Source organism: Ursus americanus, chromosome X, assembly GCF_024610735.1.
Source record: "Ursus americanus isolate L20-20 chromosome X, mUrsAme1.1.p, whole genome shotgun sequence".
Taxonomy (NCBI): domain Eukaryota; kingdom Metazoa; phylum Chordata; class Mammalia; order Carnivora; family Ursidae; genus Ursus; species Ursus americanus.
The window spans coordinates 69,410,451-69,482,539 of NC_142164.1; the positions used below are offsets into that span (position 1 = coordinate 69,410,451).

Consider the following 72,089-nt stretch of genomic DNA (forward strand, 5'->3'; position numbering starts at 1 on the left):
ATCTACTGGAATTGTTCCAGAGCACACTCAGAGGCCCAGCCTGCCTAGTTAGCCTTGACCCTTGCCTTGAGTGGTCAATTAGTAAATTACTGAAGGGTAACACAGCCAAGGCCTGCAATCCCCTCCTGAAGAGAGGTCTTGAGAGTTGACTTGAGGGAAATCTTAGGTCTAAACTCTTAGGTCTTTCTTCCCTTGGAGGTATCACTCTGAATCCAGACAGGCTAGAGGCAGACACTGAAGAGAATGACCATGTCTGTCCGCACTCCATGCTGGAAACATTACATTAGTGAAGATAAACGGAAGAGTCTGTTTACCTGGAGCCCTGGAGACTGACTTGACTCTTCACTGTGATTATTAGAAAATCATTCCTTATAGTGACCATAAATCTGTTGGCCTGTACATTGTAGCCATAGGTCCTCACTTTGCCCTCTTAAGCTATACAAATCTCATCTCTTCCTTCTATCCTATGACAGCCCTTCAGATATTGGCTGAAAGTGACCATATCCTCCTGAATCTTCTCAAACCAAACAACACAGTGGTAGTGGAGTGACAGTGCAGTGGGTGTCTGGATGACTCACTAATACTAAGGAGAATAAGAATGGTAGAACCTGCCCTCTTGACACAAGATAAATCTCATATGATTAAAAATCTTTTATATGATTATGTATCCCTATTGGTTGTCACTCATGACAATAACTTTTTCTTTCTTTCCTTCCTTCCTTCCTTCCTTCCTTCCTTCCTTCCTTCCTTCCTTCCTTCCTTCCTTCTTCCTTCCTTTCTCCTTCACAGGCATATCATGCTACAGATTTTTTTTGAAATTAAAACAAGCTAAACAATCTTGACATTTCGCACAAATGCTGCTGTAAAGCCCTCCTATAAGTAGGATTTTAGAATGAACTATCTAAACCGTTTTTGCATTCTCAGTGATAATTTTTTTTATCCCCACAAGGCTCTCTGTAGGTGAGAAATAGCATGATGCAGTGAAAAGAGCTTTGGGATTAGCCTTAGAAAACTCAGATTCAAATCTCAACACCTCTGCTTAGCAATGTTATACTCATTTGGATGTCACTCAACGTTTTCTATACCAGTTTTTTCCTTCTTTTCTTTTAAAGGTTCTTTTTTTTTTTATTATGTTATGTTAGTCACCATACAGTACTTCATTAGTTTTTGATGTAGTGTTCCATGCTTCATTGTTTGTGTATAACACACAGTGTTCATTGCAATATGTGCCCTTCTTAATACCCAACATCATACTAACCCATCCCCCCACCTCCCTTCCCTCTGAAACCCTCAGTTTGTTTCCCAGGAGTCCATAGTCTCTCATGGTTTATTCCCCCTCTGATTTTTCCCCTTTCACTCTTCCCTTCCTTCTCTTGATGTCCTCCATGCTATTCCTTATGTTCCACATGTAAGTGAAACCATATGATAATTGTCTTTCTCTCCTTGACTTAATTCACTTAGCATAATCTCCTCCAGTTACATCCATGTTGATGCAAATGGTGCGTGTTCATCATTTCTGATGGCTGAGTAATATTCCAATTGCAGTTAGTTATCATACAGTGTAATGTTAGTCCATTTTTTTCATTTTTAAAAAAATGAAGCTAATAATCCCCAGATGATGGAAGTGCTCTAGTGTTTGTGAGATAATATATAAATTGTCAATCACAGTACCTGCATAAAGTACACATTCAAGAGATTGGATTTCTGATTTTTGCAGTTAGTAAATTGCCATAATAGTAATGCTGCTTTCCTGTGGTTATAAAGATTATGTGAGATTTATACATGTGTACAGAACTCTAAAGGACTATACTACCCATTATTTTAAAGCAATAGTATTAACAAATACATGTGTAGAAGAGTCAGAGTTGCACAGCCTTCTGGTCAGTGTGTATGCTGAGCTTCAAAGCCTCAGCCTGTGGGGGTAGTATGAAAAAGACACAGGGGTTTGTCTAGTTGTCTCAGTCAAAATTACAAATTTCTCTCAAAGGAGGCTTGAGTGAGGCAAAACAAACAAAGACAGAAACTAGTGACAAAAATCTGGGCTAATAAATTTAGACAAAAGGGTGGGGAAATTAGTTGGGGGACAAAAGATTAATAACTATAGTCATCATTATAACTATCAGCCTAACAGATATCAATTATTAAGTTCCTGTATCTGGAACTGGATTAGGAAGCCCACAATGTTCCTCTTTAATCTTCCCAGCCACCTTGTTTCTTTTCATACTTTCTAAATGAGGGAACTAAGTCTGTGAGAGTTTAAAGTACTTGGTTAAGATCACACAGAACACAGATTAGTAAGGGATAGATCTAAGATTCCAATTCATAATACAAGACCACTTTACTGCTGTGCCATGTCCTTATTCACTGGAGAAAGACAGCATGATGTGGCATGTTTAGAGTTAGGTTCAGGCTATAGTTCTGGGTTAAGCCTGTATTTGGCTGTGTGCCCTTGAGAAATTCACTTAACTTCTCTGGTCCTAAATTGCCACATATGTAAAAATAGGGAAAATCATACCTATTTCAAAAGGTTGTTCTATGGGTAATTAAGATCATATGTATAAAGTGTTGTAAGGGTCCCGACCTCACAATGTCATGGAGTGGGGTGAGAGAGAATATCCAGTGACACAATCTGAGAATGAGGGGTTAGAGAGTTAGAGGGAAACCAGAAGACCATGATGTTTTCCTGCAAAATAAATAATGTTTCCTAAAGAAAACAGTGACCAACACTGGGGAAAAAATGCAAATAAAATTTAAAAATGAGTGAAAACGTTCCTTAAAATTTGACAGTAAATGAAGGGGGGTAAACAGAAGGGGAAATAAACCACGAGAGACTATGGACTCTGGGAAACAAACTGAGTGTTTTAGAGGGGGTGGGGGGTGGGGGATGGGCTAGCCCAGTGATGGGTATTAAGGAGGGCACAGATTGCATGGAACACTGGGTGTTAAATGCAAACAATGAATCCTGGAACAGTACATCAAAAACCAGGGATATAATGTATGGTGACTAATATATCATAATAAAAAATATTGTCAGTAAAAGAAGTCACTTGTGACCTTGAGGAGAGAAAACAGAGCTAGAAGCCAGGCTGTAGTAGATTGGGAATCAAAAGGAAAGTGAAGCATGGAAACAGTGAACGGAGATTACTGTGGCCAGAAATTTGGCTAAGAAAGAAAGAAAGAAATCAATTTCTTCCTGTTTCAGTCTTGGTAGTTTATAGGTTTCAGGAAGTCCTCCATCTCTTCCAGATTGCTTAATTCATTGGCATAAAGCTATTGATAAAAGTTTCTAATAATCCTTCCAATTTCATTGGTGTTGGTTGTGACCACTCCCTTTTCATTCATTTTTTTATTAATTTGGGTCCTTTCTCTATTCTTTTGAATAAGTCTTGCCAGTGGTTTGTCAATTTTATTTACACTTTCAAAGAACCAGCTTCTAGTTCTGTTGACCTGCTCTACTGTGCTCCTGGTTTCTAATTCATTGATCTCTGCTCTAATCTTGATCAACTGCTTTCTTGTGCATGGATTAGGCCTGTTCCTCTATTGCTGTTCCAGCTTCATGAGGTGAGAATATAAAAACTGCATTTTAGATTTTTCTATTCTTTTGAGTGAGGCTTGGGTGGCTATGTATTTTCCCCTTAGGAATGCCTTTTCAGTGTCCCATAGGTTTTGGACCATTGTGTTTTCATTCCCGTTGGTCTTCATAAATTGTTTAAATTGATTTTTGATTTCCTGGTTTATCGAATCATTCTTGAGCAGGATGGTTCTTAGTCTCCAAGTGTTATTATGAAGAGATTGAAACAGTAATTAAAAACCTTCTGAAAAACAAAACGCCAGGGCCTGATGGTTTTCCCTGGGAATTCTCCCAAACATTCAAAGAAGAAATAATACCTATTCTCCTAAAGCTATTTCAAAAAATAGAAACAGAAGGAAAGCTACCAAACTCATTCTATGAGGCCAAAATTACCTTGATTCCCAAACCACGCAAAGACCCCATGAAAAAGGAGAATTACAGACCGATTTCCCTAATGAATATGGATGCCAAAATTCTCAACATGATCCTTGCTAATAGAGTCCAACAGTACATTAAAAGGATTATCCATCATGACCAAGTGGGATTCATCCCTGGGATGCAAGGGTGGTTCAACATTCTCAAATCTATCAGTGTCATAGACTTTATCAACAAGAAAAAAGCCAAGAATCATATGACCCTCTCAATAGATGCAGAAAAAGCATTTAACAAAATACAGCATCCTTTCCTGATTAAATAAAGGGTACATTCCTCAATCTCATAAAAACCATCTATGAAAAGCCTACAGCAAATATCATTCTCAAAGGGGAAAAGCTCGAAGCCTTTCCCTTAAGATCAGGAACACGACAAGGATGCCCACTCTCGCTATTATTATTCAACAGAGTACTAGAAGTCCTTGCAACAGCAATCAGAAAACAAAAAGGAATAAAAGGTATCCAAATCGGCAAAGAAGAAGTCAAAATGTCTCTCGTCACAGATGACATGATACTCTATATGGAAAACCCAAAAGAATCCACTCCCAAACTATTAGAAGTTATAGAGCAATTCGGTAATATGGCGGGATACAAAATCAATGCTCAGAAATCAGTTGCATTTCTATACACGAATAATGAGACTGAAGAAAGAGAAATTAGGGAATCCAACCCATTTACAATAGCACCAAAAATCATACATTACCTTGGAATTAACTTAACCAGAGATGTAACGGATCTATATTCTAGAAACTACAAATCACTCTTGAAAGACATTGAAGAAGACACAAAAAATTGGAAAAATATTTCAGGCTCATGGATCAGAAGAATTAACATAGTTAAGGGGCGCCTGGGTGGCACAGTGGTTGGGCGTCTGCCTTCGGCTCAGGGCGTGATCCCGGCGTTACGGGATCGAGCCCCACATCAGGCTCCTCCGCTGTGAGCCTGCTTCTTCCTCTCCCACTCCCCCTGCTTCTGTTCCCTCTCTCACTGGCTGTCTCTATCTCTGTCGAATAAATAAATAAATCTTAAAAAAAAAAAAGAATTAACATGGTTAAAACGTCCATGCTACCCAGAGTAATCTACACTTTCAATGTCATCCCAATCAAAATACCGATGACATTTTTCAAAGAAATGGAACAAACAGCCCTTAAATTTGTGTGGAACCAGAAAAGGCCACGAATTGCCAAGGGATTGTTGAAAAGGAAAAACAAAGCTGGGGGCATCACAATGCCGGATTTCAAGCTGTACTACAAAGCTGTGATCACAAAGACAGCATGGTACTGGCACAAAAACAGACACATAGACCAGTGGAACAGAATAGAGAACCCCGAAATGGACCCTCGGCTCTTCGGGCAACTAATCTTCGATGAAGCAGGAAAAAACATTCAGTGGAAAAAAGACAGTCTCTTCAATAAATGGTGCTGGGGAAATTGGACAGCTACATGCAAAAGAATGAAACTTGACCATTCTCTTACACCATACACAAAGATAAACTCCAAATGGATGAAACACGTCGATGTGAAACAGGAATCCATCAAAATCCGAGAGGAGAGCATAGGCAGCAACCTCTATGACATTGGCCACAGGAACCTTTTTCATGACACATCTCCAAAGGCAAGAGAAACAAAAGCAAAAATGAACTTGTGGGACTTCATCAAGATCAAAAGCTTCTGCACAGCCAAGGAAAAGGTCAAAAAAAAAAAAATAAGAGGCAGCCCACGGAATGGGAGAATATATTTGCAAATGATACTACAGATAAAAGACTGGTATCTAAGATCTACAAACAACTTCTCAAACTCAATACACGAGAAACAAATAAATCATAAAATGGGCAGAAGATATGAACAGACACTTTTCCAATGATGACATACAAATGGCTAACAGACACATGAAAAAATGTTCAACATCATTAGCCATCAGGGAAATTCAAATCAAAACCACACTAAGATACTACCTTATGCCAGTTAGAATGGCAAAAATAGACAAGGCAAGAAACAACAATTGTTGGAGAGGATGTGGAGAAAGGGGATCCCTCCTACATTGTTGGTGGGAATGCAAGTTGGTATAGACACTTGGAAAACAGTGTGGAGTTTCCTTAAAAAGTTGAAAATTGAGCTACCCTATGATCCAGCCATTGCACTACTGACGTAGTGAAGAGAAGGGCCATATGCACCCCAATGTTCATAGCAGCATTGTCCACAATAGCTAAATTGTGGAAGGAGCCGAGATGCCCGTCAACAGATGACTGGATTAAGAAGATTCGTCCGTATATACAATGGAATATTACTCAGCTATCAAAAAGAACGATTTCTCAACATTTGCTGCAACATGGATGGCACTGGAGAAGATAATGCTAAGTGAATTAAGTCAAGCAGAGAAAGGCAATTATCATATGGTTTCTCTCATTTATGGAACATAAGAACTAGGAAGATCAGTAGGATAAGAAAGAGATAAAGAAATGGGGGAATGAAACATGAGAGACTATGGACTCTGTGAGGGCTTCAGAGGGTGGGGGTGGGGGAATGGGATAGGCTGGTGATGGGTAATTAGGAGGGCACGTATTGCATGGTGCACTGGGATTTATACGCAACTAATGAATCATCGAAGTTTACATTAAATAAATAAATAAATAAATAAATAAATAAATAAATAAATAAATAAAAGAGGAGGGTGTTATTTGAGGAGCAGGCAGTGTGGAAGAAGGTTTGATTTTATTTTGCAGTGGGAGGAATTTGAATATGTTTGTGGATAGAAGGACTGGACACAAGAAGGAAGGTGAATACTAAAGATATCAATGAGCGAGGGGTTAAAAAATGAAGCATGGTCCATAACGGGCAGGGGAGGGGGATGATGCTCATGCTCTTTTCCTGTCCTCCCAGAGGAAATGCCAGAGTGGCAGAAGAGAGAGAACATTATAAGCATAAGGGGGGGATAGAGGGACTTCATGTCTATCAGAATCTGTTTTCTGTTTTGTTTTGTTTTGTTTTGGTTTGGTTTGGTTTGGTTTGGTTTGGTATGGTTTTTTGATGAATAGGACAGGAGTCCATTTTCTAGACTGGGAATTAGATGTCAGAGTAAGGACTTAAAAAAGAAAAGGTAGTGGTTTAGAATAGCTGTCCAGGGAAAATGGGAAGAGCCTCAGATTGGGAAAGAAAGATTCTACTTTTGAGTGTGATAGTGAATAATTCAGGTGTCAGATATTCTTGAGAGTCTTAGGTCAGTTGTCACTAGTTGTTGCACTATGGCCAAGGTACCCCATTTCTGTGACTCAATTTCTTCATCTATAAAATAGGAAGGATATGATATTTACCTTATAGGGTAATTGTAAAGATTAAATGAGGTATTGCATGTAGAACTCTTAGCACAGGGCCTGACATACAGAGCTAATCCAAGTGCTGATCAAGTGTTGCCTGTTGTTAGTATTTTGAGTGCAGACATAAATGTTCTTTTTTGGCTATCTTCTTTGTATGATCACTTACCTGGGGTCAGGGAGCTCATTAAAGAAGGGTGAATTCAAAGGTCAACATTCTCCATGTAGTTATTTTTTCACTCATTTATTCAACAAAGATATATTGAACCTTTAGTATGCTTTAGGTTCTGTTTTGTGTGAGAGAATTAACCAGTGAGATGACAGGTAAGATCTCTGCTACATAGGCTCCAGTGAGAGAAACTAGAATCAAGAAAGAAGCGTAATGTTGGGGAGGAGGGTACTCTGGAAAACCTCAGCATTTGAGGGATAAATGGAGAAGGAGAATCTGGGAAAGTTATAAAGAAAAGAATGAAACAAGGAGATATGGGTTCCATGAAAGTCAAGAGAGTCACTAAGGAAAACAACAACAACAACAACAACAACAACAACAACAACAACGACATAATTTTGGATGTTTCAGAGAATTCAAATAAGACAGGAAGAAGCCATGGGTTTGATAGTAAAGGAATTCATGGAGGATCCTGAGGGGAACAGAATGTAGTGAGTTTAGAAATTAAGAGATGGAGGTAAGGATATGGAAACAATGACTATGGAAGACCCTTTCCAGAATCTTGGCTCAGAATGGAAAGACAGAGTTTAGGGGAATGATCCAGAGGAAGAGGGACTGTGAGGATACCAGATAAAGCAAAGCAGGGTAGATGGGGGAAGTAAGCACAGATAGAGAAATTAGTGTGGAATATAAGGAACTCTCATAAAAAAGACAAGCATAAGCTTGAAGGCGGAGGGATCAGAAGTTGTTTAGAGGGTTCTAGCCTGGTACTATGCTATGATCTCAGTGAAACTGGAGGTGAAGTCTTATCTACTAGGAGTTTTGAGTAGGATATATTAGTGTTGGGTGCTTGAGTAAGAGGAGTAAGTTTGAAATAGCCATCTTGGGCAGGTGAAAAGACAGATGATTAAGGATGAAAGAAAAGACTATTGAACTAAACTACGACCCAACTGAACTTTGAAAAATCCCAGGGCTAGGAGGAGCTCTTTCCTATGTCCTACCTTTTGAATTCAGAAGATCCAAGACTGTATATGCCATTGCCTCAGACATCTATGGCCATGGTTATCTATACATATCACATAGGCTGATGAAAGGGCACCAGGAGCTGATCTTGGTATCCAGGTACATACATCCCTATAGATGCTGGATTCCATGGGGACTGCCCCATACACTTCAGTATCTCCTGGTGCCTTCAGTCTCTGCTTCTGCTCTCCATTCCTAGTCTCTAGAGGGGCTTTAGGGTCCCCAGTGTGTCTATCTCTCACATGAGAGGTCACTTTGCCTGAATCAAACTCTAGAATTAGAGGCTGACCTGGTTTTTCTAAGACACACTCAAGGTCAGTATTCCCTTAAGTGACCCTAGGTAACCTCTGAGAGAGAGCTGAGGGTGGCATCAGGGAGCCCTGAATCTCTCACGGGGCCCCAGAAGAATATCTCTTCCCCAGAGATAGGCTGGGGGAGGCTGGCTGTATCTATTCTGTGTCTGTTCAGGCTGATTCCAGCAGTGAAGTGTAATCAGAGAGACCCTTTACCTGAGAGTACTTGGTTTGAGTTCATGAAGTGACTCCTGCCCATCTTAAGAGTAGGGAATGAGAAATCCCCCAAGAGATGACCTGACTGAACCTCTCACTTCTACTGCTCAGGTATGGGGGCCAGAGTGACTCCCCCATAGAGAGCAGAGCTGAGAGCCTTAACTCTACTGATCCCCACATCCCACCTTAGGTCCTTGGGGGCTGGTGCTGAGGAAAAGTCCAAAGACCATGGCAATTCCATTACTCTAAATTAGATAGGGTTTTAGGAAAGTTCTCTCTTATAAGGTAAAATATGAGCAGATACTAGGAGGAAGTGAGGGAAGGATCCATGCAGATATCTGAGGGAAGAGTTGCCCAGGCTGAAGGAACAAGTACAAACACTGAGTCAAGAGAATGCTTTGAGTGTTGGAAGAAATAGCCAAGAGGCCAGTGTGGTTGGATATAGTGGCCCAAGAGACAGTGGCAGATGAGATTAAAGATATAATGGTAGGGTGGTGGAGGAGGGATGGAGTTGGGTGGAGTGTAGACTATTGTTAAGGACTTTGGCTTCTACTCTGAATTAGAAGCCAGTCATTGGAATGGTCTGGACAAATTTGAGCTGATTTGCATTTTCAAAGGATCACTCTGACTGCTGTGCTGAGAACTGACTGAAGTAGAGTAAGGTCAAGAGCAAGACCAATTGTAGGCTATGGCAGTAATCTAGCTGAAAAGTGACCGTGGCTTGCAACAGAGTAGTTGCTGTGAATGTGCTGAAAAGGTGTGGTATTCATAGTATATTTTGAAGTCAAAGCTGATCAGTTGTGCTGAGGGATTGAATGTGAGATATGAGAAAAGAAGAGGCAAGGATGATTCCAATGTTTTTGGCTTCATAGGATTTTGTGAAGATGAGATAAATTAATCCATGTAAAACATTTAGAACACTACCTAGCAAGTGCTTGGTGAAAGTTGGTCACTATTACCGTATTATTAGACAGTATTATCAGTTACCGTGGAGGACAGTACTTTCATACATGCTGCCTAAGGTCACTTTCTAAATAATGAAACAACAGCTTGTGGACTCTGAAGTTTCCTGGTACCTTTACTTCCTCCTATGCTCCAGGAAAGGAAGCATTATGGAGTACAAGTCTCTTAATCTGTAAAACGGAGATAGTCATCCCTATCTTGTCGGGCTATTGTAAGCTACAAAGGAGCACATTTGCGTGATTGATAAATGCTCAGTAAATGTTCCTTCCCATCTTTTCTTCAAATAAGAATTTTGATTATGCTGTCCCCTAGCTAACGTACCAGCAAATGTCCTTTCAATTCAGTTCACTCAGGTGAGCGTTGCCAATGGCCTAACATGGCTCCCTGTCCTTATACTCAGTTTGCTAAGTAGGATCAAAAGAGGTAGAGCAGTGTAGCTGAGAGCACAAAAGTTGGGTAAACCTTGAGACTGGAGTTGTAGAAAGGCCCCTAATCCTGGCCTTGAAGGATGTTCCTATCTTAGCTGCAAGTGACTTACGTTTAAAAAATAAAAGACAGCATGGTTTTGCCAGGTGGGGGCGTGTCCCCAGGCTAAGGGTCCTTCTTTGCTCCCAACTAACATTTCTTCTTCTGTGAAATGTTTCAACATATGGGGCTCCTTGGCAACTGAAGTTCAATATATTCAGTCTTCCTGGCCTCTTCCATTTTGTCTTTTGCATCATGGTCCTTTCATTAATTTGTTTTGTTCCTTCTGCTGTGTATTAGGCTCCTTCACAGCCCTGCCATTTCTTAGATGTTTGACATTGGGCAAGTCAGTCTATGCCTCAGTTTTCTTATCTCTACTTTGTGAATAGTACTAGAGTAGTTACAAGTACTAAACATGTTAATATATGCAAAATATTGAGAAGAGTGCCTGGCAAATAACAAATGCTCTCTAAGAATTATTGCTAGCTCATGATGCTTACCAATTAGTGGGAGGGAAATGACATAAATAAAACAAGTAAGCAAATTAATTAAATGATTACAGGTTTACTTTAGTGTCCGTAAGGAAATAAATAGGTGTGGGGGACAGGACAAGACTGGCCAAGTGAGGCTTATATCAAGAAGTGACCCTCTGCTGTGAAGACTCAGATCCTCCCTTGAAACCACAGATTTTTTTTTTAAGATTTTATTTATTTGACAGAGAGAGACAGCCAGAGAGAGAGGGAGCACAAGCAGAGCAGGGGGAGTAGGAGAGGAAGAAGCAGGCTCCCAGTAGAGGAGCCTGATGTGGGGCTCGATCCCATAATGCCGGGATCACGCCCTGAGCCGAAGGCAGACGCTTAACGACTGAGCCACCCAGGCGCCCCATGAAACCACAGATTTTAACTTTAGCTTTGCAACTTCTCCTGCTTCCATTCCCTTTTCTCATCACCATAGATCAGCCCCTCAGTAATCTCCTAATCAGTATCTACCACCAGGCTTTTCTCCACCAGTTTCCTACCCTGCAGCCACACCCATTCTCTTTAAACTCTAGGACCTAGAATATCCTTTGAACACCTACTCTATTCTCCTTACTTTATGAACATTAGCTCACTTCAAATTCACAACTTCATAAAGAAAGTATTATGAGCCTCTATCTGCAGATGGGATGACTGAGGCTCAGAGGGGGTAAGTCCTCTGCTGAAGAGCCAAGAAAGAGTTCGTGGATATTAGAATCAGAGTTGGAATAGAGGTCTGTGGATTCTAGAGTCTGTATTCCTTCCAGATGGCTTCCTAAACTTGTATTTTATCTATTGTGTAATGACTGTAGACCCAAGGAAATAATGATAGCATATACTTATATAACATTTGCCATGTTCCAGGTGCTATTACATGTATTCATTCAGTCTTCAAAACAACCCTATGAAGAAGGGATTACTATTGTTGTCATTTTACAGATGAGGATACTGAACCATGGAGAAGTTAAGTAATTTCCCCAAAGTCACACAGCTAGGAGGGACAGACCTAGGATTCTAACTCAGTTTATCTTCCTTCTAGGCCCGAGCCCAGAGTAGCAGTCTAAGAGGCCACATTCTGGTCCCAGCTCTAATCAGGGGCTATGTTTGGAGTTCACTCAGGACCTATTCAAAGTCACCTCAGAGCCTATTCAGCCCTTTTTTTCACCAAAGGCATTGCAGCCTATGTATTGAGACCTTACCTTAAACTCCTAGTGTAGAGCTTCTGCCCACACCAGGTGAGGCCCCTCAGGGTCTGATCATGGCACATTGCTTGGACCCTCCCCCATGCCTTGGCTTAAGCTTCTTTCCCTTTACCTGTAATGCAGCTTGGTACTCCACATTTGTTTAGGCCCCCTCCTCTATTAAAGAGCATTTCCCTTCCCTGGCCATATTTTCTCTTATTTTTCCTTTTTTTCTGCTTCCTTTTTACCCTTCTGGCCTGTAGCTCATAGTTTGGCCATTCATTCAGTATTGTGTGCTGTTCTCTATGTCCAGTCTATCTTATTTCCCCTGTTCCTCTGCAAGTTCTTCAGGGTCAGGGACTAGTAACATTCCAGTACTTCTCCACTGCTGTCTCTGTGATTATCAACTTCTAAACTCCCCGAGTGTCACTGCTGAAAAAACCCCTAGTATATCTAGTACAACCCCTTCTTTGTATAGAGACTCTGGGGCCCAGAGAAGGTGATTCCACAATTGAATTCTCCTTGATTTTGAGTGGTCTTTCCCCTGTTTTATGTCCCCTCTCCTCCTGTCCAAATCCTATCTAACTTACTGAACAAAGGAGAAAGAAGAAAGAAAGAAAGAAAGAAAGAAAGAAAGAAAGAAAGAAAGAAAGAAAGAAAGAAAAGCAAGCCAAGCTGGGAAATGGCTTTTCCGTGTATCTGAAAACTGTTGCTTTTCCAACACTGATTTTCTGAAAAATCCCAGGCCTGCTAACATTCACGTACAGAACTTTGAGGAGTTCAGCTGCATCCTACCATGCAATAGTTACAAGAAAAGGAGTCTACATAGTGCCTCTGACCACTTGACCTTCCCTCTGTTCCCACAGACCAGGCAAAACCTAACTCCCTGTCTGTCCACAGCCCCCAGAGCTTTTTGAATCCTTCCACAGGAGTGGCTCTGTCTCCATTTACCTCCCCTTCCCCGCCTCTCTGCGGCACTGTGTCCATCTCAGGGGTGGGACTTCTTTGCATAACACGGTTTCTGCTTACCTCCCCTTCCCCGCCTCTCAGCAGCACTGTGTCCGTCTCAGGGGTGGGGCTTCTTTGCATAGTCACGCCTAGACACTCGAGTAGCTGCTTTGGGAGCCTCAAGGGGGCGGAGAAGTAGGCGTAGCGTAAAAAAAAAAGGAGAATGGGTTTAGCCTGTTGTTGCTGCGCAGGGATGTGAAATTAGCCCGAGTGATTGCAACGGATTTCATCTACTGTGAACGTGGTATGTAGGCTGGGGACTGAGGGGTGGGGGTTTGGTGGTATGTCTGGCCTGCGGTGAAGTGTGTTTGTCTAAGAGTTCTGTTGCTGAAGCAAGATCCATCCATCCATCCATATATTTACAGGGTAAGTGCGGGAACACTCCCTGGCATAGCAAATCTGCTCAGACTTGTGAGACATAGGGGTGGAAGTTCAGGATCAGGTTAGGGTGGCCCTACTAAGGAGCTACAAAATCAGAATGTCTACGAGGGTATTCCGGTGGTCTGTCTGTCCATCCATCTGTATCCGGAAAATGCTAAGGTGCCAGGGACCTGGGTTAATACCCCAATGGCTTTGGAGGGCCAGTGTGCCCCTGTGTAGGCTTTCACTGGACCTGTATGGCCTCTGGGAACATGCCTGGACATGTCCAAACACCCTGAGCACCTGGGGTTTAGAGCTAAGGAAAAGGAAGCTGGATGATTAGGGGAGGGAGGGAGGGGTTGGATCAGACATGTGGAGCATCCCTAGGGAAGTTGAGCTGCCAGGCCACCCACGTGGCCCCTGGGCAAGTCAGGGCTTGTATAAAGAACACTCAGGCTCTATTTGGGGGCTTTCAGTCTGCCCCTTCACCCACCAACTGGGCTTTACTTGATCCGTCACTCCTGGAAGCTGAGCCCAGGGCATTTTGATATTTTGATCCTGCTTTACCCCAAACACTGGCCAAGGCTAAGGCAGCTGTGAGAACTGGGGGACAAGAAGAGACCCGCCAGAAACCTGGGAGAGCAGAGACTGCAAAGTCTTGTTTGGACTGGTGTTAGCAGTGTTGGCCAGTGCCCTGTCATGTAGGGTAGCTAAGGCAAGAGAGTGTGGAGCGTCTTCCCCTATATAACTCTCCCATGCCCTCCTTTTACCCCAGTATGGGTTCAATTCAGTGTAACAGGATCACTGAGCAACTACTTTCTGTCACCACTATGTGAGATAGAGAGATGCTTAAGATGCACTGGGACTTCACAGTTTCATCATGGGTATAAGAACACACAAATAAGACACAGGATAGGCTTTACAGGTTTCATCAAAATCCTTTAAGGTTGTCAAATAAGGATCACTTCAGGTTGAGTCAGGGATAATCAGAAAGACATTTTTCACATTGTCACACCTTTTAGTGCTCCAGAGACAGGTTACTTGAGTTCCAGTTCCAACCCAACCATTTATTAACTTGTGTGACATTGGACAAGTAGATTTACTTCCGTCTTTCAGAACTCTGGTTTACTCCAGGGTAAAATGGAGACAATAGTGCTTACTTCAAGTTTTTGTGAGAATTATATTAGATAATCCATGTAAAATATTTGTACACCCTTAGCACAGTGACTGCACCAAAATAAGCACTCAATAAATGTTAACTATTATTATTATTTAAGATGGACCATGAAACACAGATAGGATTTCAACAGGTGGAGATAGGAGAAAAGGCAATCGAAGCAAGAAAAACAACAGGAACAACTGTTTAGAGGCAGGGAAGATCAGGACATGTGAAAAGAACACAGGCTGAACAGGATTTTAGAGTACAATTAGGGAAAAGTGGAAGTTGAGTTTGCTGTGGTAGATTGGTGGCAAACTGGAAAATTTTGGGGTGCTAGACTTTCTGTTTGATTGGACAAACACTGGAAAGCCATTGGAAATTTCTGAGCTAAAGAAAAAAGTCAAATTTATATTTCAGGAAGTATAATCTGATAAATATGAGTCAGCTGGACTGCAATAGGAAAGCACGAGAGGTGGATAAACCAGATGCAGAGAGGGAATGAAACATTGGATCTGAGTGGTGGCTTTGGGAATAGAAAGGAGGCAATAAATATAATAAGACATCACAAAGTTGAATCTACAGAATTAAAAGTTGATAAACTGTATGAGATTTTAAAAAGGAGGAATGAAAAGAATCAACATTTCTTGGGACTGGGTTAAACTTTAAAAGGTTGTACATCCCAATCCCAGTTCCATCTACTTCTCTGGATGGTACAATAGAAAGTATACCCACTTTCTGAGTTAGACAGCTGTGTTCAAGTCCTGAGTCTGCTACTTATCTCCTGTCTGTGATCCTAAACATATTATTTATCCATCATTCCTAGTCAGGATTGTATTTCTGTATAGCATTTAGCAATGTGTGGGGAGCATGATTTTTTTATTTTTTAATTTATTTAGTTTTAAAGATTTTATTTATTTGACACAGAGAGAGAGAGAAAGCGAGAGGGAGCGCACAAGCAGGGGAGCAGGAGGCAGAGGGAGAAGCAGGCTCCCTGCTGAGCACGGAGTCCGGTGTGGTACTTGATCCTAGGACTCTGGGATCGTGACCTGAGCCAAAGGCAGACGCTTAACCGACTGAGCCACCCAGGCATATATATATATATATATATGGTACTATGGCATTTTTTGCCAACAACAAAGAGTTGTTCTTACCACCCACTTAAAATACCAGCTGTAAGTTCAGTGAGAAATACTGAACTTCTCTGAGCCTCAGTTTTCTAGTCTGAAAAACAGGGAGAATAGTACTTATATCATAGTTTTACTGGGAGGATGAAGGGAGATAACCCCTGTAAAGTACTAGCACAATATCTGACACATGGTAGGCTTTTATGAATCATAATTTTCTTTCACTGCAGTTGACTTCCCCTTAAAACGTCCTTGTTAGTCTTTGTTTGAACACTTCCAGAGGGAATGCACTTAGTGATCTCTGAGAGAGTCCATTCCCTTCATGGAAAGCCTTGACTCTTCAAAAGATCTTCCTTTTGTTAAACTGAACTCATTCTCCCTGTGGTTTCCCCCTCTGAGGTCCTAGTCATCCTCCCTGTAGCCCCTCAGAGCAGTCTGTTTATTCTCTTCCATGATAGTTCTTTATAGAGCTGAAGGACAGAGATCAGATCCTCCTCCATCTTCTGATCCCAGGTCAAACAGCCCATTTTCCCCACCATTTCTCACATGGCGTGCTGTCAAGTCAAATAAGATTGTGAGGTTTTTAGCTATATAAATTGGGGTGATGGTACCTTCAAAGTGATGAGAAACACTGCATAAGGAGCAGGATGAGTGACTGTGACAAGTTCCTTTATAATTTATTAATTCTTAAGTTCCCACTATGTGCCAGATATTTTCAAATCCATCATCTCACTGACTCCTCACCCTAATATTCTTTTCTTAATTGTACAGGGGGCCAAACAGGCCAAAGAAAATAAAACTTTCTAGAGATTTTTTAGTTAGTGAGTGTCTGAGCCACAACTGGAAGTTAAATTTTTCTTACTCCAAGGTTAGTGTCATTCTTTTTTGTTTTTCATTTTCTTCAGTTGTTTGTGTTTAAAATATAGGCTGGGCAATTAGGCCAGCTTTGATACTGGAGAAAGAGACTACAGGAGAGTGGATTATCTAATTGCTTTATAGTACTTATTCTTTCTTTGAAAGACCTCATTACAGAAGCTCTTTAAGGGAGAAAAAGTCCCTAGTGCCAAAGGAAAGGCAAGCAATGCCTCTACCTGGGAACACAAGCTAGGCCATAAAACCTTCCTCTAGATGTCTTCTTGACCTGCTATACTTGAATGCTTTCTGCAGAGAGTGAAGCATTTTTTGGAGCTATTCCTCAGAGCTGAAGCTGGTGGTTGAAGCAGAAGCTGTTTTTCCCTGCTTCCTTTCTGGATACTAGATCCATCTATCAGTTTTCCCACTGAGTGTGTAACAGGAGGGATATAAGTCAGCTTCACCATCAGTCTGAAAAATGAAAGGTATTTTTCTGTGTTCATGGGAAATATGAGGATGGCTATAGTTTGTCTTGGATTAGAGTTAACTATGTATGTTTTCTATGTTCCTCACAAGATTATGATTTCTTAAAGTAGAGAAGATGTTTTATTCACCTCTTGTTTTTCCTCTTGCCACCATGTCCTAACAGAAGGCCTTGTATAGAAGGCATTTAAATGTTTTTTGAGTGACCAGAAATCCATCCTTCCCTTCCCAGGGTGACTATAGTTATGATATCCCTTAAGTATCCCAAAAGATATCGTGACATTCTCAAAAATAAAGGAATTGCCATGTAAGATACATGGTGGAATCAAAGACTAAGATGTCTTCACTTACAAGAGATTGTTAGTCACCATGGTAGGGTGAGTAAGCCAAAAGGACCTCATGGGCCACATCTTCCTGACCCAGCCTACCTTTTGGAATTTTTTCTGTTGAGGATAAAATGAGCCAAGTTTAGGTGGTGAGGGTGTGGGAAAAAAAAGAGAAGCTACAACCTAATTATTCACCAAGTAATTAGTCTTAAACCTGGGCCTACCCCTTCTTTAATTATGGGAAATAGATAAGCCACTGGCTTGTCTTCTTTAATTATGGGAAATAGACAAGCCACTGGAATTTGGATACTTGGATTCTAGTCCTGTCTCTGCTACTGATCAACTATGTGACTTTGGGAAAATTTTATCCCTTCTTTGGGCCTTAGTTGCCCCATCTAGATCATCAAGGAATAGGGTTAGGTTGCCTTGAAGAATCCTTTTGGGATTCCATGATAATATGTTTTCAATTATCTGGTGGTTTGAAGTTTTAACCAGTTGCCAAAGAGGAAAAAAAGTCAATAATGAATTATGCTGTGATGTGAATACTGAGGTACCTATTTCTAAAAAAAAAAAAAAAAAAAAAAAAAAAAAAGGAAAAGAAAAAATCAAGTAAAGCTAGATGGCATTTCTTTATTGGGCAACAGGCAGTTGTGGCTAAGAAAGGTGTTAAACTTCCTTCTAACTCTAATATTGTAGGATTCTGAAAATTGTCTTACAGAATATGTGTTTACATATGAGATCATAGGCTTCTTGGTATATGTCTCACCTTTCTCCCACTACCCTGCCAAGTCTTATATGTTTCTTCTTTTTTTGGGGGGGGGCATCCTAAAAAAAGCAAAAAATATTTTGGTATCAATATCTCATATCAAGTAAAGGCAGGCAGGCTTCATTTTATGGACTGGTTCTCCCATTTCTATTGGAAGGATAAATGGACCTGAGCTATACTTTCAAATGTTCATCACGTTGTGTGTCTGCTTCCTTAGGACATTTTATTCTCCGGCCAGTGAGGAAGGGATAGTATGCTTGATTGAATTTAGATTGCTTCAGGAGATAAGGCACTGTTCTTACACTTTCAGAGAGATACAGCGATTCCAGATTGCCTTGTAAATTGGACAGGTTGGAGAGAATGTGAGGCAAAAATCAAAAAACATTAATAGAAATCAGAAATTAGTATCCTTGACTGAGTTTTATTCAGTTCCCAGCCTGCAAAGAAATCATACCATGAAACCAGTTCCCAGTTGGGATAACTCAGCCAAAAGCATATCCTCCTTAGGAAGCCAATAAATATTTATCCCCAGGAATAACTAATTTTTGATGATACCATAATTTCATGGTGTCTGTGGTTGTTGGTACATTAATAAATGACTCACTTTGGCTAAGTCCACAGTGGAGCAAAGCAAGGGCTTTGGATATTGGCTAAGTGTTTGTCTGGCCTGTGGCTTGTCTCCAATTACCTTTTCTCCCCCGCTCTCAGTGGGGTAGTAACAACAATCATAGCAACCCTCACATGTGTAGCACAAACCAGAGTTTCCAGAGCACTCTTACATGCATTATTTCATTTTACCCTTGAACATCATCCAGGGCAGTTTCTGTGCTTTTGCTCCCACTTCGGAAGACTGTTTCAACAATCATCAAAATGATATTTTCCCCTCATAATCAGCCCAAAGTTTGCTGGTCTTAATTTCATCCCATTTTTTATTAATTATATTGCTATGTTCTTAGCTACACAGTTCTTTTCTCCCCTTCCTTTCACAGTTTTTTTCAGCAGTTGCCAAATAGTAGCACAATATTTATATGTTTTATAGCTTTTTCTCCTCATTTATAGTCTTTTAAGTTATGCTTGTCTTTTTAGGTTTGTGCTTTTTTGTTGCTGTCGTTCTTGTGAATGTGTGTGCTCACACATGTTTTGAAGAAGAAATAATTTAATTAATATGGTTAGCATTTGCTTTTGACTGAGTGGAAATGGCCCACTTCAGTTGGTTATTAATTCTATCTATACAATGACAATATGCTTTTAATAAGTTTTTTTTTCTTTTTCTACCCCAGCATTTTTATTCTTACAGAGGCATTATCTGTTGTTCTGTATACGGGAATGAAGGACAAGGTAAATAGGTGAGGCTTCTTTAATTTTGCACAACTCCCTTCATTCTCCTCTGTTGATAATCCTGACTTTACTGGACCAGTTGTTGCTATCACTAACAGTTGAAATTCTTCAGTCACTTTGGAAATGGAAAGAGAAGCCTGTTAAAAACTATTATTACCACCTGTGCTTTCCGAATCTCTTCTATGAATGTATTATTATCTACTTGAACATTAAAAGACAATTTACTTTTATCACATGTCCACAAAGTAAAATCAAAATAATGCATCCCTAGTTCTGATGATCCTCCACCACCCTGTACCAACAATTGACACTGTTGGTCACCTCTTACTTTTCAAAACTTTGTCCTGTACTATTCTATCTGGGTTTTATTCTTTCCTCCCTGGCTTCCCCTTCTTGGTTGCTGCTTGTTCTTCTTCCTCTCCTAGCATCAAATATGGATATCCCTCAATGTTTTGTTCTTGATATTTTTCTTTGTTCATCTAAGCCTCCACTATAATTTACTACATCAGTGGTTCTCAACCTCTTTCAGAGGTTTTGATTTAATTGATCTAGGATATAGGGTTTTTTTTTTTAAAAGTCCTCTTGATGATTTTGATGTGCATCCATGAGTTGGTCTTTTTATGCATTTGACTAATCTCTAAGCCCAACCTATGTTCTACATATTTTAATTGCCTGCCAGGCACCACCACTGACATTTCCTCTGTCCCCTCCATACCTAAAATGATTTGAATATCTAAGTATATTGACTTTTTTTTTCTAACAAGGAATTCTTCTTTCACACTCTTCATGTCCTTGAGGTTCTTCTGGTTTCCCTCAGAATCTTCTCTGACTCATGTTTTTCTTTGACTCTCACATCCATGGAATTATAAGGTTCTATTGGTGCTTTTTGTAAAGTCTGTTCCCCCCACCATTTCTTTCTATTATTGCTACCACCTATGTCCTGGCCCTTATCTCTTATGGCTTGAGAAGTAACCCTGTCTAACCAGTCTTTAAAGTACAATTAGATTAACATTCAGGAAATACCTTTCTGCCAAACAAAGATATTACTGATGAAAAATTAAATTTCAATAACAGCCTGGGAGGACCTCAATTCCCTATTTTAGAGTTCACTGCCTTGGAAAGCATGCCAGATTCATGGGTCCTAAATTCCTGTGGTCTGGCATTGTTTCTTACTAGATAAATAAATTCAGAGGAATCTTTTTTTTTCTTTGAGCCTCAGGGTTTTTTTTTTTTTTAATTTGTTAATTGGTGGTAATAATCCCTGGCTTACTCCTGGGGTTATTATAAGGATCCATTGAGCTGACTGATAGGAAACCTTTTATAAATTGTGAAACCTTTCACCAAGACAGAAGATCGTAACCATTATTTTGTAGACTTTAACCATTTACTAATTCAACAAATATTTATTTAATGCCTACTATGTGCCAGGCACTGTTCTAAGTATATGAGATAAAGCAGTGTGATCTCATGGTGCTTACATTCTAATTGGAGGATGAACAGACCATAAAGGCATAAATAAGGATAGTCATAAGTACTATTGAGAAGAATGAAATAGCAAAGGGGTGTAGGAGATATGGAGGGAAGTTACTGATTTAAAGGAATGGTCAGAGAAGCCTCACTAGGAAGATGGTATAATAAAGAACTGAAGAAGATAAGGGAGGGAGCTGTGTGGACACTTAGGAGAAAACATGCCTGACTGAGGGAGCAGCTGATGTAAAGTACATAAGCTGGGAACAGTCCTGGTTAGTTTGAGGAATAGCAAAGAGGCCAGCATGGCTGGAGTTAAGAGAATAAGAGGAAGAGTCATAAGGTCAAAGAGGTAGTGGTATAAGGGGAAATAGGCAGATCTTCTAAGGCCTAATTGACGATTCTAAGATCTTTAATTGTATTGCATGAGGTAGAGAGCCATCAATAGATTTTGAGATTGGAAATGACATGATCTAGCGTGTTTTAAAACTAACACTCCACTCTCAACCCCTTTTGTCTTTATCACCCATTTTTTCTAAAAACAAAACAAACAAACAAAAAACAATCAGTAGGCCCTAGTCCACTCCCTCACCAAGTTTCCTCTGAATATGGGGGATACCAACAAACAAACAAACAAAAAACTTTTTCTGACTACACCTTATATTCAGGCAAAACAGACAAGAATAAAAAAAAAGTCCTTAAAGCAGTGATTTTCAAAGTGGGTTCCACATGAAAATCACCTGATGAACTTTAAAAATTCTGACTATTAAGGCCACACCCCTGACTGGTTACATCAGAATCTCAGGAATGGGGCCCAACTATCAATATTTTTTGAAGCTCCCAAGGAGCAACCGATACAAAGAATGACTAGTCAAAGAGATTGGCCAAACTCTTATAGTATGAATGGGGACATTGAGTCTAGCACTGGGGAGGAATATGCTTCTGATGGGAGAGCTGGGCCTAGGATCATTCACCATACTGAGGAATGTAAAATTCACAGATAGTGGTGCAGGAGGAAGATAAGATGCTTGGTAGTTTTTTGTTTTGTTTTTTGTGTATGGTGACTAACATAACATAATAAAAAATTATTTAAAAAAAAGAATTAGTGATTCTTAATAAAATGATGCTTGGTAGTTTAGAAGCAGGTTATAAGCAAGAGAAAGCTGGGATAGAGTGGCCATAGGTAAGGCCAGGAAATGAAGGGCTGAGAGCCAGCACCAAATGATAAAGCAACATCTGGATTATAGGCCAAATGTCTGGAAATAATGAGGGTACTCATCATTGTAATGAGATTAGAAGCTTAATTTTCAAAGAAAGCGAAATTCTCAAGTCCAGGCTGAGAAATTGCTTTGATTTTTGCCAGTCTTATGCATGTGAGCCACTGGGTAGGCCCACAGGAGAGGAATAGACAGCGTATGGACCAGCTGCTGTCTTCCTCACCCTCTTTAATACCACACCTCCTGCACTGCCCAGGCAAAGTAAATATCTTCCTGGAAGTCCTGAGTTCTTAATTTAGACCTGTCATCCTGTTCTGCCCACCCGTCCCAGATACAAAGAGCATGTTTCACCCCACAAGCATGTGCAAGTTGAGAAGAGCAGCAGCCGCAATCTGTAGCCAAAGGCAGCTGCACCGGCAGCCGCCTGAGTACCTTACATCTACCAGAAACTTGGCCAACATTGATTATTTAGGGCACAATGAGCTAATGTGAGGAGTATTATTAATGTCAGCCTCATCACTTCTCCTCTTCCCTGTCTACTTGCATTCTTACTCTTCTAGGTTATTATTATTATTATTATTATTATTATTATTATTATTATTATTATTATTTTGGAATCAGGACAAAGGGAAGGGCAGGGAGAGTACCCATATGACAAAGAGACAAAATAAAGAGACACTGGTTATTTTGCCACTGGTCAGCCCCTCTGGTTAAACCCAATTAATATACCCAAACAATGCTAGATAAATTTGGGTGAAAAGTTGAGTGAAAAAAAAAATCACAATTGAGGGCACATATAAGAATATTCATAGTAGGTATTTAAAATTTTAATTTTGGGGCTAACTTAGGTAGGTAATAACTACTGGAATAATACAGGGTAATTCATACTATTAAAGAAAAAGCCAAAGAACCAGCTTTTTAAAAAAAAATTGAGATATAATTCACATACCATACAACTCACCTTTGTAAAATGTACAGTTCACTGGTTTTTAACATGTTCACAAAGTTGTCCAACCATCATGGCTATCTAGTTCTAGACCAGTTGATCACCCCAAAATGAAGCTCACCCATTAGCAGTCATTCCCCATTTTCTCCTTCCCCCAGCCCATGGCAACTACTAGTCTACTTTCTGTCTCTATGAATTGTCTATTCTGGTATTTCATGTAAATGTAATCATACAGTATTTGTCTTATTGTGCCTGGCTTAGCATAATGTTTTCAAGATTTATCCATGTTGTAGCAGGTATCAAGTACTTCATTCCTTTTTGTGGCTGAATAATATTTCATTGTGTGGTTAGAGATGAGCATTCAGATTGTTTCTACATTTTGAGTATTATCAATAATGATGCTAGGGACATTTGTGTACAAATTTTTATGTGGATATATACTTTCAGTTATTTTGGGTATATACCTAAGGGCAGAATTGCTGGGTCACGTGGTAACTCTATGCTTAACATTTTGAGGAACTGCAAAAACATTTTTCAGGACTTCACCATTTCACGTTCTTTTTACATTACATTTTACATTATATTTATGTTACAAAATTTTTGGAAAAGACCTTTTTATTCACTGTTTAAAATTAAAAACTATAAGATTTTGCTTGCAGATGAAGAGTAAAAAGAAAAAAAAAGTTAAACATAAATTATCAACTGATTAGCCAGTTAAAATGTTTTGACTCAGAGTAAAATTATTAATAGATATACCAGTTACTTTGTGTAGGCTTAAGAGTTCTGGAGCAAAATAGGTCTAAATAAAATATATCATCTGAGAGCATAGGGCTAATGGGTATATGAAATACTGAATAAGAAAACTGATAAAGAGAGGTTGTGGCAGGCCTTTGATTCTTTTAGGCTTCTAGCAGTTGGTTACCACATGCAAGGACCCAGCAGCCAGTTATTTCACCTTTTTACTTGTCTGAGTTAAACAATTTTAACCCATTATGCAGGAATAAAAAGATAACTTAGATCAGTTGGAAAACATAAAGCAGTCCTGATTCTCCAGCAATATAGGAGGGTTCCAATTTCTCCACATCCTTGCCAACACTCACTTATCTCCCTTATTTTTTATTACAGCCACCCTAGTGGATGTGAAGTGAGATTTCATTGTGATTTTGATTTGCATTCCCCTAATTGCTAATAATGTTGGATATTTTTTCATGTGCTTATTGGTCATTTGTATATCTTCTTGGGGGTAATGTATATTCAAATACCTTGCCCATTTAAAAAAATTATTTATTTATTTGAGAGAGAGATAGAAGTTGAGAGAGAGAGAGATTGAGAAGTTGAGCAGGTGAGAAGAGCAGAAGGAATCTCAAGCAGACTCCCCATTGAGCGTGGAGCCCCACTAGGGGCTCAATCCCAAGATCCTGAGATCATGACCTGAGCCAAAACCAAGAGTTGGATGCTTAACTGACTGAGCCACCCAGGCATCCCTACTTTGCCCGTTTTCATTGGATTGTCTTTTTTTCTGAGTTGTAAGACATAACTATATATTCTACATGTAGGTATTTTATCAGATCTCTATAATTTTCAGGGTTTTTATCCCATTATATAGATTGGTTTTTTTATTTTTTAAGTGTCCTGTGAAGCACAGAATTTTAAATTTTGATTAAATACAATTTGTCTATTTCTTTTCTTTTGTTGCTTGTGCTTTTAGTGCTATATCTAAGAAGCCATTGCCTAATCCAATATTTACACCTATATTTTTTATAAGGAAAAAATGAAAAATTACCAAAAAATTTTCTTATAAAGAAAATTCTTATAAGAGTTTTATAGTTTTGTCCCTTATTTATTTGGGGCTTTGGTCCATTTTGAGTTAATTTTGCATATAGTGTGAAGAGCCCAATTTGATCATTTTTCATGTGAATATCCAATTGTCACAACAACTTAAAAAAACCTGTTCTTTTCCCATTAAATTTTCTCAGCACTCTTTTTGAAAATCAACTGACCATAGCATAACAACTTTATTTATGATGGCCACAAATTGGAAAATGCCCGATGTCCATCAACCAAAAAAATGTATAAATAAATTATGGTGTATCCATATAATAGGATGCTAAACAACAATGGTAAGGAACAAATGTTGCTACACACATGATGGATGAATCTCACAGAAATAACATTGAGCTAAGAAAGCCAGAAACAAGACTGTTCATGTGTTAATTTAATTTATATGAAGTTCAAGGACAGATGAAACTAGTAATGGTGATAGAAGCCAAACTATAAATTACTTGGGAGAAGGGGATGGTATTGACTATGAAGGGCCATGTTGAGGTAATGACAAAATTCTGTATCTTTATTTGGATAGTGTTTTTATGATTATGTACATACGTAAAATTTTATAGGCCTGTCTATTTGATTTTGGATGGTTCAGCCTCATCCTCTGTGATATTTTAGAAGTGTGTCTCAATGTAGTTACGAGACACCTCAGAGTAGCCCTGATTTTCTCAAAACCTAATTATTATCTCTCACCTTCTCTTACAATAAAAAGGCAGTTACATCTGCCAGAGGACAACTGATGACCACAGAGAAGAATTTGACATAACTTCTGAGTTTGCCCCTGGATAATAACATTTAACCATTATTAAACGGTTTTCCTAGATGCCCTGACTTCAAAACTGTCCAGAGTCTATGTGACTTCGTTCTGTGTAATAAAGACAATTTGTTAAGCTTATAATGAAAGACTATTTATTTTGCATGCTTTAGATACGCAGTTTGAGAAAAACAGGGGTGGGGGGAACTGTCTGTTCATTCCCTGGATTCTGCTGTGAAGATTTAGTATTAAGCCTGTCTTGTCTAAACATAGGTCTCAAAGCCCATGTTAGAGGGACATGTTAAGATTCATGACAAATGACATTTATTAGATAAATGGGGCTCTGGAAGTCAAACAAAATAGAGTGTTTTGGACACCCAGAGGCTAGAAGCAGCTGCTGTGGAGATTTCAGATGCCTATGTCAGGAACATATCTCAAGGGCAGGGCTGCACTTTGGCTTCTGCCAATGTTTTTCTGTTTTTGTGGGCAAGAAAAGGATACAGGGTAATTGTTCAGTCCAGTATTCTGGCTCTGTGCCAATTACACTTAATTCCCTTGTCATAAGGGCTATGTGACCACTGATGGTTTTGGTCCTTACTCAGAAGGGTAGATATGGAGGGGACTATGTTTATAGAAGCTGACACTATGGGCCAGTAATTGAAACAACACAAGAGGGAACATTTTTAGTTGTGCAAAAATGAATTTTGTAGCCCACTTTAGAATGAAGGAATGAGGAAGAATGGCCCAGCTGATGGTGGGAAAAGACACATTCGAGCAAGAATGCCAGTCAGGATGACTCATCCTAACACCATTGGGGAATTCCAAGGGGAAGAGTAATGGCCTCTCAGGGTTCACATTCACTATCTTCTCTTCCAACATGCATACTTAGGCACTTTGAATAGCCACCTGAAGTTCACCTTGGTATGATGTTAAGGAACAGGCAAAAGAATCTCACTCCACCTTTGTCTTTGAATAGTGCAAGTCGTGTGTTACCAATTACTTGAGTCTCCCTCATTAAAATTCATCTTTGTAGAAAACGCTCTCTCTGTGTACTTAACTCTGTCTTATTTTGTATAATTTTTTAAAGTCTTCATAATGGTTTAATGGACCTTAGCTCATTTGATCCTCCCAAGAGCTATATAAGGTAGGTGAGAAACATACTGTCCCCTTTTTTCAGATTAAGTAACTATGGCCAGAAAAGATAAAGTGACTCATCCAAGGGCATAGGTTGAAAGAAGAAGAGTTAGGTAAGTTGGACACCATACTGGTTTGCCTGAAACTGTCCCAGTTTTAGCACTGAAAACCCCATATACTGGGGAAGCCTCTTAGTTCTGAGCAAAGCTGGATGATTGGCTACCCTATAGCCAGGATTAAAATCTGTATCTCCAAGCTCTCAGACCAATGCTAGTGATACTGCCCTATGCTATCTGTATTCTGAGAACTGTTATCCGAGTAGTGTTTTTCATTCTTTACACCTTAGTCTACCAGGAAATTTCTTCATGGTGAGTCATCCTCCCTTCCCACTCTCCCTAGGGCAGAAGCAATGGCAGCTAGTGGCCCTCAAAGGTATTCAAGACAGTTTTGGCAAAAGAAAACCATGTTTAAGCTTTCTTATCCACAAAACAATGACAATAATCCCTATATTGCTTACCTTACATGGTTGTTGTATGGATCAAATAATAATGGATGTGAAAGTGCTTTCTAAACTGTTAATAGCTGGTCACATGTTAGAAATTGTGGTTATTCTCTACCCACTCAGGCAGGAGCTAGGTCTTTGTCTTACTCTCTTTCCAGGTCAGCAAGTGGTACAGCAACTAACTGTGTGTACTTTGGCAAATTTCTTGGCCTCTGTGCCTCAGTTTCCTCATATGTAAGTTAGGGATAATAAGAATCTCTGATATGGTGGTGTAAAGTACTGAATGAATTATTACTAAATGTAAAGCATTTAAAAGAGTTTCTAGCGCATGTCAGGGCTATATAAGCATTAACTGTTTTGGATTGGCTTCCTCAACCCCTGTAACTCAGAACCAGAGACTATATTAAGTGGACCCATAAACCAAGTGACCCATAAACCAAGCCACCACTTTCCCTTTTCACTAGCTCCCTAGTTTTTGTGTTATGTACCCACAGCCTTCCCACCATGGATTGCCAAGAAAATGAGTACTGGGACCAATGGGGACAGTGTGTCACCTGCCAACTGTGTGGGCCTGGACAAGAACTCTCCAAGGTAAGTACCCCTGATCAGGATACTTATTTCTGTCACATTCTAGGAACCAGCCTCACAACTGAGTGGGTCCAAGATTAAGAGAGTCAGCCCCACCTGTGGCTAATCCAGTTTAGCAGGCAAAACATAGAATCCAAAGATTATGATAATAGCAGTGACATTGCCAACAAAAAGTCCACCTGACAGGATCAGGGTCTGGGGAGGGTTCCAGTAGATAATGGCATATATCAAGAGGAGATATGGAATGCAGAGGCCTAGGAAGACTGTTTAGCGTTAGGGAAATATGTCAACTAAATTAGGCCCCACCCACTTGGGATTCAGGAGGCAGATGTCAAGTCTGATCTGATACAGAGCTACTTCAGATCAGGTAGCAGAGGAAGGCCTCTCTAAGGAGGTATCTTCTGGAGACAGCATATAGCTAGTACAGAGGCCCAAGGTGGGAATGAGCTAGGCATATACAAGGAAAAAGAAGAAGGTTAGTGAAGCTTATGTATGGTAAGTAAAATAGAGAGTGGTACACAATGAGGTCATAGAGGGAGGTATAGGCCAAACTATGTGGAGTCTTAACATCTATGATGAGATATTTTCATTTTCTTTCCCTAAGTACACCAGGGACCCTTTGGAGGGTTTTGATTAAAAGAGTGACATGATCCTATAAGTAAAATAAAATATAGCAATTATTTACCCACCTTCCTATCTCTCTGTTTCACAAGTGAAGAGACTAAGTCCCAGAAACACCAACAGATGCAAGCACCCACTCTAATTTTAACTCCTTACGTGTAACATTTGGTACCACAGAGGAGTGCCCACATGGTTGTTAAGGAATCCCAGGACCCAGGAAAGGTCATCAGAGGTTAGATCATGTTAGACATTGGGATGGACCTGATGGACTAAGCTCCTTGGCTTAACATAATCTATTTTCAATATTACATGAAAAAAAAGTCTTGGCACTCCCATTAAGAACAGTCTCTTACAAATGTTCTATCATGTACATAGCCATTATGTTTAAAGCCATCCATGTTAACAAACCTGAACTTCTCCAAGGGAGAAAAATAGGTCTTTCTTTCTTTTTTTTTAAGATTATTTATTTATTTATTTGACAGAGAGACAGCCAGCGAGAGAGGAAGCACAAGCAGGGGGAGTGGGAGAGGAAGAAGCAGGCTCCCAGCAGAGCGTGGAGCCTGATGCGGGGCTCGATCCCAGAACTCTGGGATCATGCTCTGAGCCGAAGGCAGATGCTTAATGACTGAGCCACCCAGGTGCCCCCAAAATAGGTCTTTCTATCTATCAAACTGCTATTACCAAACTCTTAAAACATGACCCATGATGAAATAAATGTACATTTGTGTATTTCAGCACTACTAGAAAGCTCAGAGGAAATGAATGAGTTGCAGTGTTGTGCTCCTGCAAAAACTTTATATAAAAACAGATTGTTCTTGTATAGCAGTCTGTACCTTGTAAAGGACTTTCATGTGCATTATTAATTTGTCTTTTAGTCCCACCAAGGAGGTATTAAGAACCCCATTTTAGACTTGGAGAGGATGCATGACTTTCCCAAAATCACAGTGGTTCAGTAAAAATAAACATAAGCCAGATAAAAAAAGGTTTGAGCCTCAGCTTTGCTAATGGGGAAATTAGTTTATCTCTGACTCGATTAGGATGTGCTAAGTTAAAAGTAACATAAAGCAGCAGTGACTTGAACAATAAACACATTTATTTATGTAATGAAGTCTAGAGGTCAGGAGACAGTGGTCAGTTGAGCAGATCAACAATTTTGTCAAGGACCCATTCTCTTTTTATTTTTCATCTTCAGTATCTTGTTTTGTCCTTATGCTTGTGTCCTCTTGGTTGCCATAACTCAAAGCATCACATCTTCACAGCATAGTCAAAGTCAGGAAGAAAGGGGGAAACAAAGTACCTTGACTTTTATTAGGGAAGAATTATTTTCCTAGAAGCTTCTCAGCAGATTTCCCCTTTTATCTTATGGGCGCAAATTGGATGCTGTATCTCTAAACTGCAGGAAAGGCTAGGAAATGAATACCTGGAAATGGGAATAGGATTGCCATGATTAACTAAGATCAATCAAGAATCAGTTCTTGAGGCTGGTCACCTTGCAACAAAGAACGAAATCAGTGTGCCATTGGTAAATGAGAAAATGGGCAATAACTTTTAGATAAGCAGCTAGCATCATCTGACACAGCCTTGTTTTTATAGTTACTTTTATTTAGTTTTAAGGTTCATTCATATGGATTGTAAACATTCCTATAAATAAATCTTTACAGAAAATCAACACTATTTCCTCAAGACATAGTTCTAGAAGTGTAATTACTATGCAAAATAATTCATACTGTTTAGAAATTTCTTGAAATATATTAGCAGATAACACTTGTGAATATTTTAAATAATTTCCATTACAATTATATTTATTTTCAATAGTGCATGGATTTCTTATATACCAAAAGCCAAACCACACATGAATAATGCATGTTTCTATCATCTATTAAGTTTATACCTTACTTTGTAATATTAAATTACTAATTTATGAGAACTTTATATTATTTTACTTTTGTTTTTCTATTTGATGGGGAAAAATTTTGTGTTTATTGTCTATTTCCATTTTCAATTCGGTGAACTATTTCAGATTGCTTGTTTTACTCTTCTCTTCATTGTTTATTCTTATTGAGGACAATTTGATAGTGTTTTTTTTATTTTTCAAAAATTATTTTAACGACTTTACTTATTTATTTAAGAGAAAGACAGAAAGAGAAAATGAGCAGAGGGAGGGGCAGAGAGAGAAACAAGCAGACTCCCCGCTGAGTAGGGAGCCTGATGCAGGGCTGGATCCCAGGACCCTGAGATCATGACCTAAGCAGAAGGCAGACACTTAACTGACTGAGCCACCCAGCTGCCCCTGATAGTGTTTTTTTTAATGTTTTTTTTATTATATTATGTTAGTCACCATACAGTACATCCCCAGTTTCCGATGTAAAGTTCGATGATTCATTAGTTGCATATAACACCCAGTGCACCAGGCAATACTTGCCCTCCTTACTACCCATCACCAGCCTATCCCATTCCCCCACCCCCTCGCCTCTGAAGCCCTCAGTTTCTTTCTCAGAGTCCATAGTCTCTCATGCTTCATTCCCCCTTCTGATTACCCCCTCCTTTCTTTATCCCTTTCTGCCCCTACGGATCTTCCTAGTCCTTATGTTCCATAGATGAGAGAAACCATATGATAATTGCCTTTCTCTGCTTGACTTCTTTCACTTAGCATTATCTCCTCCAGTGCCGTCCATGTTGCAGCAAATGTTGAGAATTCCTTCTTTCTGATAGCTGAATAATATTCCATTGTATATATGGACCACAACTTCTTAATCCAGTCATCTGTTGATGGGCATCTCGGTTCCTTCCACGCTTTGGCTATTGTGGACAATGCTGCTATGAACATTGGGGTGCATATGGCCCTTCTCTTCACTACATCTGTATCTTTGGGGTAAATACCCAAGCGCAATGGCTGGGTCATAGGGTAGCTCAATTTTTAACATTTGAAGGGACCTCCACACTGTTTTCCAGAGTGGCTGTACCAACTTGCATTCCCACCAACAATGTAGGAGGGATCCCCTTTCTCCACATCCTCTCCAACAATTGTTGTTTCTTGCCTTGTCTATTTTTGCCATTCTAACTGGCATAAAGTGGTATCTTAGAGTGGTTTTGATTTGAATTTCCCTCCTGGGTAATGATTTTGAACATTTTTTCATGTGTCTGTTAGCCATTAGTATGTCTTCATTGGAAAAGTGTCTGTTCATATCTTCTGCCCATTTTGTGATTTGTTTATTTGTTTCTCGTGTATTGAGTTTGAGAAGTTCTTTGTAGGTCTTGGATACCAGTCTTTTATCTGTAGCATCATTTGCAAATATCTTCTCCCATTCCGTGGGCTGCCTCTTAGTTTTTTTGACTGTTTCCTTGGCTGTGACGAAGCTTTTTATCTTGATGAAGTCCCACAGCTTCATTTTTGCTTTTGTTTCTCTTGCCTTTGGGGATGTGTCATGAAAAAGGTTGCTTTGGCCGATGTCGTAGAGGTTGCTGCCTATGTTCTCCTCTAGGATTTTGATGGATTTCTGTCTCACATTGAGGTCTTTCATCCATTTGGAGTTTATTTTTGTGTATGGTGTGAGAGAGTGGTCAAGTTTCATTCTTTTGCATGTAGCTGTCCAATTTTCCCAGCACCATTTATTGAAGAGACTGTCTTTTTTCCACTGGATGATTTTTCCTGCTTTATCAAATATTAGTTGCCCAAAGAGCCGAGGGTCCATTTCTGGGTTCTCTATTCTGTTCCATTGGTCTATGTGTCTGTTTTTGTGCCAGTACCATGCTGTCTTTGTGATCACAGCTTTGTAGTACAGCACGAAATCCGGCATTGTGATGCCCCCAGCTTTGTTTTTCCTTTTCAACAGTTCCTTGTCAATTCGGGGCCTTTTCTGGTTCAATACAAATTTAAGGACTATTTGTTCCAGTTCTTTGAAAAATGTCATTGGTATTTTGATCGGGATAGCATTGAAAGTGTAGATTGCTCTGGGCAGCATGGACATTTTAACTACGTTAATTCTTCCGATCCATGAGCATGGAATATTTTTCCATCTTTTTGTGTCTTCCTCAATGTCTTTCAAGAGTGATTTATAGTTTCTAGAATATAGATCCTATACGTCTCTGGTTAATTCCAAGGTAACGTATGGTTTCTGGTGCTATTATAAATAGGATGGATTCCCTAATTTCTCTTTCTTCGGTCTCATTGTTCGTGTATAGAAATGCAACTGATTTCTGAGCATTGATTTTGTATCCCGCCACGTTACTGAATTGCTTTGTAACTTCTAATACTTTAGGATAGGATTCTTTTGGGTTTTCACTATAGAGTATCATGTCATCTGCGAAGAGAGACATTTTGACTTCTTCTTTGCCGATTTGGATACCTTTTATCCCTTTTTGTTGTCTGATTGCTGTTGCAAGGACGTCTAGTACTATGTTGAATAATAGTGGCGAGAGTGGGCATCCTTGTCGTGTTCCTGAACTTAAGGGAAAGGCTTCCAGCTTTTCCCCATTGAGAATATATTTCCTGTAGTCTCTTCATAGATAGCTTTTATGAGATTGAGAAATGTACCCTCTATTCCTACACTCTGAAGGGTTTTAATCAGGAAAGGATGCTGTATTTTGTCAAATGCTTTTTCTGCATCAGTTGAGAGAATCATGTGCTTCCTGAGTCTTTTCTTGTTGATATGATATATCACGCTGATCGATTTGCGAATGTTGAACCACGCTTCCATCCCAGGTATGAATTCCACTTGGTCATGATGGATAATCCTTTTAATGTACTGTTGGATTCTATTAGCCAGGTTCTTGTTGAGGATTTTGGCGTCCATATTCATTAGGGAAATCGGTCTGGAATTCTTCTTTTTTATGGGGTCTTTGCCTGGTTTGGGGATCAAGGTAATATTAGCCTCATAGGATGAGTTTGGTAGCTTTCCTTCTATTTCTATTTTTTGAAATAGCTTTAGGAGATTAGGTGTATTTCTTCTTTGAATGTTTGGTAGAATTCCCCAGGAAAACCATCCGAGCCTGGAGTTTTGTTATTTGGAAGGTTGTTTATCACTGACTCAATCTCTTCATAGTTAATTGGCCTGTTTAAGAAATCAATTTCTTCCTGTTTCAGTCTTGGTAGTTTATAGGTTTCCAGGAAGACCTCCATCTCTTCCAGATTGCTTAATTTATTGGCATATAGCTGTTGATAAAAGTTTCTAATAATCCTTCCAAATTCATTAGTGTTGGTCGTGACCTCTCCTTTTTCATTTATAATTTAATTAATTTGGGTCCTTTCTCTTTTCTTTTGGATGAGCGTTGCCAGTGGTCTGTCAATTTTATTGATTCTCTCAAAGAACCAACTTCTAGTCCTGTTGATCTGCTCTACTGTACTTCTGGTTTCTAATTCACTGATTTCTGCTCTAATCTTGGTCAACTGCTTCCTTGTGCGTAGAGTAGGCCTGTCCCTCTGTTGCTATTCCAGCTTCTTGAGGTGAGAATATAAAAACTGCATTTTAGATTTTTCTATTCTTTTGAGTGAGGCTTGGATAGCTATGTATTTTCCCCTTAGGACTGCCTTTGCAGTATCCCATATGTTTTGGACCGTTGTGTTTTCATTCTCATTGGTCTCCATAAATTGTTTAAATTGATTTTTGATTTCTGGGTTCATCGAGTCATTCCTGAGCAGGATGGTTCTTAGTCTCCAAGTGTTTGAGTTTCTTCCAAATTTTTCCTTGTTGTTGCATTCCAATTTCAGAGTGTTGTGGTCTGAGAATATGCAGGGGATAATTTCAATCTTTTGGTATCGGTTGAGACCTGTTTTGTGTCCCAGAACATGGTCTATTCTTGAGAATGTTCCATGGGCATTAGAATAGAATGAGTATTCTTTGGTTCTGGGTTGTAGTGCTCTATGTATATCTATGAGGTCCAACTCGTCGAGTATGGCATTCAAAGACTTTGATTCTTTGCTTAGTTTTTGCAAGGGTGTTCTGTCTATTTCTGATAGTGGGGTGTTGAGGTCCCCTACTATTAATGTATTTTTATTTATATGTTTCTTTATTCTGGTTAAGAGTTGGCTTGTGTATCTTGCTGCTCCCCTGTTGGGGGCATATATATTTATAATTGTCATATCCACTTTTTGGATACATCCTTTAAGAATAATATAGTGCCCTTCTGTGTCTCTAACTATAGTCTTTAGTTTAAAATCCAATCTCTCTGATATGAGATTTGCTACCCCAGCTTTCTTTTGAGGTCCATTGGCGTGAATGATGGGATTCCATCCCTTTACTTTCAGTCTGGATGCATCTTTAGGTTCAAAATCAGTCTCTTGTAGACAGCAAATGGATGGGTTATGTCTTTTTATACAATCTGCAACCCCGTGGCTTATTTTGGGAACATTTAGGCCATTTACATTGAGACTGATTATTGAGAGATATGATTTTAATGATGCCATGTTGCCTGTAATGTCTTTGTTTCTATAGACTGTGACTTTCTGTTCTGTATCATATTGGGGCCTTTTTACTTTTATAGAACCCCCCTTAATATCTCCTGTAGGGCTGGTTTCGTAGTTATGAAATTGGTCAATGACTGGCAATTCTGGAAGGTCTTTATCACTCCATCAATTCTGAGTTATAGCCTTGCTGGATAAAGGATCCTTGGCTGCATGTTTTTCTCTGAAAGAGCTTTAAAAATGCCCCCCAACTCTTTCTCTCATTCCAGGTCTGTGTAGACAGGTTGACGTAATTCTGATACCTTTGCCTTAGTACGTGAGAAATTTCTTTGCCCTTGCCGCTTTCAATACTGTATCCTTGGATCTAATATTTGTGAATTGCACTATGACGTTACGTGGTGTAGGTTTGTCATGGTTGAGCTTGGGAAGGGTCCTCTCTGCCTCTTGGACACGAATGTTTGTTTCCCTCGCTAGATTAGGGCAGTTTTCAGCTACAATTTGTTCAAATATCTCTTCTAGACCTGTTTTTCTCCACCCCCTCGGGGATGCCAGTGATTCTGATATTGGATCGTTTCATTGAGTCAGTGATCTCCTGTAACCTACATTCATGGGCGTGGCTTTTTTTAAGTCCAGCTTCTATTTTCGTTTTTTCTTCTACTAACCCTTCCTCCAATTCGCTAATACGTTCCTCTGCCTCATTTACCTTGGCTGTCAGAGCCTCTAGTTTTGAATGCGTTTGGCTCATAGAATTTTTAATTTCTGCCAGTTTCGCTCTCATTTCTGCCCTTAGAGATTCTATATTCTCATTAACATTTTCGTTAATACTTTTTTCAAGTCTACACATCATCTTGACCATGGTTACTCTGAATTCCATTTCTGATAATTTGTTTACATCCATATCCATTAGTTCTGTGGCAGAGGCCACAGACTCATTGTCTTTTCTTTGCTGGGGGGGATTTCTCCTTCTCGTCATTCTGATGAGGAGAGGTTGCAGGGTTGTCCAGAGCCCAAATTATTGACCAGGATCCAGGCCATGTGCCCTTGTTTTATAGGGATCTTAGGGATGTGGGCTTCTTGATTTTTCAGCCTGCCTTCTTGGGGAGGGGCCTGCCGCGCCAATACTCAGGCAACCCTGTTTGGGGAGGGTCTCCGTGTTTCCTGCGAGGGGGGATGGGGGTGGGCACCCTGTGAGCCGGTGTTTCCAGGCTTTTGTTCTCTGGCGGCTTTCCCTGGCGGTTTGCTGTGCCTCTTCTGAGAGTCAGAGCAGCAGTGGCTGAATCTCAGCCTCTGTCACAGAACAGAGGGGATCGCGGGCTGTTCTCCACTGATGATCTGGCCACTTTAACTCTGTTTCTGTTGGTGTTGCTCAACCCTGCAGCATCCTGGGATGTGCATCCCAGCCCTCACTTCCAGAGCCGGCGCTTCTCTGTCCTTTGTGTTTCTAACACCACCAGCCACCAGCTACCAGCTGCCAGCCGCCAGCCGCCCCCGCGCACTCCCGGAGCTCCCAGTCTCAGTCTGGATCCAGTGAGCACACCGGAGTTCCGTGAGAAGTCTGGTGGCGCATGCTCCCCACTCACGGTCACAGTCTGTTCTCTTGCAGGTGCCTTCAGTGAGTCCGCCTGCTCCCCCGTGCAGGTGGCTACCGCTTCCTGGTGCATGAACACGGCGGCTCCCTCCCCCTTCTGTTTATCTTCCGATCTGTGCATGGTTTCATGGCTTCCCACTTTGTACCTCAATACTCAGTGCTGGAGATGTTCATTTGTAGAGATCCAGATGTATCTTCCTGTGTCTCAGGCTGATTCCATGGATGTTCAGGCTGGTCTGGTACCTATCTAGCTCGACTCAGGGGACCGGCTGAAAAAGAGGTCCCCTACTCCTCCGCCATCTTAACTCCCGTCCCGATAGTGTTTATTTTTATCCATTATGCCAATATCTGCTTTTAATTCATGTATTAGGCCATTTATGTGTAAGGTAATGATTTATATGTTAGAGCATACCTCTGCCATTTTATTATTATTTTTTTGATTTTATGTTTCTTGTTCCTCAGTCTTGTCTTCCTGTGGGTAAATTGAACGTTTTTTTTTTAGGATTCCATCTTGATTTATGGTGGTGTTTTGTATAGTTTTATATAGACCACTAAGAAAGTGGTCGTTCTGGGTCTACGATATACACATGCAACTTATTCTCTACTTGGTATCAAGATTTTATTATTTTGTAACATAAATTTCACTGGTAATGGTAAACATAATAGTCATAGTTGAATTCTGTAATATGATAATAGTGGTGCATTACTCACAACTCTAGTTTAAAGCAAAAAAAATTTGCAAAAGTAACCATATACAATAATGTGTTGTTATGCACAACCATATACAATAATGTCCAATATACACAATATAAAAACATGTACAGACAGTCCCCAATTTACAATGGCTCGACATACAATTTTTCAACTTTATGATGGTGGAAAGGTGATAAACATTCAGTAAAAATTGTAATTTAAATTTTGAATTTTGTCTTTTATTTGGCTATTGATAAGTGGAAAATACTCTGTCATGATGCTGGGCAGCAACAGTGAGCTGAAATTCCCAGTCAGCCACATGATCATGAGGTTAAACCACCAATACACTTACAACCATTCTGTGCCCATAAAATCATTGTGGTTTTTTTTTTTAACTTTCAGTACAGTATTAAATAAACTACATGAGATATTCAGCACTTTGTTACAAAATAGGCTTTGTGTTAGATGATTTTGCCCAACTTTAGGCTAGTGTAAGCATTTTGAAACCATATAAGGTAGGGTAGACTTGGCTAGGATTTTCAGTAGGAGTGTTAAATGCATTTTTGATTATAGTATTTTCAATTGATGATTCATTTATTGGGATGTAACCACATTGTAAATTGAGGAAGATCTGTAAATTCTAATAGCAATAACTTAAAATGTGAAAGGGAGAAGTAAAAGTGTAAAGTATATGAATTCTATTGAAGTTAAGTTATTGGTTTAAAATAAGTTGTCAGAAGTTTAAGATATTTTATTTAAGCCTCATAATGAGAATGAGGGAATGTCTTGTAATAATAATACAAAAGAACACAATAAAAATGTCAAAGCATACTGATAACTAAAAGACATCAAAACACAAAGACAGCAAGATAAGAAACAGAAACAATGGATCTACAAAATGATCAGAGAACAATTAACAAAATGACAATAGTAAGTACTTACCTATCAGTAATTACTTTGAAAAATTGGTTAAATCCTCCCATCAAAAAACACAGAATGGCTGAATGGATAAAAAAGCAAGATCCCACAATATGCTGCCTACAAAAGGCTCACTTTAGTCTTAAAGGTATAGACTGAGAGTGGGAGTGAAAGAATAGAGAAAGACATTTCAAGCAAATGGTATAAAAAGCAAACAAACAAAACAAAAAACCTCACAAAACACCAACAAGGTAGCTATACTTGTATCAGACAAAATAGACTTTAAAAATGTTAGAGAAAAAGAAGTTAATTATATAATGATAATATAACAATTGCAAATAGTTATATTGGTTACAACATTGGAGCACCTAAATATATAAAGCAAAAACTAACAGCTAAAAGGATAAATAAATAGTAATACAATAATAGATTGGGACTTTAATTCTCCACTCTCAACAATGGATAGATCCAGTGAATCAATAAGAGAACATTGGATTTGAGCAACACTATAGACCAAATGAACCTAATGGATATATATAAAAATCCTATCCAATAACAGCAAATAAACTTTCTTCTCAAGGGCATATGGAATATTTTCTAGAATAGACTATGTGTTAGGCCACAAAACAAGTCTCAATAATTTCAAGAAGACTGAATTCATACCAAGTATGAAACTAGAAATCACTAACAAAGGAAAACTGGAAATTTCATGAATACATGGAAATTAAAACACACTCTCTTATACATCCAAGGGATCAAAGAAGAAAATAAAAGGGAATAAAAATTTCTTGAGACAAACAGAAATAGAAACACCACAACAAGAACTTATGGAATATAGCAAAAGTAGTTCTAAGAGGGAAGTTTTAGCAATAAATACCTACAGTAAGAAGCAAGGAAGATCCCAAATAACCTAATTCTATGGCTTAAGGAACTAGTAAAAGAACAAACTGAGCCCAAAGTTAGTAGAAAAAAAATAAATATTAGAGAATAAATAAATGAAATAGAGAACACACAAGCAATAGACAAGATTAAATTAAGAGTCGGTTCTTTGTAAAGATAAACAAAATTTATAAACCATTAGCTAGACTAATCAAGGAAAAAAAGAGAAAAGATAAATCTAACAGAATTATAAGTGAAAAAGCAGAAATTACAACTGATGGCACAGAAATTCCAAGGATCATAGAAGGCTGTATTAAAAACTATATTCTAACAAAGTGGACAACCTAGAAGAAAAGGGAACAAATCTTAGAAACATACAACTTACCAAAACTTAATCAGGAAGAAATAAAAAAAATCTGAATATACCAATTACTAGAAAGGAGATTTAATCAGCAATAAAAAAAAATCTCACAATAAAGCCAAGGATTAGATGGCTTTATTGGTGAATTTTACCAAACATTTCAAGAATTAATGGTAATCCTTTTCAAATTCTTTCAAAAAATCAGAGAGCAGGGAGCACTCTCATACTCATTTTACAAGGCCAGCGTTATCTTGGTAACCAAACCAGAGAAGGTTACCAATAGAAAAGAAAACTACAGGCCAATAACACTGAGGAATATTGATGCAAAAATTATCAATAAAATACTAGCAAACCGAATTCAGGAGTACATTAAAGGGATAATTTAGCATAATCAAGTGAGATTTATCCCTGTGACACAAGGATGGTTTGACATTGCAAATCAATTAATGTGATGCATCACTTTGATAAAAGAAAATTATTGGGGCGCCTGGGTGGCCCAGTTGTTAAGTGTCTGCCTTCGGTTCAGGGCATGATCCCAGTGTCCTGGGATCAAGCCCTGCATCAGGCTCCTTCACTGGGAGCCTGCTTCTTCCTCTGCCATTCCCCCTACTTGTGTTCCCTCTTTCACTGGCTGTCTCTCTCTGTCAAATAAATAAATAAAATCTTAAAAAAAAAGAAAATTATTATCTCAATAGATTCAGAAAAAGCATTCAACAAAATTTAACATCCACTGAGATGAAAAACTCCTAACAAATTAGACATAGAAGGAACATATCTCAACATAATAAAGGCCAAATATGACAAACTCACAGATTACATTATATTGAATGGTGGAAAGAATGAGATCTTTTTCTGTTATATCAGGGTGCCCACTCTCACCATTTCTATTCAACATAGTACTGGAAGTCCTTGCTAGAGCAATTAGTCAAGAAAAAGAAATACAATGTATCAGATATGGAAAGAAAGAAGTAAAATTGTCTGTATTTGCAAATGGCATGCTTTTTATACGTAGAAAATCCTACAGACTCAATCTGAAAATGATTAGATCAATGAATTCAGTAACATTGCAAAATACAAAATTAACATACAAAAATCAGTAACATTTCTATACACTAAGAATAAAATTTCTGAAAAAGAAATAAATCGATCCCATTTATAATAGAATCAAAAACAATAAAATAGAAATCTTTTTTAAAGATTTATTTATTTTAGAGAGAGAGCATGGGGGTTGGGGAGCAGAGGCAGAGGGAGAGTGTTGAGCATGGAGTCTGAGGCAGGGCTTGATCTCACAACCCTGAAGTCATGACCTGTTGTAGGATACCAGTTGCCAGTGTATCATGGCGACCTCTCTCTAGATGGGGAAGAAGAATCTCAGATCTACAAGACAAGGAGACTTCTTGGATTGGGCACTTGTGGCTTTGAGATCCATCTGGACAGTACCCTGGCAATCTGGTGTCTCTGATTGTGGATGAGTAGACTCAGGGCCACAGGTAAGAAGCTTCCCAGGCCAGACCACTTATGACAGAACCATTTGTGTCTCATGTTTATTTGTGAAACATAAAAATGATAATGTACATCATACAGAGTTTTATGGCATATACACAAGAATGTAAGTACATTGGGCAGGGATTTTTGTCTAATTAATAAATTCAATTACCTAACACAACATCCAGAATAGCACCCTGGCACATGGTATTTGCCCAATAATATATTGTGAATTAATAAAATGAGGAAAAGTAGCTGACACATTGTTGGTTCTCAGTAAATACTAGCTAGCTCCCATCATTCCCTTCTCTAGTAAGTGAAGAAGTTGAGTCAGGTTCGTGTATACTAATTCCAGTGCTACTGATAATATAAAAACTTGCCTCCTATATGGAAAATACCTAATGTTCATTCAGGACTTACTACTGCCAGACATGATGACAGTATATTATATTCATTCATATTCTCTATCCCTCCACTTCTCCCTCTCCACCTCTCCCTCTCATTCATTTTGTTTCCAAGATTTATTAAATTCCACTTAGTTAACATGCAGTGTAATATTAGTCTCAGATATAGAATTTAGTGACTCATCACTGACATACAATACCCAGTGCTAATTACAACAGATGCCCTCCTTAATAACCATCACACATTTAACCCATCCCTCCACCCATCTCCCCTCCAGTAACCCTGTTTGTTTTCTATAGTTAAGAGTCTGTTTTCTGGTTTGACTCTCTTTTTGCCCCACTATATTCATCTATTTTCTTTTTTAATTCCACATATGAGTGAAATCATATGGTATGGTATTCATCTTTCTCTGATGGACTTATTTTTCTTAGCATAATACTCTCATCCATGTCCCCACAAGTGGCAAGATTTAGTTCTTTTTGATGGCTGAGTTATATTCCATTGTATAAATAGACCACATCTTCCTTATGCATTCATCAGTCCATGGACATTTGGGCTCTTTGTGTAATGTGGTTATTGTTCATAACGTTTCTATAAATATTGGGGTGCATGTATCCCTTCGAATCTGTATTTTTGTATCCTTTGGGTAAATACCTAGTAGTATAATTGCTGGATTGTAGGGTAGTTTGATTTTTAACTTTTTGAGAAAACATCATACTGTTTTCCAGAGGGGCTGCGCCATTTGCATTCCTACCAGCAGCATGTAAGAGAGTTCCCTTTATCTGCATCCTTACCAATACCTGTTCCTTCTTCTGTTACTAATTTTAGCCACTCTGACAGGTATGAGGTGATATCTCTTTGTAGTTTTGATTGTATTTCCCTGACAATGAGTGATGTTGAGCACCTTTTCATATGTCTATTAGCCATCTGTACATCCTTTTTTTTTAGATTTTATTTATTTTTGAGAGAGAGAGAGAGAGAGCAAGAGATAGAGCATGAGCTGGGGGAGAAAGAGAAGTAGGCTCCCTGCTGAGCATGGAGCCCGATGATGCAGGACTTGATTCCAGGACCCTGGGATCATGACCTGATCCAAACGCAGACACTTAACCAACTGAGCCATCCAGGTGCCCCCATCTGTACGTCTTCTTAGGAAAAATGTAGATTCGTGTCTTCTGCCCATTTTTTAACTGGGCTTTTTTTTTTTTTGAGTATTTAGTTTCATACCTTCTTTATATATTTTGGATATTAACCCTTTATTGTACATGTCATTTGCAAATATCTCCCATTCTGAAGGTTGTCTTTTTGTTTTATTGATATTTTGTTTGCTGTGCAGAAGCTTTTTATCTTGATGAAGTCCTAATAGTTTATTTTTCCTTTTGTTTCTCTTGCCCCAGGAAACATATCTAGTAAGAAGTTGCTACAGCCAGTCTCAAAGTAATTATTACCTATGTTCTCCTCTAAGATATTGATGGACTCCTGTCTCACATTTAGGTCATTCATCAATTTTGAATTTATTTTTTCTGTATGGTATAAGGAAGTGGTCCCATTCCATTCTTTTGCATGTAGCTGTCCACTTTCCCAACACCATTTGTTGAAGAGCCTGTCTTTTTTCCATTGGATATTCTTTTTTGCTTTGTTGAAGATTAGTTGACAACATAGTTGTAGGTCCATTTTTTGGTTCTCTATTCTCTTCCATTGATCTTTGTGTCTATATTTGTGCCAGTACAATAGTGTCTTGATCACTACACATTTTTCACATAACTTGAAGTACAGATTTGTGATGCATCCAGCTTTGCTTTTCTTTTTCAATGTTGCTTTGGCTATTTGGGTCTTTTGTACTTCCATACAGGTTTTAGGATTTTTTGTTCTAGTTCTGTGAAAAATTCTGGTGGTATTATGGTAGGGATTGCATTAAATTTATAGATTGTTTTGGGTAATATAGACATTTTAATGATATTTTTTCTTCCAATCCATGAGCATGGAATATTTTTCCATGTTTTGGTGTCATCTTCAACTTCTTTCATCAGTGTTTTTTATAGTTTTTCACATACAAATCTTTTACCACTTCGGTCAAGTTCATTCCTATGTGTCTTATGGTTTTTGTGTAATTGTAAATGGGATCAGTTCCTTGATATCTCTTTCTGTTGCTTCATTATTGGCAAATAGATACCCAACAGATTTCAGTACATTGATTTTATATCCCAGGACTTTACTCAGTTTGTCTATCAAGTCTAGCAATTTTTTGGTGGAATCTTTCAGATTTTCTATATAGAGTATCATGTCATCTGCAAATAACGAAAGTGTGACTTCTTCCAAATTTAGACGTCTTTTATTTCTTTTTGTCGTCTGACTGTTGAGACTAGAGCTCCCAGTACTGTGTTAAATAACAGTGGTGAGATGGACATTCCTGTCTTGTTCCTGACTATAGAGGTAAAGCTCTCAGTTTTTCCCCTTTGAGGATGATATTAGCTGTTGTTTTTCCATATATCCCCAGTTTTTGATGCAATGTTCCATGATTCATTATTTGCATATAACACCCAGTGCACCATGCAATATGTGCCCTCCTTAATACCCATCACCAGCCTATCACAATCCCCCACCTCCCTCCCCTCTGAAACCTTCAGTTTGTTTCCCAGAGTCCATAGTCTCTCGTGGTCCATGTGTTTTTTTAAAATTATTTTTTAATTTCCTGGTTGACCCATTCATTCTTTAGTAGCATGTTCTTTAACCTCTATGTATTTGTGGTCTTTCCAAATTTTTCTTGCAGTTGACTTCAAGTTTCGTAGTATTGTGGTCAGAAAATGTTCATGGTATATCAGTCTTCTTATACTTGTTGAGGCCTTATTTCTGGCCTAGTGTATCATCTATTCTGAAGAATGTCCCCTGTGAACTTGAAAATAATGTGTATTCTGTTACTTTAGGATGGAATGTTCTGAATATATCTGTTATGTTCATCTGGTCCGATGTGTCATTCAAAGCCATTGTTTCCTTGTTGATTTTTTTAGATGATCTCTCCATTGATGTAAGTAGGATGTTAAAGTCCCGAAAATTACAATATTATTATCAATGAGTTTATTTTTGTTATTAGTTGTTTTGTATAATAGGGTGCTCATGCTCCCATGTTGGGAGCAAAAATATTTAAAATTGTTAGATTTTCTTATTGGGCAGTCCCCTTTATTATGATATAGTGTCCTTCTTCATCTCCTCTTACATTCTTTGTTTTAAAATCTAGTTTATCTGATATAACTATTGCTACTCTGGCTTTTTTCTGATGTCCATTTGCATGATAATTGTTTATCCATCCCCTCATTTTCAATCTGCAGGTGTGTTTATGTCTAAAACAAGTCTTTTGTAGGCAGCATATATATGGGTCTTGTTATTTTTATCTATTCTGACACCCTATGTCTTTTAACAGAAACATTAAGTCATTTACATTCTGAGTAATTACTGATAGGTATGTGTTTAGAGTCATTGTATTACTTATCTTGTTGTTGTTTCTGGAGATTTCCTCTGTTCCTTTCCAGTCTTTGTCACTTTTGTTCTTTCCTTCCCACTCAAAGAGTCCCCTTTAATATTTCTTGCAGGGCTGTTTTAGTGGTCAGAAATTCCTTTAGTTTTAAATTGTTTGGGAACACATTTATCTCTGCTTCTGTTCTGAATGTTAGTTTGTAGTTTTTGTTTGTCTGGAAAACTCTGTATCGCTCCTTCTGTTCTAAATGATAGCCTTGCTGGATAGAGTATTCTTTTCTGCAGATTTTTCCCATTCAGCACATTGAATATATCATGCCACTCTCTCCTGGCTTGCAAAGTTTCTGTGGAGAGATCTGCTGCTAGCCTTATGGGTCTTCCTTGTAAATTAGGGACTTCTTTTGTCTTGATACTTTTAGCATTTTTTCATCATACTATATTTTGCAAATTTAATTACAATGTGTCTTGGTGTTGGCCTGCTTTTGTTGATTTTCATGGGCGTTCTCTGGGCCTGATGGATTTGTATGTCTGTTTCCTTCCCCAGATTAGGGAAGTTTTCAGCTCTAATTTCCTCAAATAAACCTTCTTCCCTCTTTTCTCCTTTTTTTTTCTGGGACTCCTATAATATGAATGTTTGTATGTTTGATGGAGTCACGGAGGTCCCTAAGTCTACATTTGTAATCCAAAATTTTTTTTCTCTTTTTTGTTCAGCTTCATTACTTTACATAATTTTATCTTCTATATCACATATATGTTCCTCTGCTTCTTCCATCCTTATGGTCATTATGTCCAGTGAGTTTCTTTTTTTTTTTTTTTAAAGATTTTATTTATTTATTCGACGAGATAGAGACAGCCAGCAAGAGAGGGAACACAAGCAGGGGGAGTGGGAGAGGAAGAAGCAGGCTCACAGCGGAGGAGCCTGATGCGGGGCTCGATCCCATAACACCGGGATCACGCCCTGAGCCGAAGGCAGATGCCCAACAACTGAGCCACCCAGGCGCCCCTGTCCAGTGAGTTTCTAATCTTGGTTATTGTATTTTTCACTTTGGCCTGATTTTTTTTTACCTCTTTAATCTCTGCATTAAATGTCTCCCTGACATCTTCCATGCTTTTCTCAAGCCCAGATAGTATCCTTATGATTGTTGCTTTAAATCAGACATAATACTTATATCTGTTTCAATTTGATCCCAGGCTGTGATGTTTTGTTCTTTCTTCTGGAATGAATTCCTCCATTTTGGCATTTTGTCTAGGTCTCTGTGTTCTTCTCTGTGTTAGGAAAGCTGCTATGTTTCCTGCTCCTGAGAGTAATGGCTTTATTAAGAAGAGGTCGTATAATGTCCAGAGCCTGCCACTCAGTAAGTGTCTCTGGTGTTGCTGTGTGCACTCTGCTGCTGTGTTTTGGTTGCTCTACCCCCTAGGTCAGTCATCTGCAGAGTTTCTCTGTGCCTACTGTGGGGAGTGTTTGGACCTTGGCCAGAGTGTGGTGAGTTTTAACTAGGTGTGCTCTGGTCTGCTTCTTAAAATAGATCTGATGATATTTCCACTAGAACTGAAGCTTTGCAGAACTCTGGTTAGTAGACATGGTGCCTGTGGTGGTTTGTTCTGGTCTTCTGGGAGAGGGGCCCTCTGTGCTGGTTGTTAGGCACACTTGCCCAAGAAAAGCAGTAGAAGCAGAGGACAGGGGCACAGAACTTGGTGTAAGCAGGTTAGGCACCCACTGTTGGCCCCATACTGTTTACTGAAATTGGTTTATGATGAGGGGTGGGGGAAAGAAATGGCACCAGTCAGCTCCTTTGTCTCTGGAGAGGGAAGTCTGTGTTTGCAGCTATTAGGGAACCACTTTCAGAGGAGCAAATAACTTCCCCCTATTTATCACAAGCATTTTTTAGATTGCTGACTTCATACTGTCTCTGGCTCACTTGCCTGCCTGGAGTAGAGCAGCGTACCTTGGGCTGTACCCTACCTAGGCCTGCTGACTTTTAAAATTCCACACCAGTGTGGGGACCTGAACCCGTCCTCTGGAAAGGTTCTTGCCCTGCTGGGACTGATGCAGGTTTGACCCAGAAGGGCAGCCACAACAGAGTGCAGAGGTGTGGCTTTGGAGCAAGCCTGCCAGATAGCTAGTGTCTGGGTTAGCTGCCCTGGGCAGGTGTCTCTGCACCTATGCTGAGGGGAGGGGAGGGAAATGGTGCCTGCTGTTTCTTTTGTCCCCAGAGAGGCAATGCTACCTCTCACAGATGTGATTCAAAAAGTATGAACAGTCTCTTCCCATGCCCTTTAGGTAATCCTGAGATCACACAGTCTGCCCCCGGGGTTGTTTTCTTGCCTCTAGCCCAAGAGTAGGGCAGCGTCCGCAGGTTTCCATCCCATCAATTCTGGGAACCTCTAAAACTCCAGTCTTTGAGCCCCACTGGTTACAAAAACTCATGAAATTCAGCACCTCTTTTTCCCTGCCAAATGCTTTGGGGAAGTGTTTACCTTTTGTTTATCCCTAAGCACTCCACTCTCTCTTACCTTTATCTGTGACCAGGGCTCCCTCCCCTCCACAGCACCCAAGAGCCATTTATCCCCCAAGCCATGTCTCTGCACTTCCTACCTTCCTCAAAGTGGCCTCTTCCCTCCCTGTATTTGTGCAGATTGTTCTATCACTCCTCAGGTAGTATTCGAGGGATGAGGCAAACCACCATCTGCAAACACTTCTGTCTCTTATTCATTTTAGATTACTTTTTTAACTTAAAATTTTAGGGATTTTTGTTAATTTAATTTTGCTCTATAATTATGTGAAAATACATTATTCCAAAGTTAAATGTATAAGGTTTATCGTTCTATTGTTTTAAGGTTTATCGTTTTATTGTTTATTTCTGTAATATAAGCAAAACTGTGTGTGTTTATATATGTATGTGAACTGTTACCAAACTTACATAACCCACCTTTTAGATAAATGGTATCATGCTTTTCACTACCTTCAAGTTTTTCAACTGAAAATATGTTTAGAAGATCATCTATTCCATTATATACAGATAGTCTGCATTCTTTTATACCTGCAAATTACTCGCTGTATATGTTTTACAGTTTATGCAACAAGTCTCCTCTTGATGGACAGTTCTGCTATTAAATACAGTGCTATGAGTAGAATTATGGAATTATACACACACTTTTGTGTATTTTTGCAATTGTACCTATGTTATAGATTTCTAAATGTACAATTTTTGGGTTGAGGAGTAAAGGCTTATGCAATTTTGTTAGGTATTGCCAAATTCCCCTATCGAGAGGCTGTGCCATTTTCTTTTTCTTTCTTTTTTTTAAGATTATAAAGGATTTTATTACATTTGGCTCATATTTGTGTTTCCCATAATGTGATTTTTATCATATGGTCAGTTTGTAATCCACCATACACCCCAGTACCTCTCCTTTTTTTTTTTCTATGTTCAGTTAGCCAGCATCTATCACCACCAACTATATGCCTGTTTCCCTACAGCTTTAGCAACAATGTCATCAAACATTTTAGATTTTTGGTCAATCTAGATTATAAGTAAAAAAAAAAAGTACTGCAAAATACTTTTATTTTTTAATTTTAAACATTTTATTGAATTATTATTGGCATGCTATCATTTATCCTATTAGTTTCAACTGTAAATAATAGTGATTGCATATATCTATATATTATGAATTGATCCCCACAAAGTCCACTTATCATCTGTTACCATAAAAAGTTATTACAATAGTATTGACTATAGTTCCAATTACATACATCACCATAACTTGCTTATTTTATAACTGGAAGTTTGTACCACTTAATCGGCTTTACCTACTTACCCCACCCCAACCCCTCCCCTTCTAGTAACCAACAGTTTGTTTCCTGTATCTATGAGTCTGTTTCCATTTTATTTTGTTTACTTGTTTTGTTTTGTTTTAGATTCCACAAAAAAATGAAATTATTGGTTTTCTCTGTCTGATTTATTTCACTTAGCATTATACCCTCTAGGTCCATCCAAGTTGTTGCAAATGGTAAGATTTCATTATTGTTTATGGCTAATATTCCATACACACAGTATCTTCTTTATCCTTTCATCTATAGATGGACACATAGTTTGCCTCCATAAGCCACATAGCTTGGCAAATGTGAATAATGTTGCAACAAACATGGGGGGGTGCATATGTCTCTTTATATTGAGGTATTTGTTTTCTTCAGATAACCACACAGAAGTGGAACTGTTGGATTGTATGGTATTTCTATCAATGCCTTTTTGAGGAAATTCCATACTGTTTCCTTTCCTTTCGTTTTTTCTTTTTTTTTTAAGATTTTATTCATTTATTTGACAGAGAGAAACAGCCAGTGAGAGAGGGAACACAAGCAGGAGGAGTGGGAGAGGAAGAAGCAGGGTCCCAGCAGAGGAGCCTAATGTGGGGCTCGATCCCAGAACGCTGGGATCATGCCCTGAGCCGAAGGCAGATGCCTAATGACTGAGCCACCCAGGTGCCCCTTGTTATTGTTTTTTATCCAGTCTGCCAATATCTGCCTTTAGAGCATTTAAAACACTGACATTAAGAGAAATACCAGAAAAAAAGTAATAATGATAAGAGAGTACTTTTTACATTGTTATTTGTCTTACGTATATTTTATACCATTTTTCCCTCATTTCCTACATTATTACCTTTTTTGCTAGTTGACTTTTTTTGCAGTAAGATGTTTTATTAATTCCCTTTTCATTTCTTTTGTGTATGTTTTTAGATATTTTCTTTTTAGTTACCATGCAGATTCCCTTTAACATCCTAAATTTTAACAATGTAGTTTGAATTGATACCAAGTATCAATAGCATACACAAACTCTGATTTATACAGCTTTGTCTCACCTCCCTTTATGTTATTATTGTCAATTTTGTTATTAATTATGTGCCCAATATCATAGATTTATAATTATTATTTTTTTCTTTTAAATCATATAGGAAATAAAAGGTGGAGTGAAAAACTAAAAATGCAATAATGATGCCTTTTATATTTGTTCATGCATTTACCTTTACCAGAGATATTTATCTCCCTGTGTGGCTTTGAGTTACTATCCAGCATCCTTTAATTTTAACCTCAAGAATTCCCATTAGCATTTCTTGTAGAACAGATCTGGTAATATTAAACTGCCTCTGCTTTTGTTTATCTAAAAATGTTTTAATTTCTCCTTCATTTTTAACGAATTTGTTTCCTGGCTAAAGAATAATTTGATAACAGTCTATTTCTTTTGACACTTACATGGCTCATCTTATTGCCACCAGCCTCCATATTTTTTGAGAAAAAGTATGATCCCTTGTACTTAACAAATTGTTTATCTATTGTTAACATCAAGATTTTTTGTCTTCGGCTCTGTACATCTTATTTGTGATATGTCTTATTATGGGTCTCTAAATTTTTCCTACTTTAAGTTCATTGAGCATTATGGATGTGTTTATTAATGTCTTTCATCAAATTTGGTAAATTTTTAGCCATTATTTCTTCAAATATTGTTTCTGCTTTTTTATTTCTCTCTTTTCTTTCTGGGAATCCCAATTGTTTTTTAGTCTATTTGATGGTGTCTCTTAGGTTTTGTTTATTCTCTTCATTCCTTTTTTATTTCTGTTTCTTAGACTTGATAATTTCAGCTGTCCTCAAGTTTGCTCATTCATTTTTCTACCTGCTGAGAGCTGCTATTCAACTTTTATAGTGAATTTTTTCATTCCAGTTAGTTTACTTTTCAGATCCAGAATTTCTGTTTGGTTTCTTTCTATAACTTTGATATTACCATTTTGTTCATACACTTATTTCTGATTTCTTTAGTTCATGTTTTTCTTTGAATATATTTAAGATATTAGTCTTCTAGTCTTTGTCTAATAAGTCCAATATCTGGACTTACTCAGAAACACTTTCCATCAATTTTATTTGTTTCTTTAAATGAGCCGTACATTCCTGTTTCTTTATATGATTTGTCACTTTTTTTGTTCAAAACTAATCATTTTTTATTATAATGTGGCATTAATCGGGTTTTTTTTCTTCCTCACATTTAGCTTTCTTAAAAAATTGTATTTATTGAAGGCTTTATTAGTTCATTTATTTAGGTGTTTTTCCAAACTCCTTTTTCAAACACTGTATTCTTTTCCATATGTGGTCATGGTCACTTAGTCTGTGTTCATTTAGGTCATGGTTAGCTAATATTTTTATTTATTTATTTATTTATTTATTTATTTATTTATTTGAGAGGGAGAGCATGCAAGGGGGAGGGGCAGAAGGAGAGGGAGAAGCAGACTCCCTGCTGAACATGGCTCCCTATGTGGGGCTGGATCCCAGGATCCTGAGATCATGACCTAAGCCGAAGGCAGACACTTAACCTACTGAGCCACCCAGGGGCCCCACTAATATTTTGATAGAGATTTCCTTGAGTGCCAGAAGTTAAAAAGAAAATAAACAAAAATGGACCTTTCCCAGTCTTTGCAGATTAGGTCTGTGCTAAAGCACTCCTTCAACATTTAGCCAAACTTGCACTCAGCCTATGGATTAGCCCAATGTGTAAGCTTTGGGTCTTTTCCTTTTATAAGCATGTTTCTTGCCCTAGGAATGCATGTGCCTTTTTAAATTCCCCCGTATATATGGGTGCTTCCGAATGTTTTCATTTCCCAACACATTTGTGTCATTTTTTCTAACTTTTCCAAGTTTAGGAAGTATATTGTAGGAGAAGAAAGGGATAAAGAAAGGGGGGATAATCAGAAGGGGGAAGGAAGCATGAGAGACTACGGACTCTGAAAAAACAAACTGAGGGCTTCAGAGGGGAGGGGGTGGGGGAATGGGATAGGCTGGTGATGGGTAGTAAGGAGGGCACGTATTGCATGGTGCACTGGGTGTTATATGCAACTAATGAATCATCGAACATTACATCAAAAACCAGGGATGTACTGTATGGTGAATAACATAATATAAAAAAAATATTTGGGGAAAAAAAAAGAAGTATATTGTGTTTCTTTCTTCATAATTTCTTGCCCCAGGTATCTGTGGTTTGTTAGTTTGCTTTGCAACATTTATAAAAAATAAATGCCTACCCTTTTCCAGTCTGAATTCTGAATTGAGTGAAACAGAGGTGAACACTTTGTACCAGTCTTTCAGGTAGCCAACAAACAGGTTAGAACCATCATACACAATAATTTGTGAATAAGTTTTGCTCAATTCACTCTAGAACGAGGGATGAAGGCCTCCCACTAAGAGCACAGGCTGCTGCCACTTTAAGATTGCCTTCACTTTAGAACTGGTGCTGTTCAGGAGAGGGGTGCAGTAAAACCAAGCAAAAATGGCATAAAGCTTTCCTTTCATTTTCAAGTTGTCTTCTTCTTGCTTCAGCATTCGCTTAATTGCTGTAAACCTTTGTTTCCCAGAGTTCTGACAACTTTGATTCTGACAACTTCTGCATACTTTTCTCTTTTTAAAATATTTATTTGAGAGGGAGAGAGAGAGAACACACAGGCAAGGGGAGGGGCAGAGGGAGAGGGAGAAAAATCCTCAAGGAGACACCCTGATGAGAATGGAGCCGGATGTGGAGTTCAGTCCTAGGACCCTGAGATCATGACCTGAACTGAAATCAAGAGCTGGATGCTCAACCAACTGAGCTACCCAGGTGCCCCTCTGCATGCTTTTCTATGTTACTATGAGGAAATGAGAGCTTGGAGCTGCCACCTCCTTCATTTTCTTGATGTCCTGTCATTTTTAATATACTGATTTCAGCATTTCTCTCGGTGTTCCTGTGCCAGAAAATCACAGTATAAATAAAGTTAAGGCAGTTTTAAATATAAAATAAGTATAAAGGGGGGGAAAAGGCAGTTTTCTTGGGGCCAGGCCTGAGAGAGCCATACATCATTTTGTCCATGTTCCATTAGCTAGAAATTAGGCACATGGACCCACCTAACTACAATGGGGTTAGGAAATGTTGGCTAGTGGTATTCTCAGGAAGAAAGGAGACTTAGTTTGGCAAACAACCAGCCAACTTCTGCCACAGCTAGCAAATGGTTAATATCTCTTGATAACTAGAGTTGTATTTTGAGAAAGAGCTATGATATATCAGGCAGTTGCCTTGTACCTAAGTTAGAATGTCAGAACTGGAAGAATATTTAGAGACTATCTACTTCAGCCTCTTCAGATGTTGGGGCTTCTGATGCTCAGAAGTGGAGAGGGGCTGGCTAGAGTCACACTAAGTCAATATTAGACCTGAGACAAGAACCAGCTGGATCACTCAGCAATCCTCTATATCATTGGCATTCAAACTTTTTTTTTTTACCATTTCCAAGAGTAAAGAATACATATTTTATCACAATCTAATACATACTTGCATATATTTTATCGGTAAAGTTTTACCATACAATATTGAGGTATTGGTAGTGATATAGCTATTTGTCAAATATTTCCACCTTCCCGACTTCTAAAACATTGCAGAATTTCATTTTCTTTTACTTGTGTAGTTACTAATAATCAGATGATATGTGTGGTCAAAGACATGTGAACAAAGTGAAATAGATCATTTCTGGAAGAAAATAAGAGCCAGTGGCAATTCACAATGTTCTCTTTTCCCTGATGCTCCAATCATGGCAACACAAAGATAAAGCCTCAGTCACCTTGTGTAGCCCAGTGAGAATAATGTAAAGCATAGCTCCTACTAGATCTCTGGTAGGCAAATAGTGTGAGTGAGAAATAAACTTGTGTTCTTTTAAGACACTGAGATTTGGAATTTGCTTTTTGCCATAGCATAACCTAGCCTATGCTGACTGATACTTAGCATTAGTATATGCCCTCTGATATTTTATATAATTATTTTTTCTTTTTCAATTTCAATGCTGATCTCAAACTAGTAAATTGACTTTATGATTCATAAATGTGTTACAACTTGTGGTTTGTAAAGCACTACCATATATGATGTCTATTTGTTCCATAGGTGATCCTCTCTCCAAATATCTGTAGAGCAATGTTGGTGATTCCCATCTCTCTGCAGGATTGTGGTTATGGAGAAGGTGGAGATGCATACTGCACAGCCTGCCCTCCCCGCAGATTCAAAAGCAGCTGGGGCCACCATAGATGTCAGACTTGCATCACCTGTGCTGTCATCAATCGTATCCAGAAGGCCAACTGCACAGCTACGTCTAATGCTGTCTGTGGGGACTGTCTGCCTAGGTGAGCCTGCTGTGTGAGACCAAGCTTTTCGGGACCTTTTATATTCCTTGGAGGTCTTTTTCATCCTTACTTCTCAGAGTCTAGTTGAAGTATTCTAACTGTCCATATCATGATGAGCTTAAGCTCCCATGGAGAGAAGCAGTGTCTTCCCACGATCCCCCTACAAAGTGCCTAGCACATGGTCAGCCACAGATGAATACTTAACAACTTTTTTTTTATCATGCTGGCATGCTTGAGCCAAGGCCCAAGATTCAAGGTAAATCTCACTGTAGACATAAAAGAGATATGAAGCAGTTGATTTCAAAGCAGTGCTCCCCTCTCTTATAAGACTAATTCCCCTTTTAGCTATCAGGTGTGGTGAATGCGGGAAGAGGTGGAGCATATGGGACTCTGATTCAGAATCAGACATAGAGGCAGATCATTCATGAGTATTGGGGATGGGTGCTGGCTTCCAGGAGGGCACGACTTTTAGAAGTTGCTTATGGTCTCAGTAAGGACCAGCCCACGTGCTTTGCTTATTTTATTATCTTGCCATTCCTTATTGCTCTGACCATAGGTTCTACCGAAAGACACGCATTGGAGGACTGCAGGACCAAGAGTGCATCCCATGCACAAAGCAGACACCCACCTCTGAGGTTCAGTGTGTGTATCCAGTTCTCTTTTCCTGTTTTCCTCCAACCCATTGAGTGGTAGCAAGACAGGGACAGTGTAGTAAACACTTCCCCTACCACCTTTACTCCTTCCTGTAGAGCAGATTGACAAGGGAAAAGGTTAGATTTGAATTTTTGTTTCACAATACATTATCTGCATAACCCTCTTTACATCATCTGAAAAGAATGTAAGTCATGATAATCACCATTCTTCATACTTTATGGGATGCCTAAGTATAATTAATTTATAGATTTAGAAAACACTTTATAAATTATAATATTTGTATACTTGTAGATGATAATGATGATATTATCAGGTTTAAGGGAGTCTCTATTGCTTAGGAATAGTAAAAGCCTGAGTAGACTAAAATCTAGTCTACTCCCATAACACTATCCATTTTTTCTATTATTTTTATCTATTTACCATATATATGTACACTCACACTCTTTAAATTATTGGTATTTTTATATTATGAAATATTTCAAATATGTAGAAATATTTAAAATGAAGAAAAATATAAAAGTGGTTAGTTGCAGGCACCCAGGTGGCTCAGTCGGTTAAACATCTGCCTTTGGCTCAGGTCATGATCCCGGGGTCCTGGGATCGAGTCTTAAGTCAGGCTCCCTGCTTAGCAGGGAGTCTGCTTCTCCCTCTGCCCCTACCCCCTGCTCATGCTCTCTCTCTCTCTCAAAAATAAATAAATAAAATCTTTAAAAAAAGTTTAGTTGCACAACATCCAAAATTAATAAATTTTAACATTTTGCATATTTGCTTCAGGTTTTCTTAAAAAGAACAAAGATTCCACAGGTCTAATAGAATTCCTTTTTTTCTAAAGATTCTATATAATCTTTACTTCAAGCTATATACTCACTTGTCCCAATTTGCTTTTTCCCTACTGGATCATTTATATTGATCCATATGGGTCTTTTATTTTAAGTTATATGATAATATTATATCATTACATGATTTATTTATCCTGTACCCTACTGATATACATTTTAGTTTGTTTCCAGTTTTCTAGGTTATATAACTAGATGTGACATGGAAAGACCATAAAATATGTATATCTTTGAATAACTGTTTTAACTGATATCATACCAACTGATACCATACCAACCTCCATTTCATTCTTTATATTTTTCCCTGCTCTACAAAGAATTAAAACCAGCTTAGCAGCCCTAACTGGAGAAGTTCCTAAGGAGAGGACAATGGCCTAAGGAAGTCCAGTCCCAGTATTAAGGTGACTATTGACTGCCCACAGTGACTGACTTCCCCCAATTTCTTGTCTCACAGGTGCCTTCCAGTTGAGCTTTGTGAAGGCAGATGTACCCACAGTGCCCCCTCAGGAGGCCACGCTTGTTGCACTGATGAGCAGTCTGCTCGTGGTGTTTACCCTGGCCTTCCTGGGGCTCTTCTTCCTCTACTGCAAGCAGTTCTTCAACAGACATTGCCAGCGTGGTAAGGGTAGCTGCTTCACGTATTACATGAATCAGGATCAAGGCTCTAATTAGCAGAAGAGAGGAATTTTCTGGGGTTCAGAGTTTTCTGGGCTTTCCCTACAGTGCTGAAAAACCTCAGGGGTGGACTATCTGTGGGTGGCAATAGAAAGCATGGGGCTTCAGAGGCAACTGAGGCCAACCCTGCAAGTTTATGGAATCTGATTCATTACGGTACAGGGGTTCATAAAGGAACACAACATCATGAGAAAACCCTGGGGATGGAATCTGGATACCTAGGTTCTAAATCAACCTATACATTACTATGCAACTTTAGATAAGTCATCCAGCTTCTTTGGGCCTCTTTATCCCTAATCTTGAAAATGAGAATTGACATTGGATTAGTTGGTTTCTAAGTTCTTTTCTAATCTTCATTTCTACTTATATAGATTCTGGAGCTTGTCAGGAATGGAGGATGAATGGCTGGTTTTGAGATATGACTGTAATAAAAGTGGATGAGGTCTTGGGCAACTGTTATCAGTATAGTAATATCCCACATGTGAGTAACTGAGAGCCCAGTTTCCAGAGGAGCTGGTGGACCCAGATATTTTTTTCCCAGAGAATGCTGACACTTAAAGAGGTCTGGCTCAGCCCATAGGAGATTGCCATGGAAATTGCAGATGGAAGGTCATATTTAATATCAGGAGTACCATTGTGATCTGTTCTCAGCACAACTCTAGCCATTAGCCAAAAATGTGGGACAGAAAGTCCAGGTCACTGAAGGCAAAGATGGGAGATGGGATGATGGGCTGGCCAGGAATAGGCAAGGGGTTAGAAGACAAGCCCAGAGTACTAAGGTTCAGTGCAGCTTTAGTGTCATTGAGAGAACTGAGAACTATGCAATGACATCTAAACAGGAATCCAGGCTAGTGAATAGAGCTTATTTAGTAAGAAAGGGGGAGGATAAAGTTTCTTAGATACACTGGTGCTCAGATCTTCCTCAGCCCACTGGACACTGGGCCCAAAACAATATCAGTTTTTTAACTTCTATGTAGAAAGATCTCTTTTATATAGACCTCCTTGGGTAAGTTTGGCTTTAGGACATGCCAGATAATCTATAAAAGGCCTAGCATGTAGGTTTGGCTTAAGCAGTGGTGACTCTAGCATTTCATGGGCTGCAGGGACACAAAGGGAACACTGTTACCCTTTATGAACCCTCTTAAGCTCTGCTTCTTTCTCCTCTACTATTTGGTGGATCCTGGAACATTGTGGTTCAGGGTGGACGATCTTGTTTCTGACTTTGGAGCCAGTTTTTCAAACAAGAGAGCTGTTGCCCAGTCATGGGGCATGGGCATGGAACATGGGCAATGATGCATTTAGGCTCCAGAGCTCAGAAAGATGAAGATGAGGCAACGTCTGAGAGTTGCCTGTTTCCCTCCTCTTAACTCAGGAAAGGAGAAATGGGTAACCCTTCTCTGCTTCTCCCCTGTCCTCAAGATAATAATGAAGTACCCTTCTCTGGGGATGTGAGGGCATGTAGTTCTTTCAGAGTCTCCATAGGAGAAAGAGGAAAAGACTTTTTTTTTTTCATTTGGAGAGGGTGTTTATCAGGAGTCATTGACTAACATGCATACTGGAGTCATATAGGGAAAATCAATGTGTGAATTACATCCAGTATATGATGTAATAGAAAGGAGTAGGGACTAGAGTAAACTAAAGAGTTAGTTCATCTCTTGTCCAAAGGGGAATTTGCTACTCAGCTCCAGGTGGTTCATTTTTTCTTTTTCTCCTTCCTTCCTTCCTTCCTTCTTTCCTTCCTTCCTTCCTTCCTTCCTTCCTTCCTTCCTTCCTTCCCTCCTTCCCTTCCCTTCCCTTCCCTTCCCTTCCCTTCCCTTCCCTTCCCTTCCCTTCCCTTTCCTTTCCTTTCCTTTCCTTTCCTTTCCTTTCCTTTCCTTTCTTCTTTCTCTTTATTTTACCATGGGGGAATAGTCAACATTTTAAGATCTTCTGAATTTTCAGAAGAATCCAGAAATCTGAATTTCTGTATGATAGTTTTAAGCTCTAATGATGAATTCTAATAATAAAATACATACATACATACATACATACATACGTATATACTGAATGAATGAATAAACAAACAAACCAACCACAATGCAGTGGGTCAAAAAATTACACATCCCATGGGCTCTCAGTTTATAACCTGATGCTGTATCAGACTTATGCATGAAGCATGTACTACTTTTCTATCACTGCCATAACAAATTACCACAAATTTAATGGCTTGAAACAACACCCATTTATTATCTCACCATTTTCATGGATCAGAAGCTTTGTAGGCTTAGCTGGATCCCTACTTAGAGTCTTACAAGGCCAAAATCAAGGGGTTCACAGGACTGTGTTCCTTTCTGGAAGCTGGAGGAGAGAATCCATCTCCTTGTTTGTTCAGGAAGATGGAAGAATTCAGTTACTTGAAGTTATAGGGATGAGGTCCCATTTCCATGCTGCCTGTCAGTTGAGGGCCATTTTCAGTTTCTAGAGACTACCTGCATTCTTTGGCTTATGACCCCTTTTCATATTTCAAAACTAGTAATGATTGGTCAAGTCCTTTTCATGTCACATCTCTCTGATACTCTGACTCCTCTGCTTTTATTCTTCTGCTTGTAAGAGCGCATGTAATGACATTGGGGCCACCTGGGTGATACAAGATAATATCACTATTTTAAAGTCCATAATTTTAATTCCATCTGGAATGTTCCTCTTGCCATATGGCACAACATAACACACAGGCATAACACCAAGGGAGGAAGATCAAGAGAGAAGAGGGTCAAAATCCTGCTGCCCACAAAGTGTTTCTCTGGAGAAATTGACTCTTTTTCCTGATCCACCACTAGGTAGCCTCAATTTGATACCCCAGTGTAAGTGTGTTTCCCCATTGTATCACCTCAGCCTGGTGCTAGGTACTTTGATCTCCAGCGAGGGGAAGGGGAGCAGTACTTCCCAGACCCTTGCCCTTCTTGTACTCAGGACCAGGTGCTCCACTGAGAGGAGCACCTGCCTTTGGGTGACCCAGTGGCTTTCTGCTTCAAGTTGCAGGAGGTTCGCTGAAGTTTGAGGCTGATGAGGCAGCAGAAGAGGAATCTCTCTTCACCCTGCCACCTGGCCGGGAGACCAGTCCTGGGTCCCCACCGAGTGAAAGAATCTTTGAGACCCAGCCACTTAACCCCATCCTGGATGACGACTGCAGCTCAACTTGTGGCTTCCCCACACAGGAGTCATTTACCATGGCCTCCTGTGCCTCAGAGAGCCACTCCCACTGGGTCCACACCCCCATCGAATGCACAGAACTAGACCTGCAAAAGTTTTCCAGTTCAGCTTCCTGTACTAGAGCTGAGACCTTGAGGGGAGACACAGCTGAAAACTCTGAAGACAGACTGGAGTTCAATATGTCCTTTGAAGTCCCCAGCCCTTAACTCTAGTGAGGTGAGCTGGAAAGGTGGGACAGAAAGACCAGAAACTGAGGATCACCCTCCCAAGGAATTTTCCTCTGGAATACGTTGTTCAGTAGAGCTAGGGGTAGAGAAAGAGCAAGCTAGAAACACTGGAGGGGCAGCAGTGGCTATGCTAATCTTTGGAGTCTGTCAGCTAAAGATCACATTTCTGGGCTTACAGTTGTCAAGGAAGTAACCAGGTTGACATGATGCTGGTCTTTCTATCCTGGTCTTTTACAAGCTCTCTCAGGGCCTCACTGTCTTATAGTCATATTCAGTTATCTCTGCTCATGTGTACAAGCACCACGACACAATGGGAAAATCTGTAAGCCTTGCCATCTGGTAGCCCTATATTTGAAATCTACCTCTACTCCTTAATAACTATGTGAATCTTGTATAAATCCCTTTACCTCTCTTAGCCCCAGGTCCTTAAACTATAAAAAGTAGAGAGTACTACTCACCTCATAAGTTCTTGTGAGGGTTGAGTAAGAAATATATGTGCAAGCATCTTTTATAGTGTCTGATGCATTAAAAATGTTTAAATCATGTTAATTTTTCTTTCCTTTCCCAGCCCCAGTCCAATTTATACACCCCTCCATATTGACTACACTTGTCTGATCTTCATAACACCCCTTTGTGGTAAGCAGGTCAGAGTTTGTTAGCCTCATTTTATAGAGATAGTAACTGAGACAGAGAGGGAAAGTGATTTGCTCAAAGTCACAGAGCCAATCAGTGGTAGAATTAAGCTAGAGTCCAGTTTGGGGGCTCCATTCCAGAGTTTGTCTAACTTTATCAATGCAACTATTCCATAGCCGATGTTACTTTCTCAAAGGCTTAAGTAGCATGAGGCAATATGAGGCAGAAGAGAGGATAGATTCCACTTTTCAAATAACCAACTACCTTTTAAAACCCTTTTCCAACTATGGACTATGAGAAACAAACTGAGGGCTACAGAGGGGAGGGGGGTGGGGGAATGGGATAGACCGGTGATGGGTAGTAAGGAGGGCACATATTGCATGGTGCACTGGGTGTTATACACAACTAATGAATCATCGAGCCTTACATCGAAAACCGGGGATGTACTGTATGGTGACTAACATAATATAATAAAAAATCATTATTAATTAAAAAAAAAAAAAAAAAAAAAACCCTTTTCCATATTTCTGCAGCTAAGATATTGTCCAGGCCCTTTAATGACTCCCCCTTCCCTACGTCTACCCAAGAAAATGTGAACAACATGTAAGTGAAATCTAACACTGATATCAAACCAGTCAGCTTATTTACTATCAAGGTTATCTAGTCCCACTTCCCTTCCACGTCCTCCAATTCATGTCTGAGTTCCTTTTGTAATATCCCCAACAAATGTTTGGTGTCACCTTTGCTCACATACTTGCAGTGTCAGAGAGCTTACTACTGCCCAATGTGTACTGCGGCTATGACTGGTAGATTGGAGCTCAATGTAAAGAAAAACCTTCTGTCTCCCTGTAGTATCTACTTGTGGGCCCTGAATCTGTTCCTTGGGCCACACAGACCTCATCTGCTTTCTCTGCCTTGTGACAGCCCTGAAGAGGTCTAAAGATAGCATTCCCTCTCTGGAAAAAAAAACCACTTTGTGTTTCTCTAGAGAATGTGGGGCTTAAAACTAAAGCTGGCTTCATGAGGAATGGTCTCACCAAGATAGAACAGGGTAGAACTGTCATCAACCTAGCTAAGTGATGTATTTCTACTGTTGAATCTTCAACCATTGACCTAAAATATGGTGTTTTTTTTTTTTTGAGAGAGAGATGAGGAGAACAGGAGACTAATGAGATTGCTCCACAGATTTCTAACTTGCTCTGCTCCCTCCCTAGGTCTCTTGGGCTTCTGGCAACCTTGCCTGGTCATTCTCTCTGGACTCTCCTGCTTTGTTCCTATGCACAACAGTAGCAGGGGCCTGGGATGTGGTATCCACAACACTTAGTACTCTATGAATGGGGCACATCCTATCCCATCCCACCAAAGGACTGATGGATCTTCACCATTTTCCAAGACTGACCTGCAGCATTTCTTTCTTCCTTATTATAGTTAGCCTGGAGAGCCAGATTCTTTGGCCATGGAACTACCAGACATGTTCCTAGCTCAGCTTAATGATAGAGAAAAAGGGAGGGGATGCCAATGAATGGCGTAGAGTTTTATTGCTTGCATCTTTGTCAGGTAGACCTGAAGGAGCAGCCTCTCAGTACAATACAGATATTGATATGTCTACCTAGCACTTCAGGGACAAAATCAAACCCTTCCCCTTTAGCTCTTTCACACTGGCCCCCTCCATAGTACACACACGCACACTTCTACATGCATCTTGGGGGAGGCTTGACACCTTGATTCCCCACTCATCTCCTAGACTTGTGTCTGGGACAGCTCTGGCGCTAGCCCATTTGCCAGGATCTTCCTCCCCACATATAGGTCTCTTATCCTTCTTTAGTGGAGATTCAACTCAATGTCTTTTTGATCTTTTAAATGGTACTTCTTAGAGTTCCATTTATTTATTTATTTATTTATTTATTTATTTATTTATTTATTTATTTAATCTTCCTACTTTTGTCTCTTTTGTCCCTTCCTGGTGTCTGGTTTTCTAAAGTCCAAGGCTAAATCTCTAGATCCCAATGGCCAAACTCACTTCAGAGTTTTGGTCTTTGAAGTGAGAGTGAAGTTACTGAGGTCTGCAGTGGGGTCCCTGAGGACTGGACGTTCTCACTGAGGCCTGACCTTAAGGCAGCTCAAGGACCATTGGTGCTTTCTTGCTTTAGAGTAGAACAAAATCAGTTTCTGAGCCCTCACCACCAGTTCCACATGCTTCTCAGAATAAAGTGGAACTTCACTCCCCAAGGCTGATGGCACAGGACAGATGAGAACCTCAGGGCTGAGATGTGAGCATCATGGATTGTTTTTAAGTCCCTCTTATGTCTATAATAGGCCACTTGAGCTGATACTCACTCCCTCACAGTGGGTCAGATTTGAAGAAAAACAGTTCTCAGATGAGTGGAGCAACTATCTCCTTTCTTTGGAAATAGTATATATAGTCCAGAATATTGGATGTAACTTAATTTGTAAAAACCAAGGATGGAGATAGGGCACAGTAATCCTAGGGATGGAAATGCTGAAATTTACTGCATATACAGGTGATTCACTTTACAGTTTGCAATGTGTGTTCACAGCCATTATCTCATTGGATCTTTATACAAACCCTGAGATGGGCAAGGCAAGGATTACCATCCCCAGTTTGCAGATGAGGAAACTGAGGCCCGTAGATGAAAAGTGACTATCCTTAAGTTAGTTGGTGTTGTAGGGCTGAATAGCAAGCCCTCTCCAATATCTTGAAATTTTAACTTTCTGGAAGACAATGTTATGGAGTAAGGTGATATTGATTTTCTGGCATATCTGTTCCAGAAAACAAGAATCTTTGGCAGTAAAAAGGGTGAAGAGACAAATAAGGCTTTTATACCTGGAGGTGAAGGAGGTAATGTTCTTGCCCATATACCGAGCCTATTCTCTTCCCTTCCCAGCAACTGCCCTACTCCTACCCTGCACCAGGCCTGGAGGTATGTTCTCTACCAGGTCTGACCCTAGTGTAAATCTAAGAGATTTTCCATTTAGCACTGTCCCTCAAGAGTTCAAAAAGTGAGAAGGGCTGCAAGATCAGACAAGACTCTCTACCTGTGTATCTTATTTTATTTTGCCCCTGGGGTATGAAAAGAGTGGATAAAGACTGGAGGCAGTAGGAACATCCATTCTATTGCCCCCTCCCCACATTCCACCGTCCAATTTAAGAGTTTATGATTTTAGTTTGGGTAAAGACTTGAGACTTTTACCTTATTTAGAGGTGGAAGGAGTGCAATTATTTCATCTTCAAAATCCTCCTCCAGGTAGATTGCAGATATTGGAGTAAATATGTCAACTATATCTTCAGTACTTTACAGTCTATAAAAGTTTACTTTAAAAAAGTTTTTTCACACATTATGTCTATTTTAAAGATGAGGAAAGTGAGGCCTAGAAAGACTAGTAAATTATCCAAAGCAATGCATATTTGGGAGATGCAACCTGCCCCACATACCCACCCCCACTCCCAGACCCAAGTGTGGATCCCATGACTGAGTGTATAGTCCAGGGAAGAACAAGGAGAGCAAAAACTGCTCTTGGCTATGAAAGAAAGACAGGGAAGGGCACTAGTACTTTATCTCCACTAGATACTGCCTAAATAACCCTAAAGGATCACTAACTTGCTTAAGGAAGAGACTTAGGAGATGGATTAAGGCAGTTCATCCCTATACCAGGAAAAGACATCTGACCCAATAGTCTGTAAATTGTTGGTGAGGTAACAGTCGTCTTCCATTGAGAAACAGCACAACTTCATCTGCATCCAGGATACAGAGTTGTTGTTTTTTTTGTTTTGTTTTGTTTTGTTTTGTGTTTTTCCTTGTTCTCTCTCTGTATTTCTTAACCTGCTATGGCCTATAAGGTTTCCTCTGCTTTCCTCTTCTGCCAGTTTCCTCTAGACTCATTGCACTCCCTGGGTCAGCTGGAAGCTCTTAAGGCATGTTTTAATAGCAATGTTTCTGCATTGTGGCATAGGGCAAGGCAAGTGATTTCCCAATGGATTGATTACCTGGGCCTTACTCTGTATTTGAGGTAGTATAACTCTCCGACTCCAGCAGGGAGCAGGGCTGGGTCTTGCTGACTTTGCAAACTTACAGAAAATTTCTGAGCCAAGTTGACCTTCCTTCTGGGGTCTGATTTTCTTTCTTTGTTTTTTTTTTTAGAGTTATCATTTTTTTTAAGATTTTATTTTTATTATACGTGAGAGAGAGGGCGCACAAGCAGAGGGAGCAGCAGGCAGGGGGAGAGGGAGAAACAGACTCCCTGCTGAGCAGGGAGCCCCATGGGGGCTCGATCCCAGGATCCTGGGATCATGACCTGAGCTGAAGGCAGATGCTTAACCAACTGAGCCACCCAGGTGCCCCTGGGGTCTGATTTTCCCAAACTACCTCCCAGCGGTCTCCCAGAAAGATCTTCCAATCAACTTAGGGGAAGCTGAGTGGGAGAAGAAAAGGAGCCCCATTGTGTTTTTGCTTTAGGTCCTACTTATACATCCCATGACCAGAGAGGAATAAACTCCTTGGAGACTGTATTCTTCTTTATTGTCTGGTTATTTTTCTGAATCCTGTACAGCTAGTTCCCATCCCACAAGTACTTGGTGGTTAATGAAGTGCATTAGGCACCACATGCACTTCATCACCAGGTTTTAGCCCTGGAAAAGGAATGTTCTCTACAGCAAGACCTCTGCTTTCAGGATTTTATTAAATGCATCTTTGGGGATAATCCATCTATAATCACTGACTAAGGGCTCCTGGGGAAACCCATTGATGAAGGTGCTAAAAGCACCTGAGGAAAAGTAAAATGGCCCCATTGTACTGGACTGGGAATTAGAAGCAACTGAATTACAAGCTTGCACCAAGCAGCCTGACATCACACAAGTATTAGCAAATATGTATGAGCCAAGGCTTTCAGCCTCAGTGTTTAGGTTCTCTGTTCTTTTATTTCTGGGATGGTTTATTCTCAGTCTTTAATTAGTCATGTCTACACATTCTTGTAGGGTAAAAACTAATACCCAAACAGAAGATGATTCAGCTTGAGCAGGCCTTAGGTGTTCAAAGGTCACCATGCCCCTGGCAGTGGTTCAAGTCCAACACTGTTGCTCTATGGGAAAGATAGTGATTGTAACACAGCAATAATAACAATAATACAATGATAAAAATGACATAGCCTTCTTCACTGTACCTGCTTTAGACTTTATGAAGCTCATTTACACCCATTTCATCCTCCAAAGACCCTGAATTGGGTGTTATTTTATCCCTTTTTAGAGAAGAGAAAGCCAGTTCAGATTAGATAATGTCTTGTTAGGCCAGAGGACAGTTTGGCCCAAGTCTTCTAATTCCCAGAGCAAGGCTTTCTCCACTGCTTCAAGGCTTCCCCTTAACAACTGCTTTAGGATGGTACAGGTACCATAGTGGAACCGGAACAACATTACAGAAAGAAAAAAAACAGCCAGGTGGCAATATCTCCCAGTGGTATGTCTATAAACACATAGTTACTGTGTTTATGTAGCTCAGTGTGAGCCCCACCCAAGACAGCAAACTTCCTGGCTGGAATACTTAGCCCAGAATAGCTTCTTGGCATTGACTTTTCCTGTAGCAATGCAGATACTACCTTTGGTTGCCAGAGCTACCTCAGTGCACAGGTATGCCAGCCAAGAGCAAAGTCCTCATGGTATGAACATTGTGTGACCATTCCAAGCCATACCCAGAATCACCTTCGTTCTAACTTCCTTTCTAAAGTTCAGAAATTGGAGTTGGCAATGGAAATAGGGAAATGAAGTTTTACTTCACTTTTTAAGGTATCTTATGTAGAGGTGAGATGAAACATATTTTTCTTCTTTGTAATTGCTGTTTGGCCATGGCAACTATCACACTCAACTGTTTGCTTTTGGAGAGTGCTTTTAAAGATTTCCTTTTCATTGCTTTTAAAGTGTGGGCATCTTTCTTTGAGCACCTTGCTTTTATGTATTTTCATTTTACTGGAGAGTTATTGGTCAGTGGAAGCATAAAGGGCACTTGATAAAAACATTTTCAACATGCCCCCGAGCCCACATAATAGTTGAGTTGTCTATATTTGAACTAGCAAAATAAGTTGTTTTTGTTTGTAAGGGAGGCAAGCTGTTTGCTAGGAATGAGTTTGCTTTTTGGTTCACTATTTTCCTCTCTGTATACCTGGATTTGGATTTTTGACAGGGAAGAATCGGGGAGAGCAACTTTCTCCTCCCAGGTTCTTAGACCCAGCCTAGGTAAGAGTGTCAATACTGCAGTGCTGTCCCCAACACACAGCCCTACCATACTGAGGAGATAATCTCTCAGACCCCTAACCCCCTGCCCACCTCACTATCAAGGTCTTTGGTGTTTTACACTGAATGTAGGTGAATTTTAATTACTCTTCCATCATAATTTTGTTATTTATAGAAATTTTGTTAAATCTTGAGCCATATATATGTGTGGCTATGGCAGATGGCAGAGTTCTGTTTTTATTTTGATGCTCTGGAAATATTTCTTATTAGCCAGTAAACGAAAATACTTCCAAACACATTTTTTTTTCTCTCTCTACTTTCAAAAAACCAAGATGCTCCTTTGGCTGGTGTATCTTTGCTCAGTGAGTACAGCAGGGAAATAAGGAAATATGTTATATTTCTTACAGTGGATACAGTGTTGGGGTAGTGGAATCCACTGACTTGTCTCTCAGGAGATCTGGTTTATAGTCCAAGCTCTCCTATCTTTTTAAATTGTTTATAACATTTATCTTCTCGTCTGGGCTACAGATCTACTAGAAATTTTTGTGCTCTAAACTAATACTTCTTAAACAGGGTTCCGTGGCCCTAGGAGACTTGTGTACATGTCTTTTGGGATCTGCAGAATTTCTAGGAGTGTGTGTATATGTGTGCTTTAATTTTGATCATAAAATTTTAAAAATATAAGCATATTCTAACTAGACCTTCTGAAAATATTCACACAAATATTTGTAGAAGCAGTATTATGTTATAACCCATAAAGTAGAAACAACCCAAATGTCTATCAACTGGTATATGGATAAACAAATTGTCATAGATACAGGTAATGGAATACTATTCAGTCATAAAAAAGGATTGAACTGACACACAGTATGTCATAGATGAACCTCAAAGTATGCTAGGTTAAAAAGCCAGATACAATAGACCACATGTTGTATGAATCAATTTCTGTAAAATGTCCATAAAGGCAAGCTAATACAGACAGAAGGTACATTAGTGGTTGCCTGGGGCTGGGAGTGAGAAAAAATATTAAATATAAATTGGCATGAGGGATCTTATTTAGGGATGCAAATGTTCTAAAGTTGAGTTATAATGATTATGGCTGCAACACTCAGTAAAGAATAAAAATCATTGAAATGTACACTCAAAGTGAATGAATTTTATGATATGTAAAATATACCTCAATAAAGCTCTTTTTAAAAATATTCTATGATCACTGCTTTATGAGTAGATTGGTGTTTGCCAATGTGATTACTTTCCAGAAATAATCTCAAACAATCTCGATCTTTCTTCCTCTCACCTTCCCTCCCTCCCCTACCCCAACATACACACACACACACACACACACACACACACACACACACACAGACATACACACCACCCAATTACTCAATTCAGGACAAAAGAAAGAGAGAGAACCTGAGTCCTATTCAATTCTTTTCATTTTGAGCTCTTACACATTACCTCTTGTGTGCTTTCTCACTTTCATGTGTTGTCTCGTTCAATCCTCATTGTGTTCCTAGGTGGTTGGTGTTTTTTATAACCTTTATTTTACAAAAGCTCAAACAGATTTAATACTTTCTCTATGGCTATACAGCAGTAAGTGCTTGCTGGAATTCCAGCCCAGATCTGCCTGACTGAGGCACAAGCATTTCCCACTATGCCACAGCTGCCTCCCTAAGACCCCAGAAAAGAGAATCCTCTTTACCCACTGAATTTCTCATAGTTTCCAGCTTAGAAGGCTACATCAAAAGAGTCTCCCTGGGAATTTCTAAGTATAACACAATAGTGTCAAAATATTATCAGCTCATGATGATCGTTTCCATATTATCAGAATGACCACATTGATTATGCTCTTTTATTGGCCACAGTGCTGTCATTGAGAGAACATCCTGGAAATCTGAGTTCTTATTTCACCTCCATTATTCCCTAGATAAATTAAGATCCTTCCCTCTTTCCTTGGCCTCAGTTTCCCCCTTGGTGCACAAAGGAGATTTGACTCAGTGATCTCTAAGAGCTTTACAACACTGACAATGTGCAATGAACATGCAAGACCTAGCTTTGTTGTGGACTCATTCTTGGTAGCAAGAGTTCTCAAAGGAGAGGGAGGATAAAGAACATGGAAATGGTGACTAGAAAACAACTGAGTGAATGACAAGGGCTTGATTTTTTTTTTAACTTATGGACCTTATTGGTGTTTTCCATTCCCTTTAGGAATCAGTTCTTTTTAATTCCCTGACATTTTAACCAAATTTTTATTGAAGTGTACCTCTAGAGATTATCTTCAGATCTTCCAGCTGCTTCTGAGAAAGGAAGTTTGCCATAAGTAGGAAGAACAAACAGACATAGATCATGGTGCATTTTTCTGATCATGTGCTGTCTGTAAAACCTTTTTAGTTTTTATTTAAATTCCAGCCAGTTAACATACACTGTAATATTGTTTCAGGTGTACAATTTAGTTATTCAAAACTTACATACGACACCCAGTGGGTTTTTTTTAAGATTTATTTATTTATTTGAAAGAGAGACAGCCAGGGAGAGAGGGAACACAGGCAGGGGGAATGGGAGAGGAAGAAGCAGGTTTCCAGCAGAGGAGCCTGATGTGGGGCTTGATCCCAGGACTCTGGGATCACGCCCTGAGCCTAAGGCAGATGCTTAAAGACTGAGCCACACAGGCTCCCCGACACCTGGTGTTTATCACAACAAATGCACTCCTTAATCTCCATCACCAATTCAATGCATCCCCCCACCCACTTCCCCTCTGGTAACCATCAGTCTCTTCTCCATAGTAAAGAATCTGTTTTTTGGTTTGCCTCTCTCTTTGTTTCCCCCTATGATCATTTGTTTTGTTTCTTAAATTTCACATGTGAGTGAAATCATATGGTATTTCTCTTTCTCTGACTGACTTATTCTGCTTACCCTCTAGCTCCATCCATGTCATTGCAAATGGCAAGAATTCATTCTTTTTTTATGGCTAAGTAATATCCCATTGTGTGTGTTTGTGTGTGTGTATCACATCTTGCTTATCTATTCATCAGTCAGTAGTCATTTGGGAAGGAGTTAAGATAGTGGAGGACTAGAGGAACCCTAAGTTTGCTCATCCCTCAAGTACAGCTAGTAATCAAATAATTCTGAACACCTGCAAAATCAGTCAGAGGTCTGAGAGAACAAAAACTGCAAGTCTACAAGTAAAAAAGTGATCATCTTTTGGAAGGTAGAAGATGCAGAGACTTGAATAGAGGGTGATGTAGTTGTGGATAGAGCAACTGGGAGGGAGTACATTTACAGAGGCTACCACAAAGTATTATAATCAGTGGAGTACAGAACTGGAACTTTTAGAAGTATGCTACAGTGTAGAATGTGCCTAGCTTAAAGGCACTCAGGTGGTGAAGTGGGCAGAATCCCAGGTGGGACACCATTGTCTGAGGATCCCCTGGTTGCAAGAACAGATGGTGCCTAAGTGCTACACTATTCCCAGGCATGGGAGCTGGAAGCCAGCTGAGAACAGCAAGTCTAGGTGCCAGCTTTCTGCTCTGTATTGTCATAAACTGCGAACCACTATGTCGTTGTTGGACCACTTTCCTAGGACAGGTCTGGCAAACAACAGAAATATGGAGAGACCCTCCGTGGAAGGAATAGTGTGGGTCTGTGACATGGGAGTCCCTAAACTTTGGACTTATGAAACTTAGTCACATGCCTGAGATAGAAAACCTCAGACATAGGCAGGGTTCTGACAGAAACCAGGGAGATAAGAGTGATTGATTGCTCTTTTGTGAAGGCTCATGGAAAAGTAGGGGGGCATTAATTTTCAACTCCAGGGCTAGAGAGCAGGGCACCACCAATCAGTGCTGAAAACCTTCAGGGAATGAAAAAGTGCCACTTAGTGGAGTCTGGAGCTGCTGCTTACACCAAACCTAGCCTCCTTGTACCCTGGAGGTTTCTACTAGGGCAAGTCCACCTGAGAATCAGTGCAAAGGCCCCTCCCCCAGAAGACCAGCACAAATAACTCAGTTGAACAAAGTTTACTAACCATAGAGGGGTGCAAAGCATCAATTCTAGGGGAAAATAGGTCTTACCTCCTTTGTACTTTTATTCTTTATTTTTTATTATTTTTTCATTTATTTTATTTTTTCCACACTTTTTTTAGTTTTTATAATTTATGTATATACATATTTGTTTACTTTCATTGTATTTTATGTATTTCATTGTATTTCAATATACACTTATTTCTTATATACTTTCATTATACACACACACACACACACACACACACAGAAATCTAGTTTCTTTTCACAAACAGACCAAAATACACCCAGGATCTAGTGTTGTTGTTGTTGTTGTTTTATTTTGTTTTGTTTTTCTTTTTCTTTCGTCTTTTCTTTTCTGGACAAAATGATGAGATAGAGAAATTCACCCCCCAAAAAAGAACAGGAGGTAGTATTCACAACAGGGATTTAAACAATAGATATAAGATGTCTGAACTAGGATTTAAAAACGATTATAAGGACACTAGCTGGGCATGAAAAAAATCATAGAAGATACTAGAGAATCCCTTGCTGCAAAGATAGAGGAACTAAAATCTAGTCAGACTGAAATTAAAAATGCTATAACCTAGAGGAAAACCCAAATGGATGCCATAAAAATGAGGGTGGATAAGGCAAAGGAATGAATCAATGATACAGAAGATAAAATTATGGAAAATAATGAAGCTGAAAAGAAGAGGGAAACAGTAATGGATCACAAAGGTAGATTTAGGGGATTCAAGTAACTTATTAAAGCAGAATAACATTCATATCACAGGAGTACCAGATGAGGAAGAGAGAAAAAGGAGCAGAAGGTTTATTTGAACAAACTATAGCTGAAAACTTCCCTAATCTGGAGAAAGACACAGACCTCAAAATCCAAAAAGCACAGAGACCTCCCATTACATTCAACAAAAGCTGGCCATCCCGAAGAGGTGCCATAGTCAAATTCACAAAATACACAAAGAAAGAATCCTGAAAGCAACAAGGAAAAAAAGTCCTTAACCTACAAAGGATGATGGAACAGATTGGCAGCAGGACTGTCTGTCAAAATCTGGCAGGCCAGAAAGGAGTGGAAGGAAATATTCAACATGTTGAATGGGAAAAATATGTAGCCATGAATTCTTTATCCAGCAAGGCTTTCGTTCAGAACAGAAAGAGAGATAGAGTTTCCCAAACGAAAACTAAAGGAGTTCATGAGCACTAAACCAGCCCTACAAAAAATTTCAAGGGGGACTCTTAGGAGGAAAAAAAAAAAAGACCAAAAGCAATAAAGACGAGGAAGGACCAGAAAACATCGCCAAGATACCAACTCTACAGGTAACACAATGGCACTAAATTCATATCTTTTAATAATCACTCTGAATGTAAATGAACCAAATGCTGCAATCAAAAGACAGGGTATGAAAATGGATTAAAAAAAAAAAAACAAGACCCATCTATATGATGTCTACAAAAGACTTCTTTTAGACCTAAAGACATGTGCAGGGTGCCTGGATGGCTCAGTCAGTTAAGCGTCTGCCTTCAGCTCAGGTCATGATCCCAGGGTCCTGGGACTGAGTCCCACAATGGGCTCCCTGTTCAGCAAAGAGTCTGCTTCTCCCTCTCCTTCTACCCCTCCCCCTGCTTGTGCACTC

The 72,089-nt window shown here is 39.3% G+C and overlaps 1 protein-coding gene across 8 annotated transcripts; it reads left to right on the forward strand.

Moving 5' to 3' along the window:
- The first annotated feature begins 13,306 nt into the window (after window positions 1-13,306).
- Window positions 13,307-60,514, forward strand: EDA2R (ectodysplasin A2 receptor). 8 transcript variants are annotated; one of them, XM_087860413.1, is made up of 7 exons: window positions 13,316-13,389; window positions 19,496-19,561; window positions 27,898-27,994; window positions 53,746-53,981; window positions 54,538-54,623; window positions 55,926-56,090; window positions 59,159-60,514. In XM_087860413.1, exons 2-7 carry the CDS (start codon window positions 19,542-19,544, stop codon window positions 59,539-59,541), a joined length of 987 nt encoding a protein of 328 aa, XP_087716539.1. In that variant the 5' UTR covers window positions 13,316-13,389; window positions 19,496-19,541; the 3' UTR covers window positions 59,542-60,514. The 8 variants fall into 8 exon arrangements, with proteins under 8 accessions (XP_087716540.1, XP_045646437.1, XP_045646439.1 ...); XM_087860416.1 differs by having other exon boundaries at window positions 53,803-53,981; XM_087860414.1 differs by lacking the exon at window positions 19,496-19,561 and having other exon boundaries at window positions 13,307-13,389.
- The last annotated feature ends 11,575 nt before the right edge of the window (window positions 60,515-72,089 follow it).

Coding starts and splice junctions, on each gene's coding strand:
- EDA2R (XM_087860413.1), top strand. CDS start 19,542: ATGAAGGACAAGGTAAATAG. Junction 19,562..27,897: donor ATGAAGGACAAGGTAAATAG/GTGAGGCTTCTT, acceptor ATGTACCCACAG/CCTTCCCACCATGGATTGCC. Junction 56,091..59,158: donor CAACAGACATTGCCAGCGTG/GTAAGGGTAGCT, acceptor TTCTGCTTCAAG/TTGCAGGAGGTTCGCTGAAG.